The sequence below is a fragment of the Triticum urartu genome, chromosome 5A, assembly GCF_056163025.1.
Source record: "Triticum urartu cultivar PI428250 chromosome 5A, HENAU_Tu73, whole genome shotgun sequence".
In the NCBI taxonomy this organism is placed as follows: Eukaryota; Viridiplantae; Streptophyta; class Magnoliopsida; order Poales; family Poaceae; genus Triticum; species Triticum urartu.
Window position 1 is genome coordinate 652,721,797 of NC_141877.1, and position 72,089 is coordinate 652,793,885.

Sequence of the window (72,089 nt, forward strand, 5' to 3'; positions counted from 1 at the left end):
CTGGAAGCCGCATTCCTCGACAATTTCCAGGGCACCTATGTGCGACCCCCAGACGCTGATGACCTAAGCCACATAATTCAGCAGCCAGACGAATCGACCAAGCAATTCTAGACACGGTTCCTAACAAAGAAAAATCAAATACTCGACTATTCGGACGCAGAGGCCTTAGCAGCCTTCAAGCATAAAATCCGTGACGAGTGGCTTGCCCGGCACCTAGGACAGGAGAAGCCAAAATCTATGGCAGCACTCACCGCACCCATGACCCGCTTTTGCGCGGGAGAGGATAGCTGGCTTGCTCATAGCAACAATATGACCAAGAACCCTGGTAGTTCGGACATCAGGGACGTTAGTGGCAGGTCGCGTCGCAACCAACAGAAGCGCCGCATCAACGGCGACAATGCTAAGGATACGGCAGTTAATGCCGGATTCAGAGGCTCTAAATCCGGTCAGCGGAAAAATCATTCAAAAGGAATCCTAGGGGGCCGTCCAGCTTGGACCGAATACTCGACCGCTTGTGCCAAATACACGGCACCCCCGAAAAGCCAGCCAATCACACCAACAGGGATTGCTGGGTGTTCAAGCAGGCAGGCAGATTAAGCGCTGACAATGAAGACAAGGGGTTGCATAGCGATGACGACGAGGAGCCCCGGCCGCCGAACAACAATGGATAGAAGGGTTTTCCCCCACAAGTGCGGATGGTGAACATGATATACGCCACCCACGTCCTCAAAAGGGAGCGGAAGCGCGCGTTAAGGGACGTATACGCGGTAGAGCCAGTCGCCCCAAAGTTCAACCCATGGTCCTCCTGCCCGATCACCTTTGATCGAAGAGACCATCCCACTAGCATCCGTCATGGCGGATCGCCGCATTGGTTCTCGACCCAATTATTGACGGATTTCATCTCACTAGAGTCCTTATGGACGGCGGCAGTAGCCTAAACTTGCTTTACCAGGATACAGTGCGGAAAATGGGCATAGATCCCTCGAGGATTAAGCCCACCAAAACGACCTTTAAAGGCGTAATACCAGGTGTAGAGGCCAGCTGCACAGGCTCAGTCACACTTGAAGTGGTCTTCGGATCTCCGGATAATTTCCGAAGCGAGGAGTTAATCTTCGACATAGTCCCGTTCCGCAGTGGTTATCATGCACTGCTCGGGCGAACCGCATTTGCCAAGTTCAATGCGGTCCCGTACTACGCATACCTTAAACTCAAGATGCCAGGCCCTCGAGGAGTAATTACGGTCAATGGAAACACCGAACGCTCCCTCCGAATGGAGGAGCACACGGCGGCCCTCGCAGCGGAAGTACAAAGCAGCCTCTCCAGGCAGTTCTCTAGTCCGGCCATTCAACGACCGGACACGTCAAGCGCGCCTGGAGTAACCTACAACAAGACCGCCTGGCACGTTTCGAGCAGGCGTAGCAATGCGGCCCCAACCCCAACCCTCGCAAAAAGGCGACGCCAGTACTTCACGTCCATAACTACACTCTGGAAATACCGTGGGCATAGGGGGAGGGGCACCATCACGGCACGCCCAAAACACGGCTTAAACCGCACCAGGGGCTGCCGACCTTTTTTACACTTTTCTCTTACTTCCAGGACTCTACTCTTCGAAAGGCTTGTTCGGCAGTTCAATTGCCGCACAAACGATGCAAGGACCAGGAAAGCAGACAAGCCATGCCGCATTACGGAAATCCCAGGTGGTCTCTATCACGAGCAGTATACCCGTTTCACATACTATCCCCTACTCGCTAGCCAACCGAGCTTTGTGGGAGACAAATTTCCCTTGAACTGGATTTTAAAACGGAATTCTTCATTTTGAACCGGAAATCGTCCGACGGCCTTTAAATTTTCATCAATATAGCAATCGCCTTCGGGACCAGGTTATCTTCCCTCCAATGTGACCCGTATTTTTGAATTTTTTGCCAAAATTTTCTGAGTCATTTCATCGTAGCCCCCGAGTCTCAAGATGACTCGAGGAGTTGGCTTGAGATTCTTCATACTTGGCCCTGATATAAACCGCCATATAGCTGAACAGCGGACCGCTGTCATATGTTGAAGCCGGAAGTAAGGTGGCGGGTTAATGATCTTCGCAACACTCATTGTATATCCTTGGCGTTGATAATGCAATGTGAATCCACAGAAGGTTGAGGTGACTGCGGCGGGTTATAAATGATCCCATATAAGCTGTGTCAGCAACCCGGCCAATGGTTCCTTCCAACTGGCTGTTTGAAGTTAACCAAACTATAGTGGCGACGACTTGTGCGCCTGCCCATTGAACCATCCAGTGCAAATCGAGGCTGAGAATACATGATAATTTTCTCTAGAGTTGTTGGAAGAAAACCGGATTACCCGAGCAGTGACTGACTTTTATACTCAATAAACAGTTCATGCAGAGAGGTGCGGCCCGATATGTTGATGTAGACCAGGCCGCAAGAGACGGACGGTAAAAACGACCGCAGCTTCAGATGCATCACAAATAGATGAGTCGGCCGCGACGTTGTAATCCGGCGCGGGCGGACAAGTTGTCCTCCTCATTGTAAGTTGGCGCGGACGCATGAACCAGCCGCGAGAGCGGACGGGCGAGTCGTCCGTGGTGTTGTAAGCCGGTGCGAACGCGTGAAACGGCCACGGCGCTGTAAGCCGGTGTAGACGGGAGAATCGGCCGTGGTGGTGGACGGGTGACTTATCTGTGGTGTTGTAAACCGGCGCAGACGGGTGAGCCGGCTGCATTGTTGTAGACTGAGCCACAGAGGCGGCGGTTTGCACACACATTTATTGAACAATGCGGTATGGTTGGAGGCTGGCGCTTGATAATATTGGCGCGAGTTTTATATCCGTGACATAACGATCGTTCTCGCAGTGAACAATTGTCCTGCATAAACAATATTGTAGACCAAGGCAAAGATAAACTGTTTTTTGACAAAAACAATATGTGCTAATAAAACAAACTTGAATGGATATCAACTGATTTGTCCAAAAGCTACAACAGGGACCAGTGAGCAGGGGCGGTTTCAACAAAGCTTACCGGTGACTCAATACAGCCCCAATGGCTCAACGCGGCAGGGGTGGTTCAACGCGGCCCCGACGGCTCTCGCACTTCCGAGTCAGTAGCTCCGCACACTTCATGGCTAATTTTTTTATGAGGAACCGAAAATCCATGGGTGATGCCCTCCACGTGAGCCACAGAGTGACCTTGCTTTGGAACTTATATCATCTGACACTGTCTCTTGCATCAACCACCAGGAGCAGCACATCAAACTTGGGTGTCTTGTATAATCAACCAAAGTAGTTCCCCTTAATTCTCCATAATTATTTCAATATTGCATGCCCATCTTTTGTTTGATTGCACCAGGTCCTCATGAGGAAGCTTCTCCTCTAGTCTTGAGGTAATAATCACAAATAAACAATGCCCTCCAGATGACACTCCATGATTGATGTCTGATCCTTGGCAACTTGCAACACTGCATCGACGTCAGTAACTCGCACGGTACGGAACGACGCGACAGCGGCAGGTTGAAGCAGAAGCGAAAGTGCAGCGGTTCCCTGGCGCGGTACGCCGACTAGGCGGAGGCAATGCGAGGGCCGGCGCAAGCGGCTCTCGGCCGAGGACAGGCCGGCTTGCCGACGCCGGAGGAGGCGACTCGCCGCGAGGTGCGAGGTGCGATAGCGGCTGGTCCAGTCGAGGGTAGAGGTACGCACGGTGGAGAGAGGCGCAGCGGCGGCTTGCGGCCGCAGAGACTACAGCAGCTCAGCCTGGAGATGGCCGAGGAGGTGGGTTGAAGCAGAGGTGACCGCGGCAACGGGGCCGCACAGCGGCTCGTATGCAGCCATAATACAGGCGGCAAGCCGGTTTGGGGCGGGCGGCCCGAAGTGGATAGAGAACCACCCGCCGGGGGTCGGCTCAGAGCAGAGTGGAAAGCCAACGCGGTGGCAGCATGGCGGAGCCATCATTTAGATTAGGGCCGCAGGAGTGAGGTAACCCGGCGACTCGGCGTTGGACGACCTGCAGAAGCGGCTCGTGCCACAATGGCGAAGGCAACTTGAAGAGGCGGCAGACGCACCAGTGACGGAGACGGCATGGCTGACTTGAAGCTCGATAGCGAAGGCGGCTTAGCGCAGCGCGAGGAGAAGCCATGGTGGCTCAGCATAGGAGACAACGGCGGCTCATCAGCAGGTGGCTCGGTGACTGTAACAAGGGCGCTCCGGTGGGTCGACGAAGTGCGGCCGCAACAGAGGCACGTTGGAGAGGCGTGACCGTAGCCAGTTCAGCGTGGCCACTCGGAGGAGGACCTGCGAGGCAAAGCGGGTCAACAGAGACGGCATCTCACGTCCTTCAGGCTATACGTATGAGCTGACTATTAAATCCTTCCTCAAAGTACATGCGTGTACAATAGCTGTACTAGTTGATGTCTCTTTACGTGCAGGAGCTAGGAAATCCATCAGGTTTTGTTTTTGCATTGATCAACACTTGGACCCTTGATTCCTGTGCGTGTGCTAGGTTGATCCGAAAACTTTATGGGACTAAATCAACTATCTTGATCGCCGCTGTACCAACAGATGTGCTAGGTTGATCCGAAAACTTTATGGGACTGAATCAACTGTCTTGATCGCCGCTGTACCAACATATGGTGCTCGTGACATGTGTTTTTGCTGTGTTTGATTACCTCGGACTTGGACAACTGCACGTAGAGCAGCAAACACAACCCGGCGAATCGGACACAGCGGCTAGATTTGACAACGGCGCAGTTGAAGTTCGAGTCGGCCTTGGTGTATTGCTGTAGTATGATCGCTGCAGCGGAAAATCCAATCGATCTCAGCGACCTGTGGCGGTGCTTTGTAGACATCTTGGCGGAATAGTAAAGACGCTGCGGCCTTAAGCGACGTCCACGCGCAGTGGATCCTATCCTGGCCTCGTGCAACTGCAGCATCAACATACATAACATCTCTCAAATCATGTACTGCCGGCTCGAAAAGTTTTTATCGCCGATATGATCATCAAAACAATTAATTTGCCGATTCTTCTTCATCCGACGAATTACAATCTTCTTGATTCTTGAGATAGATCCCTCCAAGAACTCATCACCATCGTGCCCAGGTCCCACGGTGGGCGCCAACTATCGTGGAATTGTCATGGCAGATGTCCTAGTGTGAGGACTTAGTCGTGAGGCCAACACATCTATGTAGTAGCTTGAGAGGGGTTGATCGAAATCGAGAGACGCAGCACAAGACAAGGATTTACACAGCTTCGGGCCCTGGGAAACATCATCCGGTAACAACCCTACATGCTGTTTGTGGCTAGGTCTTATTATCATCATGAGGGAGTCGCCATCTCTCCGGCTCTCCTAGTTATGTCTAGCCTTAACGATTATTTTCTTACTTGTCCCTCTTGGGGTGCCCTGCCGCTGCTTATATATGTTGAAGGGGCGGGTTACATGACTAGTCCTAATAGGATTAGGATTACTCTATTACAAATGGAGTCCTAGTCTTGCTTCCTTTATAGGAGAATATTCCTTATGCCTTTCTCTAAAGCCGGCCCACCATCATACGAACTGGCATACTGGGCCTTGGGCCTTGTCGTCCGTCTGATCCGCCCGCCGGGTTACTAATGAGTCGCTAAGATCGGGCGAGTTATCCGTGAGTCATCAAGTTTCGGGCGGGTCACCAGTTAGTCGCCAAGATCTAGCCGGGTCATAATTCCGGCCGGGTCATACCGCGGGGTATATCCCCGACACTCACTGATCATCGGGCAAGTCAATCAAAGTCCATACTTTGTTCTCATACATGGATCCCATCTCAGATTCCATGGCCTTAAGCCATTTTGTGGATTTTGGGCTCATCATCGCTTCCTCATAGTTTGTAGGTTTGTCATGGTCTAGTAACATGACTTCCAGAACAGGATTACGATACCACTCTGGTGCAGAACATACTCTGGTTTACCTACGAGGTTCGGTAGTAACTTGATCTGAAGTTTCATGATCATCATCATTAACTTCCTCACTAATTGGTGTAGGCATCACTGGAACTAATTTCTGTGATGAACTACTTTCCAATTCGGGAGAAGGTACAATTACCTCATCAAGTTATACTTTCCTCCCACTCACTTCTTTTAAGAGAAACTCCTTCTCTAGAAAGGATCCACTCTTAGCAACAAAGATCTTGCCTTCGGATCTATGATAGAAGATGTACCCAACAGTTTCTTTTGGGTATCCTATGAAGACGCACTTATCCGTTTTGGGTATGAGCTTATCAGGCTGAAACTTTTTCACATAAGCATCGCAACCCCAAACTTTAAGAAACGACAGCTTAGGTTTCTTGCTAAACCACAGTTCTTATGGTGTCGTCTCAACGGATTTAGATGGTGCCCTATTTAACGTGAATGCAGCTGTCTCTAATGCATAACCCCAAAACGATAGTGGTAAATCGGTAAGAGACATCATAGATTGCATCATATCTAATAAAGTACGGTTATGATGTTCAGACACACCATTACGCTGCGGTGTTCCAGATGGCGTGAGTTGCGAAACTATTTCACATTGGTTCAAATGAATACCAAACTCGTAACTCAAATATTTGCCTCCGCGATCAGATCGTAGAAACTTTATTTTCTTCTTATGATGATTTTCCACTTCACTCCAAAATTCTTTGAACTATTCAAATGTTTCAAACTTATGTTTAATTAAGTAGATATACCCATATCTTCTCAAATCATCTATGAAGGTCAGGAAATAACGATACCCGCCGCGAGCCTCAACACTCATCGAACTACATACATCGGTATGTATTATTTCCAATAAGTCAGTGGCTCGCTCCATTGTTCCGGTGAACGGAGTCTTAGTCATCTTGCCCATGAGGCATGGTTCGCAAGCATCAAGTGATTCCAAAAGCCCATCAACACGGAGTTTCTTCATGCGCTTTACACTAATATGACCTAAACGGCAGTGCCACAAATAAGTTGCAATATCATTATTAACTTTGCATCTTTTGGCATCAATATTATGTGTATCACTGTGATCAATATTCAGTAAACCATTTACATTGGATGTAAGACCATAGAAGGTTTTATTCATGTAAACAGAACAACAATTATTCTCTGACTTAAATGAATAACCATATCGCAATAAACATGATCCAATCATATTTATACTCAACACAGACACCAAATAACATTTATTTAGTACCAATACTAATCCTGAAGGTAGAGGGAGTATGCGATGGTGATCTTATCAACCTTGGAATCATTTCCAACACACATCGTCACCTCACCCTCAACTAGTCTCTGTTCATTTTGTAACTCCTGTTTCAAGTTACTAATCATAGCAACTGAACCAGTATCAAATACCCAGGTGCTACTATGAACACTAGTAAAGTACACATCAATAACATGTATATCATATATACTTTTTGTTCACTTTGCCATCCTTCTTATCCGCCAAGTATTTGGGGTAGTTCCGCTTCGAGTGACCATTTCCTTTGCTGTAAAAGCACTCCATTTCAGGCTTGGGTCTAGCTTTGGGCTTCTTCATGGGAGTGGCAACTTGCTTGCCATTCTTCTTGAAGTTCTATTTCTTTCCTTTGCCCTTTTACTTGAAACTAGTGGTCTTGTCAACCATCAACATTTGATGCTTTTCTTAATTTCTACCTTCGTTGATTTCAGCATCACGAAGAGCTCGGGAATTGTTTTCATCATCCCTTGCATATTATAGTTCATCGGGAGGTCTAGTAACTTGGCGATAGTGACTAGAGAACTCTGTCAATCACTATCTTATCTGAAAGAATAACTCCCACTTGATTCAAGTGATTGTAGCACTCAGACATTCTGAGCACATGCTCACTAGTTGAGCTATTCTGCTCCATCTTGTAGGCAAAGTACTTTGTCAGAGGTCTTATACCTCTTGACATGGGCATGAGTCTGAAATACCAATTTCAGCTCTTGGAACATCTCATATGCTCCGTGGCGTTCAAAACGTTTTTGAAATCCCGCTTAGATAGACATCCCTCTAATTATCTAAGTGATCAAGTGATCCATATCAACTAAACCATGTCAGGTCATCATGTGAGATGGAGTAGTTTTCAATGCTGAACATCACTATGTTGATCATATCTACTATATGATTCACGCTCGACCTTTCGGTCTCAGTGTTTCGAGGCCATATCTGCATATGCTAGGCTCGTCAAGTTTAACCCGAGTATTCCGCGTGTGCAAAACTGGCTTGCACCCGTTGTATGTGAACGTAGAGCTTATCACACCCGATCATCACGTGGTGTCTCGGCACGACGAACTGTAGCAATGGTGCATACTCAGGGAGAACACTTGTACCTTGAAATTTAGTGAGAGATCATCTTATAATGCTACCGCCGAACTAAGCAAAATAAGATGCATAAAGGATAAACATCACATGCAATCAAATATAAGTGATATGATGCTACGTCTTGAGCTTGCGTTGGTTTTCCCCGAAGAGGAAGGGATGATGCAGCAGAGTAGCATAAGTATTTCCCTCAGTTTTTTAGAACCAAGGTATCAATCCAGTAGGAGCCCACGCTCAAGTCCCTCGTACCTGCACAAAGCGACAACTACTCGCAGCCAACGCGATTAGGGGTTGTCAAGCCCTTCACGGTCACTTACGAGAGTGAGATATGATAGATATAATATTTTTGGTATTTTTGATATAAACATGCAAAGTAAAAAGTAAAGGCAAAGTAAAAAGCAAAACAATATTAAAGTGATGGAGATTGATATGACGAGAATAGACCCGGGGGCCATAGGTTTCTCTAGTGGCTTCTCTCAAGAGCATAAGTATTCTACGGTGGGTGAACAAATTACTGTTGAGCAATTGATAGAATTGAGAATAATTATGAGAATATCTAGGCATGATCATGTATATAGGTGAGGGAGTCCTGGATTAGGGGGTGTTCGGATAGCCGAACTATACCTTCAAGCCGGACTCCTGGACTATGAAGATACAAGATTGAAGACTCTGTCCCGTGTCCGGAAGGGACTTTCCTTGGCGTGGAAGGCAAGCTTGGCGATACGGATGTTCAGATCTCCTACCATTGTAACCGACTCTATGTAACCCTAACCCTATCTGGTGTCAATATAAACCGGAGGGTTTTAGTCCGTAGGACAACATACACATCAACAATCATACCATAGGCTAGCTTCTAGGGTTTAGCCTCTCTGATCTCATGGTAGATCAACTCTTGTAATACCCATACCATCAATATTAATCAAGAAGGATGTAGGGTTTTACCTCCATCGACAGGGCCTGAACCTGGGTAAAACTTCGTGTCCCCTGCCTCCTGTTACCATCCGGCCTAGACGCACAGTCCGGGACCCCCTACCCGAGATCCGCCGGTTTTGACACCGACATTGGTGCTTTCATTGAGAGTTCCTCTGTGCCGTCGCCGTCAGGCCCGATGGCTCCTACGATCATCAATGGAGATGCAGTCCAGGGTGAGACCTTCCTCCCCGGACAGATCTTCGTCTTTGGCGGCTTTGCACTGCGGGCCGATTCACTTGGCCATCTAGAGAAGATCGAAAGCTACGCCCCTGGCCGTCAGGTCAGATTCGGAAGTTTAAACTACACGACCGACATCTACGGGGACTTGATCTTCGACGGATTCGAACCACTGCCGAGCGTGCCGCTCTATCACGACGAGCATGATCTAGCTCTGCCGCCAAACAGAGCCCTGGAGGCTGCACCTGCATCGGCTCCGGCCCCTGGTTCGGAGCCAACCGCGCCGATTGAGGATGGGCAGTTGGACGCCGCCTCAGGGGCTGCGATCCCAACGGCGGTTGAGCCGAACACCAGCCCCGTACTCTGCAAGACTCGTGACTCCATGGAGCCGGATTCTTCTCCGGACTCTGAACCCTCCGCGCCCCTGCCGAGCGAATCCGATTGGGCGCCGATCATGGAGTTCACGGTCGCGGACGTCTTTCAGCACTCGCCTTTCGGCGATATCCTGAAATCACTGAAGTCTCTCTCTTTGTCGGGAGAGCCCTGGCCGGACTACGGTCAGCAAGGTTGGGGCACGGACGATGAAGAAATTCAAAACCCACCCACCACCCACTTTGTAGCCACCGTCGACAACTTAACCGACATGCTCGACTTCGACTCCGAAGACATCGACGGTATGGACGCCGATGAAGGAGATGATGAAGAACCAGCGCCTACTAGACCCTGGAAAGCCACCTCGTAATATGACATATACATGGTGGACACCCCAAAAGAGGGAGAGGGCGATGGAATAGTGGAGGATGACCCCTCCAAGAAACAGCAAAAGCGCCGGCGTCAGCGGCGCCGCTCAAAATCCCGCCAACACAAAAACGGCGATTCCAACACGGGAGATAATAATACCCCGGAAAGCGCCGAAGAACATCCCCCCGAGCAAGATTTAGCACATGAGGATGGAGGAACCAGCCCTCATGAGAGAGCGGCCGACAGAGAGGTCGAGGACGATAATTGTATGCCTCCCTCTGAAGACGAGGCAAGCCTCGATGATGACGAATTCGCCGTGCCGGAGGATCCCGTCGAACAAGAGCGTTTTCAACGCAGGCTTATGGCCACGGCAAGAAGCCTCAAGAAAAAATAGCAGCAGCTTAAAGCTGATCAAGATCGGCTAGTCGATAGATGGACTGAAGTCCTTACGACCGAAGAGCATAAACCTAAACGCCCCTCCAAGTGCTACCCGAAGCGCAGGTTGCTACCCCGATTAGAGGAGGAAGCACTCGACGCGGCCGACAGGCCACCTCGTGGCCGCGACAGAGAGGCCTCATGGCCCTCCACCCAAGCCGCACCCCGTACCAAGGCACGGGAATATGCGCCGGACTTACGAGACATGTTGGAGGACAAGGCAAGGCAAACAAGATCGATCTACGGATCGCGTAGGCGCCCCACGGCTCGAGACGATAACCGTCACGCCGGCCACAAATTCGGCAGGGCCGAACATAGTAGACAAAGCTCATTGGAGCTACGTCATGATATCGCCTAGTACAGAGGCGCCGCACACCCATTGTGCTTCACAGACGAAATAATGGATCATCAAATCCCCGAAGGTTTCAAACCCGTAAACATCAAATCATATGATGGCTCAACAGATCCCACGTATTGGATCGAGGATTATCTCCTTCATATCCACATGGCCCGCGGCGATGATTTCCACGCCATCAAATACCTCCCACTCAAGCTTAAAGGACCAGCCCGGCAGTGGCTTAACAGCCTGCCAACAGGGTTAATCAGCTGTTGGGAGGACCTGGAAGCCGCATTCCTCGACAATTTCCAGGGCACCTATGTGCGACCCCCAGACGCTGACGACCTAAGCCACGTAATTCAGCAGCCAGACGAATTGGCCAGGCAATTCTGGACACGGTTCCTAACAAAGAAAAATCAAATACTCGACTATCCGGACGCAGAGGCCTTAGCAGCTTTCAAGCATAATATCCGTGACGAGTGGCTTGCCCGGCACCTAGGACAGGAGAAGCCGAAATCTATGGCAGCACTCACGGCACTCATGACCCGCTTTTGTGCGGGAGAGGATAGTTGGCTTGCTCGTAGCAACAATATGACCAAGAACCTAGTAGTTCGGACATCAGGGACGTTAGTGGCAGGTCGCGTCGCAACCAACAGAAGCGCCGCATCAACGGCGACAATGCTAAGAATACGACAGTTAATGCCGGATTCAGAGGCTCTAAATCCGGTCAGCGGAAAAAATCATTCAAAAGGAATCCTAGGGGCCCGTCCAGCTTGGACCGAATACTCGACCGCTTGTGCCAAATACACGGCACCCCCGAAAAGCCAGCCAATCACACCAACAGGGATTGCTGGGTGTTCAAGAAGGCAGGCAGATTAAGCGCTGACAATGAAGACAAGGGGTTGCATAGCGATGACGACGAGGAGCCCCGGCCGCCGAACAACAATGGACAGAAGGGTTTTCCCCGACAAGTGCGGATGGTGAACATGATATACGCCACCCACGTCCCCAAAAGGGAGCGGAAGCGCGCGTTAAGGGACGTATACGCGGTAGAGCCAGTCGCCCCAAAGTTCAACCCATGGTCCTCCTGCCCGATCACCTTTGATCGAAGAGACCATCCCACTAGCATCCGTCATGGCGGATTCACTGCATTGGTTCTCGACCCAATTATTGACGGATTTCATCTCACTAGAGTCCTTATGGACAGCGGCAGTAGCCTAAACCTGCTTTACCAGGATACAGTGCGGAAAATGGGCATAGATCCCTCGAGGATTAAGCCCACCAAAACGACCTTTAAAGGCGTAATACCAGGTGTAGAGGCCAGCTTCACAGGCTCAGTCACACTTGAAGTGGTCTTCGGATCTCCGGATAATTTCCAAAGCGAGGAGTTAATCTTCGACATAGTCCCGTTCCGCAGTGGTTATCATGCACTGCTCGGGCGAACCGCATTTGCCAAGTTCAATGCGGTCCCGTACTACGCATACCTTAAGCTCAAGATGCCAGGCCCTCGAGGAGTAATTACGGTCAATGGAAACACCGAACGCTCCCTCCGAACGTAGGAGCACACGGCGGCCCTCGCAGCGGAAGTACAAAGCAGCCTCTCCAGGCAGTTCTCCAGCACGGCCATTCAACGACCGGACACCGTCAAGCGCGCCTGGAGTAACCTACAACAAGACCGCCTGGCACGTTCCGAGCAGGCGTAGCAATGCGGCCCCAACCCCAACCCTCGCAAAAAGGCGACGCCAGTACTTCGCGTCCATAACTACGCTCTGGAAATACCATGGGCATAGGGGGAGGGGCACCATCACGGCACGCCCAAAACACGGCTTAAACCGCACCAGGGGCTGCCGACCTTTTTTACACTTTTCTTTTACTTCCAGGACTCTACTCTTCGGAAGGCTTGTTCGGCAGTTCAATTACCGCACAAATGATGCAAGGACCAGGAAAGCAGACAAGCCATGCCGCATTACGGAAATCCCAGGTGGTCTCTATCACGAGCAGTATACCCGTTTCGCATACTATCCCGCAGCTTGCCCCTGTAGCAGACATGTTAAATAGTCCAACTTTTCGTTTATTACATCACTTGTATCGTTCTGCTTTGATCGCAGCTATTTTAATGAACAATGCATAGCTTTTGTCTATTTTCTGCATTACCGTTATATATATATGTTCCTTAATGACATGTTGCACCCGTACACTATGGTACGACCAAAATACACCAGGGGCTTCAGTACCCCTCAACCTGGTGTGAGAAGTCCGAACACTTTAACAAGTGCGGCACCCCGAACTTATAGCATTATATGCATCGGCTCCGAATCATGTCTTGGGTCAATAGTTGGGTTTGCCCGGCTCCTATGTTTTGGTGCCTTACATTCTGCTATATCGGCTAAGGTAGCACTAGGAGAACCACTTCGATTGTGCCCCAGTTGAGCTAGGCCGAGCACCTTAGTGGAGAAAGCTAAAACTGACTGTCATGATGAAGCAAGAGCTGGTCGCTGTTCGAGAGGTTTTTTCGAGTCCCTAAAGACTTATGCCGCTTCGGGCGAGGAGTCGGCTCTATCCAGCCAAGGCATGGATAGCGCCCCGAAATCGGTTTTCCGAATACTAGGGGCTTTGCCGAAATGTAAAATTATAGAATTCTATGGCTAAGTGAGAGTGTTCACGCATTATAGTCTGATTGCCTCGTTCGTTGGGCTGAGCGCCTCCCTCGAAGAACCCAAATATGGGAAAAAGAGCGCCCAGGTTTATCCCCGAACACCCCAGCACTAGCGGCATGGGGGCAGAAGCCGACGACTCGCCATCTCTCAGTATTGATAAACAGTCGCACAGAAGGCAATATTTTAAATTCAAGCAGCATTGCTAAGCGCATATGAACAAGTTTTCAGCGCATAGGATAACACGAGTGGGTTTTACTCAAAAAATACATCCTTGGTACATTCATCCGCAACAAGGCGGGCACCCTTCAGAACATCCTTATAATAATTCTCGGGCTTGATGCTCTTTTCCCGGCGGTGGCCCGTCCTTCACAAGCTTCTCCGCATCCAGCTTGCCCCAGTGCAGCTTAGCACGGGCAAGGGCCCTACGGGCACCTTCAATGCAGACGGAGCGCTTGATGTCTTCAAGCCTCGGACAAGCCTCCACCAGCCGCCGCACCAGCCCGAAATAGCTCCCAGGCAGAGCCTCTCCAGGCCACAGCCGAACTAGGAGGCCCTTCATGGCCTGTTCGGTCGCCTTGTGGAGCTCGACCAGTTGCTTCAGCTGGTCGCTCAGGGGCACGGGGTGTCCGGCCTTAGCGTACCGAGACCAGAACACCTTCTCCGTTGAGCTGCCCTCCTCGGCTCGATAGAATGCGGTGGCATCGGATACACTCCGGGGAAGATCTGCGAACGCTCCTGGAGAGCTCCGAATTCGGGTAAGTAACAGGTAACTCATGTTTATGTGTTTGCTTTGTATAAAGAATGCCTTACCCGCCGCAATCTTCTTCACCTCATCCAACTCCTGGAGGGTCTTCTGGGACTCGGCCTTGGCAGACTTGGCATTTTCTATAGCTGCCGCGAGCTCGGACGCTTGCGTCTTCGAGTCAAGCTCCAAGCTCTCATGTTTCTTCACGAGAACCTGGAGCTCTTGCCGCACCTTGCCAACCTCAGCCCCATACCTCTCCCGCTCGGCGCGCTCCATGGCCGCATTCTTCTCGGCCTCGAGCAGCGCTTGCTTAAGGGTCGCCACCTCAGACATGGCCCCCGCAATAGCAATGTTAATCCTGTCATTTTTTGCAATTGCACCTTTTTATATACATATTCAAATAGGATATTTCTTACCTTCCTTCTCCTCGAGCTGCTTCTTGGCACGCCCGAGCTCTTGCTCGGACTTCTCGAGACTCTGCTTCAGCACGTCCACTTCCGCAGTCAGTGCGGCGGACGCTAGCAGAGAAGCCTGCATACGCATATTGACTCCTTTTGTTAGACTCCTGCGAATTATTTGATCCTCTATTCGGCTTTTCTTCCCGAACGCCCAACAGAGCATCAGGGGCTACTGTCTATGCGGTAACATTATTTGAACATTCTTTACTTACCTCAAAGCCTGTTAAAAGGCTTGAACAAGCTTCAGTCAGTCCGGTTTTGGTGGACTGAACCTTCTGGATCACCGCACTCATAATAGTGCGGTGCCCCTCATCGATGGAGGCACCTTGGAGCGCCTCCAACATATTGTCCGGCGCCTCCGGGTGGACGGAGGACACCAGCACGGTAGGCTTGCTCCTCTTGGAAGGAGATCGCCTGCCGGACTCTGGAACCCTTGAAGATTCCGGAGCTGTGTCCGGCCTTAAGCCGGACTTGGAGCCCTGGGGGTTTCATCCCCTTTACTCCTGGAGTCCGGGAGGTCGCCTTGCGGCGCCTCCAGGACCACCTCCTCCCGGCTTGGAACCTGTTGGGACAACACTTCGGTGTCGTCCGCAGGGCGGGGGGATGAAGCCGTCGGAAGCTAGTTCACCTCCGACGGGTCCAGTGAGCCGCTCGACGATGCGTCGAGCCGGTCTTTAGGTGGGCTGCATAAACATATTCAACATAAGGGGAAGTTGTGCGAAAAACAAATACTATAAACTACCCCGGTATCCGGACACTTACAATTTCGCCAAGGGCTTGGCCCTGGGCTGCCACTCTTCTTCGTTGTCGGTGGCGTCGGTGGAGCAGTCCGGGGGAAGGGTTTTCCCCTTCTTGGACCCTCCAGCCTCCTCGGAAAGGGCGGCCTTCCTTTTCTTCTCTCCTCCCGCTGGAGGGGGGAGGTCTCTTCTTCTTCCTCCTCGTCTTCACGAGAGGAAGGCGCTTCGGGACCGTCGGATGACGAATCCGACACCTCCTGGCGTCGGGCACTCTTTTGAGTCCCCGTGGCCCTTTTCATGGTCTTCTTCTCTGGCACCACATAGGGCGCCGGAACCAGCAGCTTCGCCAAGCGAACGTCCGCTGGGCCTTTGGGCAGAGGAGCCGGACAGTTGATCTATCCGGACGTCACCACCCAATCCTATCCAAGATAAGGGAACTCAGATCCCGCATAGAGTCAAACTATGAAAAACTGATACCCTGTAAAAGGAGAAAAACAGCTTACCGCATGAGCGTGATGCTGAGTACTGAATCCGCGATCCTCGACAGCGGATGCAGGAGCCTCGGCGCCCTTGAAAAGCACCCTCCAGGCATCTTCGTACGCCGTGTCGAAGAGCCTGTTAAGAGTTTGATGCTGCGTCGGGTCGAATTCCCAAAGGTTGAAGGCCCGTCGTTGACACGGGAGGATCAGGCGGACAAGCATAACCATAGGCTAGCTTCTAGGGTTTAGCCTCTCTGATCTCATGGTAGATCAACTCTTGTAATACCCATACCATCAATATTAATCAAGTAGGGCGTAGGGTTTTACCTCCATCGAGAGGGCCCAAACCTGGGTAAAACTTCGTGTCCCCTGCCTCCTGTTACCATCCGGCCTAGACGCACAGTTCGGGACCCCCCTACCCGAGATCCGCCGGTTTTGACACCGACAGCTATCGTAAGGGGTGAAGTCAGTAGCCGGCTCCATCGCCATTGAGAGTGCGGCCTCCATGGCGGGGTCTATCTATCCCTCCGTCCTTGGATGGCGCAATTTGTTCCAGATTGAAGGCCGGAGTAGTTGTAGGTGTGATCTCCCAAACACTGTCCAACGGCAGAGCTAAATCATGCTTGTCGTGATCATGCGGCGCACCTAACATGGGCTCGAATCCATCGAAGATCAAGTCTCCGCGGATGTCGGCAGTGTAGTTTAAGCTTCCGAACCTGACCTGATGGCCAGGGGATAGCTCTCGATCTGCTCTAGATGGCCAAGCAAATTGGCCCGCAGTGCGAAGCCGCCGAATACGAAGATCTGTCCAGGGAGGAAAACCTCACCCTGGACCACATCGTTACCGATGATCGAAGGGGCCATCGAGCCTTATGGTGACGGCATAGTGGAACTCTCAATGAAAGCACCAATGTTGGTGTCAAAACCGGCAGATCTCGGGTAGGGGGTCCCGAATTGTGCGTCTAAGGCGGATGGTAACAGGAGGCAGGGGACACGATGTTTACCCAGGTTCGGGCCCTCTTGATGGAGGTAATACCCTATGTCCTGCTTGATTGATATTGATGATATGAGTACTACAAGTGTTGATCTACCACGAGATCGTAGAGGCTAAACCCTAGAAGCTAGCCTATGGTATGATTGTCCGTTGTCCTACGGACTAAACCCTCCGGTTTATATAGACACCGGAGGGGGCTAGTGTTACACAGAGTCGGTTACAAGGGAAGAGATCTACATATCCGTATTGCCAAGCTTGCCTTCCACGCCAAGAAAAGTCCCATCCGGACACGGGACGAAGTCTTCAATCTTGTATCTTTATAGTCCAACAGCCCGGCCATAGGATATAGTCCGGCTGTTCGGAGACCCCCTGATCCAGGACTCCCTCACCCCCCTCCATAGATTTCCACCTCGGTCATATTGTTGTAGTGCTTAGGCGAAGCCCTGCGTCGGTAACTTCATCATCACCGTCATCACGCCGTTGTGCTGACGAAACTCTCCCTCGACCTCAGCTAGATCTAGAGTTCATTATCGTCACCGAGCTAAACATGTGCAGACCACGGAGGTGCCGAACCTTCGGTGCTAGGATCGGTCGGATCGTGAAGACATACGACTACATCAACCGTGCTGTCATAACACTTCTGCTTTCGGTCTACGAGGGTACGTGGACGACCCTCTCCCCTCTTGTTGCTATGCATCACCTACATAGATCTTGCATGATCGTACGAATTTTGTTTGAAATACCGTGTTCCCCAATGGTAGTATTAGAGCCAGGTCTATGCGTAGATGTTGTATGCACGAGTAGAACACAAAGGAGTTGTGGGTGTGAGTATATACATATTTCTTGCCGTCACTAGTTGATTCTTGATTCAGCGGTATTGTTGGATGAAGCGGCTCGGACCGACATTACGTGTTCGCTTACGCGAGACTGGTTCTACTGACGTGCTTAGCACACAGGTGCCTAGTGGGTGTCTGTTTCTCCAACTTTAGTTGAATCTGTTTCAATGAACAGGGTTCTTTCTGAAGATCAAAAAGCAATCATTATACTACGTCGTGGTTTTTGCTAGAACGGTTCTTGCTAGAAGCCTGTAGCAGCCACGTAAAACTTACAACAACAAAGTAGAGGACCTCTAACTTGTTTTTGCAGGCCATGTTGTGATGTGATATGGTTAAAACATGATTATATGAATTGTTGTATGAGATGATCATGTTTTGTAACACAGTTATCGGCAACTGGCAGGAGCCATATGGTTGTCGCTTTATTGTATGAAATGCAATCGCCATGTAATTGCTTTACTTTATCACTAAGCGGTAGAGATGGTCGTAGCAGCAATATTTGGTGAGACGATAACGATGCTCCGATGGAGATCAAGGTGTCAAGCCGGTGACGATGGTGATCATGACGGTGCTTTGGAGATGGAGATCAAAGGCACAAGATGATGATGGCCATATCATATGATACGTCTCCAATGTATCTATAATTTTTGATTGCTCCATGCTATATTATCTACTGTTTTGGACTATATTGGGCTTTATTTTCCACTTTTATATTATTTTTGGGACTAACCTATTAACTGGAGTCCCAGCCCAGAATTGCTGTTTTTTTTGCCTATTTCAGTGTTTCGGACAAACAGAATATCAAACGGAGTCCAACCGGAATAAAATCTTCGGGAACGTGATTTTCTCACCGAACGTGATCCAGGAGACTTGGACCCTACTGCAAGGGATCAAAGAGGAGGTCACGAGGGTGGGGGCGCCCCCCCTATGGCGTGCCCCTGCCTCGTGGGCACCTCGGTGCTCCACCGACGTACTCCTTCCTCCTATATATACACACGTACCCCCAAACGATCAGAGCAGGAGCCAAAAACTTAATTCCACCGCCGCAACTTTCTGTATCCACGAGATCCCATCTTGGGGCCTGTTCCGGAGCTCCGCCGGAAGAGGGCCGTCATCACGGAGGGCTTCTATATCATAGCCTCTCTGATGAAGTGTGAGTAGTTTACCTCAGACCTTCAAGTCCATAGTTAGTAGCTAGATGGCTTCTTCTCTCTCTTTGAATCTCAATACAAAGTTCTCCCCCTCTTTTGTGGAGATCTATTCGATGTAATCTTCTTTTTGCGGTGTGTTTGTTGAGACCGATGAATTGTGGGTTTATAATCAAGTCTATCTATGAATAATATTTGAATCTTCTCTGAATTCTTTTATGTATGATTGGTTATCTTTGCAAGTCTCTTCGAATTATCCGTTTGGTTTGGCCAACTAGATTGGTAGTTCTTGCCATGGGAGAAGTGCTTAGCTTTGGGTTCGATCTTACAGTGTCCTTACCCAGTGATAGAAGGGGCAGCAAGGCACGTATTGTATCGTTGCCATCGAGGATAACATGATGGGGTTTATTTCATATTGCATGAATTTATCTCTCTACATCATGTCATCTTGCTTAAGGCGTTACTTTGTTTTTAACTTAATACTCTAGATGCATGCTGGATAGCGGTCGATGAGTGGAGTAATAGTAGTAGATGCATAATCGTTTCGATCTACTTGTCACGTATGTGATGCCTATATACATGATCATGCCTAGATATTCTCATAATTATGCTCAATTCTATCAATTGCTCAACAGTAATTTGTTCACCCATCGTAGAATACTTATGCTCTTGAGAGAAGCCACTAGTGAAACCTATGGCCCCCAGGTCTATTCTCGTCATATCAATCTCCATCACTTTAATATTGTTTTGCTTTTTAATTTGCCTTTACTTTTTACTTTGCATCTTTATATCAAAAATACCAAAAATATTATATCTATCAGATCTCACTCTCGTAAGTGACCGTGAAGGGCTTGACAACCCCTAATCGCGTTGGTTGCTAGTAGCTATCGCTTTGTGCAGGTACGAGGGACTTGAGCGTGGGCTCCTACTGGATTGATACCTTGGTTCTCAAAAACTGAGGGAAATACTTACGCTACTCTGCTGCATCATCCCTTCATCTTCGGGGAAAACCAACGCAAGCTCAAGACGTAGCAAGAAGGATTTCTGGCGCCGTTGCCGGGGAGTCTACGCAAAAAGTCAATATACCAAGTACCCATCACAATCCCTATCTCTCGCATTACATTATTTGCCATTTGCCTCTCGTTTTCCTCTCCCCCCCAATTCACCCTTGCCGTTTTATTCGCCCTCTCTCTCTCTATCCTCCCTCTCTATTTGCCTCTTTTTGCCGTTTGCTTTTTGTTTGCTCATGTGTTAGTTTGCTTGTTTGTCGCGATGGCTCAACCAAGATTTGGTGATCTTCACCTTAAAAGGTTAGAGGAAATCGAAAACAATGTTAGGAAGTTTATGGTTTTGCAATTTGAGCATAATAATTTCTTTAGAAACGAGCTTAAGGAACAAAAAAGTTTTATGAGTTATATGAATAAAGATCTTGATGATATGTCTAAAGAGTTTGAGGGTATAAGATCCCAGATTGCTCGTCTAGAGAAGATGACTGCTGAAATTTCAGAAATGCAAGCCACCTTAGTCAATAAGATGGCCGCTAAAACGAATACCTATGAAAATCAAGATGAAGATCTAAAAGTTATTGATGTGTCTCCAATTAAATCTTTATTTTGCAATATGAATCTTGATGAAACTGAATATGATCTTCCTTTACCTAGAAGGCATTCTAAAAATTCAGAGTATTTAGATCTTAATGATGAAATTGATGAACGTGGGATTGAAAGAAATAAAAATCTAGATGTTTCTAAACCCACTATATTGGATTTCAAGGAATTTAATTACGAAAGTTTCTCTTTGATTGATTGTATTCCCTTTTTTCAATCCGTGCTAAATTCTCCACATGCTTATAGTCGAAATAAAGCCTTCAGCGAACATATTGTTGATGCCTTGATGCAATCTTATGAAGAAAAACTTGAGTTGAAAGTTTCTATCCCTAGAAAACTCTATGATGAGTGGGAAACAACTATTAAAACTAAAATTAAAGATCATGAGTTTTATCCTTTGTGTGATTTGGGTGCTAGTGTCTCTACTATTCCCAAGACTTTGTGTGCTTTACTAGATTTCCATAATTTTGATGATTGCTCTGTAAACTTGCATCTTGCGGATTCCACTATTAAGAAACCTATGGGAAGAATTAATGATGTTCTTATTGTTGCAAACAGGAATTATGTGCCCGTAGATTTCATTGTTCTTGATATAGATTGCAATCCTTCTTGCCCTATTATTCTTGGTAGGCCTTTCCTTAGAACGGTTGGTGCAATTATTGATATGAAGGAAGGGAATATTAGATTTCAATTTCCATTAAAAAAGGGCATGGAACACTTTCCAAGAAAGAAAATAAAATTACCATATGAATCTATCATGAGAGCCACTTATGGATTGCCTACCAAAGATGGCAATACCTAGATCTATCCTCGCTTTTATGCCTAGCTAGGGGCGTTAAACGATAGCGCTTGTTGGGAGGCAACCCAATTTTATTTTTATTCCTTGCCTTTTGCTCCTGTTTAGTAATAAATAAATTATTTAGCCTCTGTTTTGGTTGTGTTTTTTGTGTTTAATTAGTGTTTCTGCCAAGTAGAACCGTTGGGAAGACTTGGGGAAAGTCTTGTTGAACTTGCTGTAAAAAACAGAAACTTTAGCGCTCACGAGAACTGCTGTAATTTTTATTTGAAGAGTGATATTTATTTAATTCTTTCTGCAGATGATTAATAGATAAATTCCTCACGTCCAGAAATTTATTTTAGAATTTTTGGGGTTCCAGATCTTGCGCTAGCTACAGATTACTACAGACTGTTCTGTTTTTGACAGATTCTGTTTTTCATGTGTTGTTTGCTTATTTTGATGAATCTATGGCTAGTAAAATAGTTTATAATCCATAGGGAAGTTGGAATACATTAGGATTAACACCAATATAAATAAATAATGAGTTCATTACAGTACCTTGAAGTGGTCTTTTGTTTTCTTTCGCTAACGGAGCTCACGAGTTTTCTATTTTGAGTTTTGTGTTGTGAAGTTTTCAAGTTTTGGGTGAATTCTTTTGATGGATCATGGAACAAGGAGTGGAAAGAGCCTAAGCTTGGGGATGCCCATGGCACCCCCTAGATAATACAAGGACACCAAAAAGTCAAAGCTTGGGGATGCCCTGGAAGGCATCCCCTCTTTCGTCCACTTCCATCGGTAATTTACTTGGAGCTATATTTTTATTCACCAACATGATATGTGTTTTGCTTGGAGCATCTTGTATTATTTGTGTCTTCGTGTCTTAGTATGCCACCATCATCCTTGCTGTACACACCTTTTGAGCGAGCCATACATGAATTAAAATTTGATAGAATACTCTATGTGCTTCACTTATATCTTTTGAGCTAAGTAGTTTTGCTCTATGTGCTTCACTTATATCTTTTGAGCTAGATAGTTTTGCTCTATGTGCTTCACTTATATCTTTTGAGCTAGATAATTTTGTTCTATGTGCTTCACTTATATCCTTTGGGCTAGATAATTTTGCTCTATGTGCTTCACTTAGATCTTTTAGAGCATGGTGGTGGATTTGTCTTAAAGAAACTATTGATCTCTCATGCTTCACTTAAATTAATTTGAGAGTCTCTTAATAGCATGTTAATTTGCCTAATAATAATATGCTTGGTATTCAAGATTTGTAAAACTTTCTTTTGAGTGTGTTGAATACTAAGAAAAGATTGAAGCATGATAATTGTTTTGAGATATGGAGATGATAATATTAAAGTCATGCTAGTTGAGTAGTTGTGAATTTAAAGAATACTTGTGTTGAAGTTTGTGATTCCCGTAGCATGCACGTATGGTGAACCGTTATGTGATGAAGTCGGAGCATGATTTATTTATTGATTGCCTTCCTTATGAGTGGCGGTCGGGGACGAGCGATGGTCTTTTCCTACCAATCTATCCCCCTAGGAGCATGCGCGTAATACTTTGCTTTGATAACTTCTAGATTTTTGCAATAAGTATATGAGTTCTTTATGACTAATGTTGAGTCCATGGATCATACGCACTCCACCCTTCCACCCTTGCTAGCCTCTCTAATACCATGCAACTTTCGTCGGTATCATACACCCACCATATACCTTCCTCAAAACAGCCACCATACCTACCTATTATGGCATTTCCATAGCCATTTCGAGATATATTGCCATGCAACTTTCCACCATCTAGTTCATCATGACACATCCATCATTGTCATATTGCTTAGCATGATCATGTAGTTGACATAGTATTTGTGGCAAAGCCACCATTCATAATTCTTTCATACTTGTCAATCTTGATTCATTGCATATCCCGCTACACCGCTAGAGGCATTCATATAGAGTCATACTTTGTTTTAGTATCGAGTTGTAATCATTGAGTTGTAAATAAATAGAAGTGTGATGATCATCATTCAATAGAGCATTGTCCTAAAAAAAGGAAAGGCCAAAGAGAAAAAAAATAAGGCCCAAAAAAAGGGGCAATGCTACTATCCTTTTTTTTCCACACTTGTGCTTCAAAGTAGCACCATGATATAGCGAGTCTCATATGTTCTATTGAACTCGTATTGTGCTTCAAAGTAGCACCATGTTCTTCATATAGAGAGTCTCATATGTTGTCACTTTCATATACTAGTGGGAATTTTACGTTATAGAACTTGGCTTGTATATTCCAATGATGGGCTTCCTCAAATTGCCCTAGGTCTTCGTGAGCAAGGAAGTTGGATGCACACCCACTAGTTTCTTTTGTTGAGCTTTCATACATTTATAGCTCTAGTGCATCCGTTGCATGGAAATCCCTACTCACTCACATTGATATCTATTGATGGGCATCTCCATAGCCCGTTGATATGCCTAGTTGATGTGAGACTATCTTCTCCTTTTTGTCTTCTCCACAACCACCATTCTATTCCACCTATAGTGCTATATCCATGGCTCATGCTCATGTATTGCGTGAAGATTGAAAAAGTTTTGAAAAAGTTAGAGTATGAAACAATTGCTTGGCTTGTCATCGGGGTTGTGCATGATTTAAATACTTTGTGTGGGGAAGATGGAGCATAGCCAGACTATATGATTTTGTAGGGATAACTTTCTTTGGCCATGTTATTTTGAGAAGACATAATCGCTTTGTTAGTATGCTTGAAGTATTATTATTTTCTATGTCAATATAAACTTTTGTCTTGAATCTTTCTAATCTGAATATTCATACCACAATTAAGAAGATTTGCATTGAAATTATGACAAGTAGCACTCCGCATCAAAAATTCTCTTTTTATCATTTACCTACTCGAGGACGAGCAAGAATTAAGCTTGGGGATGCGTGATACGTCTCCAACGTATCTATAATTTTTGATTGCTCCATGCTATATTATCTACTGTTTTGGACTATATTGGGCTTTATTTTCCACTTTTATATTATTTTTGGGACTAACCTATTAACCGGAGGCCCAGCCCAGAATTGCTGTTTTTTGCCTATTTCAGTGTTTCGGATAAACAAAATATCAAACGGAGTCCAAACGGAATAAAATCTTCGGGAACGTGATTTTCTCACCGAATGTGATCCAGTAGAATTGGACCCTACTGCAAGGGATCAAAGAGGAGGTCACGAGGGTGGGGGCGCCCACCCTAGGGTGCGCCCCCCTGCCTCGTGGGCCCCTCGGTGTTCCACCGACGTACTCCTTCCTCCTATATATACACACGTACCCCCAAACGATCAGAACAGGAGCCAAAAACCTAATTCCACCGCCGCAACTTTCTGTATCCACGAGATCCCATCTTGGGGCCTATTCCGGAGCTCCGCCGGAAGGGCCGTCATCACGGAGGGCTTCTCCATCATCATAGCCTCTCCGATGAAGTGTGAGTAGTTTACCTCAGACCTTCGGGTCCATTGTTAGTAGCTAGATGGCTTCTTCTCTCACTTTGAATCTCAATACAAAGTTCTCCCCCTCTCTTGTGGAGATCTATTCGATGTAATCTTCTTTTTGCGGTGTGTTTGATGAGACGGATGAATTGTGGGTTTATGATCAAGTCTATCTATGAATAATATTTGAATCTTCTCTGAATTCTTTTATGTATGATTGGTTATATTTGCAAGTCTCTTCGAATTATCCGTTTGGTTTGGCCAACTAGATTGGTAGTTCTTGCCATGGGAGAAGTGCTTAGCTTTGGGTTCGATCTTGCGGTGTCCTTACCCAGTGACAGAAGGGGCGGCAAGGCACGTATTGTATCGTTGCCATCAAGGATAACAAGATGGGATTTATTTCATATTGCATGAATTTATCTCTCTACATCATGTCATCTTTCTTAAGGCGTTACTCTGTTTTTAACTTAATACTCTAGATGCATGCTGGATAGCAGTCGATGAGTGGAGTAATAGTAGTAGATGCGGAATCGTTTTGATCTACTTGTCACGAACGTGATGCCTATGGTCGGTGTCAAAACCGACGGATCTCGGGTAGGGGGTCCCGAACTATGCGTCTAGGACGGATGGTAACAGGAGGCAGGGTACACGAAGTTTTACCCAGGTTTGGGCCCTCTCGATGGAGGTAAAACCCTACGTCCTGCTTGATTAATATTGATGGTATGGGTATTACAAGAGTTGATCTACCACGAGATCAGAGAGGCTAAACCCTAGAAGCTAGCCTATGGTATGATTGTTGATGTGTATGTTGTCCTATGGACTAAAAGCCTCTGGTTTATATTGACACCAGATAGGGTTAGGGTTACATAGAGTCGGTTACAATGGTAGGAGATCTGAACATCCGTATCCCCAAGCTTGCCTTCCACGCCAAGGAAAGTCCCTTCTGGACACGGGATGGAGTCTTCAATCTTGTATCTTCATAGTCCAGGAGTCCGGCTTGAAGGTATAGTTCGGCTATCCGAACACCCCCTAATCCAGGACTCCCTCAGTAGCCCCTGAACCAGGCTTCAATGATGACGAGTCCGGCGCGCAAATTGTCTTCGGCATTGCAAGGCGGGTTCCTCCTCCAAATACTTCATAGAAGATCTTGAACACAAAGATAGTGTCCGGCTCTGCAAAATAAGTTTCCACATATTGCCATAGAGAGAATAATAATATTAACACAAATCTAATCTACTGACGTATTCCATGGTGCGACACGCCACGGCCAAGCCTTTATCCAAATCATTTCATTATCCCACCTCAGCGCGTTATGCGAGGCGGTTTCCTTGGCACGTCTTGTCAAAGCAGAGATCGTGTCCCCTCATTTCAGGATTCTCATCAATACGGGCGTGGGTAACCCAACCACGCCTTTGATTACGGCGCTTGGAGATAAGCAAGTTTTACCAGGCTGGTGGGGACACATAATCGCGTCCACCCATATAAGGGGATAAGGATCCACCTTTTTACCCACGCCTTCTTCCACCTCTGCCTATCCATTCTTGCGCACTTGAGCTCCAGCGCCCAAGTCCGCACTACCACCTCAACCCTCTCCAGTCATGTCCGGAGCGGGAGGCAAGTGGATGGTCTCCTCCGTCACGGAGGGACACATCAAAAAGCTGAGGAAGGCCGGATATCTGGCCAGCGACATCGCGCACCGGCTCCCCGAAAAGGGGCAGCTCATCCCCACTCCTAGGCCCCACGAGAGGGTGGTATTTCTCCCCCATTTCCTCCGCGGACTGGGCTTCCCTCTGCATCCATTTGTCCGGGGGCTCATGTTCTACTACGGCCTGGATTTCCACGATCTAGCCCCGAACTTCGTCCTCAACATCTCGGCGTTTATCGTCGTGTGCGAGGCTTTCCTCCGCATCCGCCCCCATTTCGGCTTATGGCTAAAGACTTTCAACGTCAAGCCAAAGGTGGTGCGCGGCAGCTAGGCGGAGTGCGGCGGCGCCATGGTTGGCAAGATGGCCAACATCCTGTGGCTCGAGGGCTCCTTTGTTGAGACCCTGAAGGGGTGGCAATCAAGGTGGTTTTACATCACCGAGCCGCGCGACGCCGAATGGGTCCCCCCCTGAGTTCCGATCCGGCCCCCCACGCGGCTCACCTCCTGGAAGGAGACAGGCCTATCTTGGGGTAAAAAAGGAGAGCTGACCGGACTCCAAACATGCATCCAAACCCTGGTGGACACAAAGCTCAAGCTTGTCAACATAGTCCAGGTTATGCTTGTCCGCCTAATCCTCCCGTGTCAACGACAGGCCTTCAACCTTTGGGAATTCGATCCGGCGCAGCATCAAACTTTTAACAGGCTCTTCGACACAACGTACGAAGATGCCTGGAGGGTGCTTTTCAAGGGCGCCGAGGCTCCCACATCCGCTGCCGAGGATCGCGGATTCAGTACTCAGCATCACGCTCATGTGGTAAGCTGTTTTTCTCCTTTTACAGGGTATTAGTTTTTCATAGTTTGACTCTATGCGGGATCGTAGTTCCCTTATCTTGCATAGGATTGGGTGGTGATGTCCGGACAGATCAACTATCCGGCTCCTCTGCCCGAAGGCCCAGCGGACGTTCGCTTGGCGAAGCTGCTGGTTCCGGTGCCCTATGTGGTGCCAGAGAAGAAGGCCATGAAAAGGGCCACGGGGACTCGAAAGAGTGCCCGACGCCAGGAGGTGTCGGATTCGTCATCCGACGGTCCCGAAGCGCCTTCCTCTCGTGAAGACAAGGAGGAAGAAGAAGAGACCTCTCCCCCTCCAGCGGGAGGAGAGAAGAAAAGGAAGGCCGCCCTCTCCGAGGAGGCCGGAGGGTCGAAGAAGGGGAAAACCCTTCCCCCGGACTGCTCCACCGACGCCGACGATGACGAAGAAGAGTGGCAGCCCAGGGCCAAGCCCCTGGCGAAATCGTAAGTGTCCGAATACCGGGGTAGTTTATATTATTTGTTTTTCGCACAGCTTTCCCTTATGTCGAATATGTTTATGCAGCCCACCTAAAGACCGGCTCGACGCATCGTCGAGCGGCTCACTAGACCCGTCGGAGGTGAACTCGCTTCCGACGGCTTCATCCCCCCGCCCTGCGGACGACACCGAAGTGTTGTCCCAATAGGTTCCAAGCCGGGAGGAGGTGGTCCTGGAGGCGCCGCAAGGCGACCTCCTGGACTCCAGGAGTAAAGGGGATGAAACCCCTAGGGCTCCAAGTCCGGCTTAAGGCCGGACACAGCTCCGGAATCTTCAAGGGTTCCAGAGTCCGGCGGGCGATCTCCTTCCAAGAGGAGCAAGCCTACCGTGCCGGTGTCCTCCGTCCAACCGGAGGCGCCGGACAATATGTTGGAGGCGCTCCAAGGTGCCTCCATCGACGAGGGGCACCGCACTATTATGAGTGCGGTGATCCAGAAGGTTCAGTCCGCCAAAAGCGGACTGACTGAAGCTTGTTCAAGCCTTTTAACAGGCTTTGAGGTAAGTAAAGAATGTTCAAATAATGTTACCGCATAGACAGTAGCCCCTGATGCTCTGTTGGGCGTTCGGGAAGAAAAGCCGAATAGAGGATCAAATAATTCGCAGGAGTCTAACAAAAGGAGTCAATATGCGTATGCAGGCTTCTCTGCTAGCGTCCGCCGCACTGACTGCGGAAGTGGACGTGCTGAAGCAGAGTCTCGAGAAGTCCGAGCAAGAGCTCGGGCGTGCCAAGAAGCAGCTCGAGGAGAAGGAAGGTAAGAAATATCCTGTTTGAATATGTATATAAAAAGGTGCAATTGCAAAAAATGACAGGATTAACATTGCTATTGCAGGGGCCATGTCTGAGGTGGCGACCCTTAAGCAAGCGCTGCTCGAGGCCGAGAAGAATGCGGCCATGGAGCACGCCGAGCGGGAGAGGTATGGGGCTGAGGTTGGCAAGGTGCGGCAAGAGCTCCAGGTTCTCGTGAAGAAACATGAGAGCTTGGAGCTTGACTCGAAGACGCAAGCGTCCGAGCTCGCGGCAGCTATAGAAAATGCCAAGTCTGCCAAGGCCGAGTCCCAGAAGACCCTCCAGGAGTTGGATGAGGTGAAGAAGATTGCGGCGGGTAAGGCATTCTTTATACAAAGCAAACACATAAACATGAGTTACCTGTTACTTACCCGAATTCGGAGCTCTCCAGGAGCGTTCGCAGATCTTCCCCGGAGTGTATCCGATGCCACCGCATTCTATCGAGCCGAGGAGGGCAGCTCAACGGAGAAGGTGTTCTGGTCTCGGTACGCTAAGGCCGGACACCCCGTGCCCCTGAGCGACCAGCTGAAGCAACTGGTCGAGCTCCACAAGGCGACCGAACAGGCCATGAAGGGCCTCCTAGTTCGGCTGTGGCCTGGAGAGGCTCTGCCTGGGAGCTATTTCGGGCTGGTGCGGCGGCTGGTGGAGGCTTGTCCGAGGCTTGAAGACATCAAGCGCTCCGTCTGCATTGAAGGTGCCCGTAGGGCCCTTGCCCGTGCTAAGCTGCACTGGGGCAAGCTGGATGCGGAGAAGCTTGTGAAGGACGGGCCACCGCCGGGAAAAGAGCATCGCAAGCCCGAGAATTATTATAAGGATGTTCTGAAGGGTGCCCGCCTTGTTGCGGATGAATGTACCAAGGATGTATTTTTTGAGTAAAACCCGCTCGTGTTATCCTGTGCGCTGAAAACTTGTTCATATGCGCTAAGCAATGCTGCTTGAATTTAAAATATTGCCTTCTGTGCGGCTGTTTATCAATACTGAGAGATGGCGAGTCGTCGGCTTCTGCCCCCATGCCGCTAGTGCTGGGGTGTTCGGGGATAAACCTGGGCGCTCTTTTTCCCATATTTGGGTTCTTCGAGGGAGGCGCTCAGCCCAACGAACGAGGCAATCAGACTATAATGCGTGAACACTCTCACTTAGCCATAGAATTCTATAATTTTACATTTCGGCAAAGCCCCTAGTATTCGGAAAACCGATTTCGGGGCGCTATCCATGCCTTGGCTGGATAGAGCCGACTCCTCGCCCGAAGCGGCATAAGTCTTTAGGGACTCGAAAAAACCTCTCGAACAGCGACCAGCTCTTGCTTCATCATGACAGTCAGTTTTAGCTTTCTCCACTGAGGTGCTCGGCCTAGCTCAACTGGGGCACAATCGAAGTGGTTCTCCTAGTGCTACCTTAGCCGATATAGCAGAATGTAAGGCACCAAAACATAGGAGCCGGGCAAACCCAACTATTGACCCAAGACATGATTCGGAGCCGATGCATATAATGCTATAAGTTCGGGGTGCCGCACTTGTTAAAGTGTTCGGACTTCTCACACCAGGTTGAGGGGTACTGAAGCCCCTGGTGTATTTTGGTCGTACCATAGTGTACGGGTGCAACATGTCATTAAGGAACATATATATATAAAGGTAATGCAGAAAATAGACAAAAGCTATGCATTGTTCATTAAAATAGCTGCGATCAAAGCAGAACGATACAAGTGATGTAATAAACGAAAAGTTGGACTATTTAACATGTCTGCTACAGGGGCAAGCTGCGGGATAGTATGCGAAACGGGTATACTGCTCGTGATAGAGACCACCTGGGATTTCCGTAATGCGGCATGGCTTGTCTGCTTTCCTGGTCCTTGCATCATTTGTGCGGTAATTGAACTGCCGAACAAGCCTTCCGAAGAGTAGAGTCCTGGAAGTAAAAGAAAAGTGTAAAAAAGGTCGGCAGCCCCTGGTGCGGTTTAAGCCGTGTTTTGGGCGTGCCGTGATGGTGCCCCTCCCCCTATGCCCATGGTATTTCCAGAGCGTAGTTATGGACGCGAAGTACTGGCGTCGCCTTTTTGCGAGGGTTGGGGTTGGGGCCGCATTGCTACGCCTGCTCGAAACGTGCCAGGCGGTCTTGTTGTAGGTTACTCCAGGCGCGCTTGACGGTGTCCGGTCGTTGAATGGCCGTGCTGGAGAACTGCCTGGAGAGGCTGCTTTGTACTTCCGCTGCGAGGGCCGCCGTGTGCTCCTACGTTCGGAGGGAGCGTTCGGTGTTTCCATTGACTGTAATTACTCCTCGAGGGCCTGGCATCTTGATCTTAAGGTATGCGTAGTACGGGACCGCATTGAACTTGGCAAATGCGGTTCGCCCGAGCAGTGCATGATAACCACTGCGGAACGGGACTATGTCGAAGATTAACTCCTCGCTTTGGAAATTATCCGGAGATCCGAAGACCACTTCAAGTGTGACTGAGCCTGTGAAGCTGGCCTCTACACCTGGTATTACGCCTTTAAAGGTCGTTTTGGTGGGCTTAATCCTCGAGGGATCTATGCCCATTTTCCGCACTGTATCCTGGTAAAGCAGGTTTAGGCTACTGCCGCTGTCCATAAGGACTCTAGTGAGATGAAATCCGTCAATAATTGGGTCGAGAACCAATGCAGTGAATCCGCCATGACGGATGCTAGTGGGATGGTCTCTTCGATCAAAGGTGATCGGGCAGGAGGACCATGGGTTGAACTTTGGGGCGACTGGCTCTACCGCGTATACGTCCCTTAACGCGCGCTTCCGCTCCCTTTTGGGGACGTGGGTGGCGTATATCATGTTCACCATCCGCACTTGTCGGGGAAAACCCTTCTGTCCATTGTTGTTCGGCGGCCGGGGCTCCTCGTCGTCATCGCTATGCAACCCCTTTTCTTCATTGTCAGCGCTTAATCTGCCTGCCTTCTTGAACACCCAGCAATCCCTGTTGGTGTGATTGGCTGGCTTTTCGGGGGTGCCGTGTATTTGGCACAAGCGGTCGAGTATTCGGTCCAAGCTGGACGGGCCCCTAAGATTCCTTTTGAATGATTTTTTCCGCTGACCGGATTTAGAGCCTCTGAATCCGGCATTAACTGTCGTATTCTTAGCATTGTCGCCGTTGATGCGGCGCTTCTGTTGGTTGCGACGCGACCTGCCACTAACGTCCCTGATGTCCGAACTACCAGGTTCTTGGTCATATTGTTGCTACGAGCAAGCCAACTATCCTCTCCCGCACAAAAGCGGGTCATGAGTGCCGTGAGTGCTGCCATAGATTTCGGCTTCTCCTGTCCTAGGTGCCGGGCAAGCCACTCGTCACGGATATTATGCTTGAAGGCTGCTAAGGCCTCTGCGTCCGGATAGTCGAGTATTTGATTTTTCTTTGTTAGGAACCGTGTCCAGAATTGCCTGGCCGATTCGTCTGGCTGCTGAATTACGTGGCTTAGGTCGTCAGCGTCTGGGGGTCGCACATAGGTGCCCTGGAAATTGTCGAGGAATGCGGCTTCCAGGTCCTCCCAACAGCTGATTGACCCTGTTGGCAGGCTGTTAAGCCACTGCCGGGCTGGTCCTTTAAGCTTGAGTGGGAGGTATTTGATGGCGTGGAAATCATCGCCGCGGGCCATGTGGATATGAAGGAGATAATCCTCGATCCAATACGTGGGATCTGTTGAGCCATCATATGATTCGATGTTTACGGGTTTGAAACCTTCGGGGATTTGATGATCCATTATTTCGTCTGTGAAGCACAATGGGTGTGCGGCGCCTCTGTACTAGGCGATATCATGACGTAGCTCCAATGAGCTTTGTCTACTATGTTCGGCCCTGCCGAATTTGTGGCCGGCGTGACGGTTATCGTCTCGAGCCGTGGGGCGCCTACGCGATCCGTAGATCGATCTTGTTTGCCTTGCCTTGTCCTCCAACATGTCTCGTAAGTCCGGCGCATATTCCCGTGCCTTGGTACGGGGTGCGGCTTGGGTGGAGGGCCATGAGGCCTCTCTGTCGCGGCCACGAGGTGGCCTGTCGGCCGCGTCGAGTGCTTCCTCCTCTAATCGGGGTAGCAACCTGCGCTTCGGGTAGCACTTGGAGGGGCGTTCAGGTTTATGCTCTTCGGTCGTAAGGACTTCAGTCCATCTATCGACTAGCCGATCTTGATCAGCTTTAAGCTGCTGCTATTTTTTCTTGAGGCTTCTTGCCGTGGCCATAAGCCTGCGTTGAAAACGCTCTTGTTCGACGGGATCCTCCGGCACGGCGAATTCGTCATCATCGAGGCTTGCCTCGTCTTCAGAGGGAGGCATACAATTATCGTCCTCGACCTCTCTGTCGGCCGCTCTCTCATGAGGGCTGGTTCCTCCATCCTCATGTGCTAAATCTTGCTCGAGGGGATGTTCTTCGGCGCTTTCCGGGGTATTATTATCTCCCGTGTTGGAATCGCCGTTTTTGTGTTGGCGGGATTTTGAGCGGCGCCGCTGACGCCGGCGCTTTTGCTGTTTCTTGGAGGGGTCATCCTCCGCTATTCCATCGCCCTCTCCCTCTTTTGGGGTGTCCACCATGTATATGTCATATTACGAGGTGGCTTTCCAGGGTCTAGTAGGCGCTGGTTCTTCATCATCTCCTTCATCGGCGTCCATACCGTCGATGTCTTCGGAGTCGAAGTCGAGCATGTCGGTTAAGTTGTCGACGGTGGCTACAAAGTGGGTGGTGGGTGGGTTTTGAATTTCTTCATCGTCCGTACCCCAACCTTGCTGACCGTAGTCCGGCCAGGGCTCTCCCACAAAGAGAGAGACTTCAGTGATTTCAGGATATCGCCGAAAGGCGAGTGCTGACAGACGTCCGCGACCGTGAACTCCATGATCGGCGCCCAATCGGATTCGCTCGGCAGGGGCGCGGAGGGTTCAGAGTCCGGAGAAGAATCCGGCTCCATGGAGTCACGAGTCTTGCAGAGTACGGGGCTGGTGTTCGGCTCAACCGCCGTTGGGATCGCAGCCCCTGAGGCGGCGTCCAACTGCCCATCCTCAATCGGCGCGGTCGGCTCCGAACCAGGGGCCGGAGCCGATGCAGGTGCAGCCTCCAGGGCTCTGTTTGGCGGCAGAGCTAAATCATGCTCGTCGTGACAGAGCGGCACGCTCGGCAGTGGTTCGAATCCGTCGAAGATCAAGTCCCCGCAGATGTCGGCCGTGTAGTTTAAACTTCCGAATCTGACCTGACGGCCAGGGGCGTAGCTTTCGATCTTCTCTAGATGGCCAAGTGAATCGGCCCGCAGTGCAAAGCCGCCAAAGACGAAGATCTGTCCGGGGAGGAAGGTCTCACCCTGGACTGCATCTCCATTGATGATCGTAGGAGCCATCGGGCCTGACGGTGACGGCACAGAGGAACTCTCAATGAAAGCACCAATGTCGGTGTCAAAACCGGCGGATCTCGGGTAGGGGGTCCCGGACTGTGCGTCTAGGCCGGATGGTAACAGGAGGCAGGGGACACGAAGTTTTACCCAGGTTCAGGCCCTGTCGATGGAGGTAAAATCCTACATCCTTCTTGATTAATATTGATGGTATGGGTATTACAAGAGTTGATCTACCATGAGATCAGAGAGGCTAAACCCTAGAAGCTAGCCTATGGTATGATTGTTGATGTGTATGTTGTCCTACGGACTAAAACCCTCCGGTTTATATTGACACCAGATAGGGTTAGGGTTACATAGAGTCGGTTACAATGGTAGGAGATCTGAACATCCGTATCGCCAAGCTTGCCTTCCACGCCAAGGAAAGTCCCTTCCGGACACGGGACAGAGTCTTCAATCTTGTATCTTCATAGTCCAGGAGTCCGGCTTGAAGGTATAGTTCGGCTATCCGAACACCCCCTAATCCAGGACTCCCTCACCTATATACATGATCATGCCTAGATATTCTCATAATTATTCTCAATTCTATCAATTGCTCAACAGTAATTTGTTCACCCACCGTAGAATACTTATGCTCTTGAGAGAAGCCACTAGAGAAACCTATGGCCCCCGGGTCTATTCTCGTCATATCAATCTCCATCACTTTAATATTGTTTTGCTTTTTACTTTGCCTTTACTTTTTACTTTGCATGTTTATATCAAAAATACCAAAAATATTATATCTATCATATCTCACTCTCGTAAGTGACCGTGAAGGGCTTGACAACCCCTAATCGCGTTGGCTGCGAGTAGTTGTCGCTTTGTGCAGGTACGAGGGACTTGAGCGTGGGCTCCTACTGGATTGATACCTTGGTTCTAAAAAACTGAGGGAAATACTTATGCTACTCTGCTGCATCATCCCTTCCTCTTCGGGGAAAACCAACGCAAGCTCAAGACGTAGCATCATATCACTTATATTTGATTGCATGTGATGTTTATCCTTTATGCATCTTATTTTGCTTAGTTCGGCGGTAGCATTATAAGATGATCTCTCACTAAATTTCAAGGTACAAGTGTTCTCCCTGAGTATGCACCATTGCTACAGTTCGTCGTGCCGAGACACCACGTGATGATCGGGTGTGATAAGCTCTACGTTCACATACAACGGGTGCAAGCCAGTTTTGCACACGCGGAATACTCGGGTTAAACTTGACGAGCCTAGCATATGCAGATATGGCCTCGAAACACTGAGACCGAAAGGTCGAGCGTGAATCATATAGTAGATATGATCAACATAGTGATGTTCAGCATTGAAAACTACTCCATCTCACATGATGACCTGACATGGTTTAGTTGATATGGATCACTTGATCACTTAGATAATTAGAGGGATGTCTATCTAAGCGGGATTTCAAAAACGTTTTGAACGCCACGGAGCATATGAGATGTTCCAAGAGCTGAAATTGGTATTTCAGACTCATGCCCATGTCAAGAGGTATAAGACCTCTGACAAAGTACTTTGCCTACAAGATGGAGCAGAATAGCTCAACTAGTGAGCATGTGCTCAGAATGTCTGAGTGCTACAATCACTTGAATCAAGTGGGAGTTATTCTTTCAGATAAGATAGTGATTGACAGAGTTCTCTAGTCACTATCGCCAAGTTACTAGACCTCCCGATGAACTATAATATGCAAGGGATGATGAAAACAATTCCCGAGCTCTTCGTGATGCTGAAATCAACGAAGGTAGAAATTAAGAAAAGCATCAAATGTTGATGGTTGACAAGACCACTAGTTTCAAGTAAAAGGGCAAAGGAAAGAAATAGAACTTCAAGAAGAATGGCAAGCAAGTTGCCACTCCCATGAAGAAGCCCAAAGCTAGACCCAAGCCTGAAATGGAGTGCTTTTACAGCAAAGGAAATGGTCACTCGAAGCGGAACTACCCCAAATACTTGGCGGATAAGAAGGATGGCAAAGTGAACAAAAAGTATATATGATATACATGTTATTGATGTGTACTTTACTAGTGTTCATAGTAGCACCTGGGTATTTGATACTGGTTCAGTTGCTATGATTAGTAACTTGAAACAGGAGTTACAAAATGAACAGAGACTAGTTGAGGGTGAGGTGACGATGTGTGTTGGAAATGATTCCAAGGTTGATAAGATCACCATCGCATACTCCCTCTACCTTCAGGATTAGTATTGGTACTAAATAAATGTTATTTGGTGTCTGTGTTGAGTATAAATATGATTGGATCATGTTTATTGCGATATGGTTATTCATTTAAGTCAGAGAATAATTGTTGTTCTGTTTACATGAATAAAACCTTCTATGGTCTTACATCCAATGTAAATGGTTTACTGAATATTGATCACAGTGATACACATAATATTGATGCCAAAAGATGCAAAGTTAATAATGATATTGCAACTTATTTGTGGCACTGCCGTTTAGGTCATATTAGTGTAAAGCGCATGAAGAAACTCCGTGTTGATGGGCTTTTGGAATCACTTGATGCTTGCGAACCATGCCTCATGGGCAAGATGACTAAGACTCCGTTCACTGGAACAATGGAGCGAGCCACTGACTTATTGGAAATAATACATACCGATGTATGTAGTTCGATGAGTGTTGAGGCTCGCGGCGGGTATCGTTATTTCCTGACCTTCATAGATGATTTGAGAAGATATGGGTATATCTACTTAATTAAACATAAGTTTGAAACATTTGAATAGTTCAAAGAATTTTGGAGTGAAGTGGAAAATCATCATAAGAAGAAAATAAAGTTTCTACGATCTGATCGCGGAGGCAAATATTTGAGTTACGAGTTTGGTATTCATTTGAACCAATGTGAAATAGTTTCGCAACTCACGCCATCTGGAACACCGCAGCGTAATGGTGTGTCTGAACATCATAACCGTACTTTATTAGATATGATGCAATCTATGATGTCTCTTACCGATTTACCACTATCGTTTTGGGGTTATGCATTAGAGACAGCTGCATTCACGTTAAATAGGGCACCATCTAAATCCGTTGAGATGACACCATAAGAACTGTGGTTTAGCAAGAAACCTAAGCTGTCGTTTCTTAAAGTTTGGGGTTGCGATGCTTATGTGAAAAAGTTTCAGCCTGATAAGCTCATACCCAAAACGGATAAGTGCGTCTTCATAGGATACCCAAAAGAAACTGTTGGGTACATCTTCTATCATAGATCCGAAGGCAAGATCTTTGTTGCTAAGAGTGGATCCTTTCTAGATAAGGAGTTTCTCTTAAAAGAAGTGAGTGGGAGGAAAGTATAACTTGATGAGGTAATTGTACCTTCTCCCGAATTGGAAAGTAGTTCATCACAGAAATTAGTTCCAGTGATGCCTACACCAATTAGTGAGGAAGTTAATGATGATGATCATGAAACTTCAGATCAAGTTACTACCGAACCTCGTAGGTAAACCAGAGTATGTTCTGCACCAGAGTGGTATCGTAATCCTGTTCTGGAAGTCATGTTACTAGACCATGACAAACCTACAAACTATGAGGAAGCGATGATGAGCCCAAAATCCACAAAATGGCTTAAGGCCATGGAATCTGAGATGGGATCCATGTATGAGAACAAAGTATGGACTTTGATTGACTTGCCCGATGATCAGTGAGTGTCGGGGATATACCCCGCGGTATGACCCGGCCGGAATTATGACCCGGCTGGATCTTGGCGACTAACTGGTGACCCGCCCGAAACTTGACGACTCACGGATAACCCGCCCGATCTTAGCGACTCATTAGTAACCCGGCGGGCGGATCAGACGGACGACAAGGCCCAAGGCCCAGTATGCCAGTTCGTATGATGGTGGGCCGGCTTTAGAGAAAGGCATAAGGAATATTCTCCTATAAAGGAAGCAAGACTAGGACTCCATTTGTAATAGAGTAATTCTAATCCTATTAGGACTAGTCATGTAACCCGCCCCTTCAACATATATAAGCAGCGGCAGGGCACCCCAAGAGGGACAAGTAAGAAAATAATCGTTAAGGCTAGACATAACTAGGAGAGCCGGAGAGATGGCGACTCCCTCATGATGATAATAAGACCTAGCCACAAACAGCATGTAGGGTTGTTACCGGATGATGTTTCCCGGGGCCCGAAGCTGTCTAAATCCTTGTCTTGTGCTGCGTCTCTCGATTTCGATCAACCCCTCTCAAGCTACTACATAGATGTGTTGGCCTCACGACTAAGTCCTCACACTAGGACATCTGCCATGACAATTCCACGATAGTTGGCGCCCACCGTGGGACCTGGGCACGATGGTGATGAGTTCTTGAAGGGATCTATCTCAAGAATCAAGAAGATTGTAATTCGTCGGATGAAGAAGAATCGGCAAATTAATTGTTTTGATGATCATATCGGCGATAAAAACTTTTCGAGCCGGCAGTACACGATTTGAGAGATGTTATGTATGTTGATGCTGCAGTTGCACGAGGCCAGGATAGGATCCACTGCGCGTGGACGTCGCTTAAGGCCGCAGCGTCTTTACTATTCTGCCAAGATGTCTACAAAGCACCGCCACAGGTCGCTGAGATCGATTGGATTTTCCGCTGCAGCGATCATACTACAGCAATACACCAAGGCCGACTCGAACTTCAACTGCGCCGTTGTCAAATCTAGCCGCTGTGTCCGATTCGCCGGGTTGTGTTTGCTGCTCTACGTGCAGTTGTCCAAGTCCGAGGTAATCAAACACAGCAAAAACACATGTCACGAGCACCATATGTTGGTACAGCGGCGATCAAGACAGTTGATTCAGTCCCATAAAGTTTTCGGATCAACCTAGCACATCTGTTGGTACAGCGGCGATCAAGATAGTTGATTTAGTCCCATAAAGTTTTCGGATCAACCTAGCACACGCACAGGAATCAAGGGTCCAAGTGTTGATCAATGCAAAAACAAAACCTGATGGATTTCCTAGCTCCTGCACGTAAAGAGACATCAACTAGTACAGCTATTGTACACGCATGTACTTTGAGGAAGGATTTAATAGTCAGCTCATACGTATAGCCTGAAGGACGTGAGATGCCGTCTCTGTTGACCCGCTTTGCCTCGCAGGTCCTCCTCCGAGTGGCCACGCTGAACTGGCTACGGTCACGCCTCTCCAACGTGCCTCTGTTGCGGCCGCACTTCGTCGACCCACCGGAGCGCCCTTGTTACAGTCACCGAGCCACCTGCTGATGAGCCGCCGTTGTCTCCTATGCTGAGCCACCATGGCTTCTCCTCGCGCTGCGCTAACCCACCTTCGCTATCGAGCTTCAAGTCAGCCATGCCGTCTCCGTCACTGGCGCGTCTGCCGCCTCTTCAAGTTGCCTTCGCCATTGTGGCACGAGCCGCTTCTGCAGGTCGTCCAACGCCGAGTCGCCGGGTTACCTCACTCCTGCGGCCCTAATCTAAATGATGGCTCCGCCATGCTGCCACCGCGTTGGCTTTCCACTCTGCTCTGAGCCGACCCCCGGCGGGTGGTTCTCTATCCACTTCGGGCCGCCCGCCCCAAACCGGCTTGCCGCCTGTATTATGGCTGCATACGAGCCGCTGTGCGGCCCCGTTGCCGCGGTCACCTCTGCTTCAACCCACCTCCTCGGCCATCTCCAGGCTGAGCTGCTGTAGTCTCTGCGGCCGCAAGCCGCCGCTGCGCCTCTCTCCACCGTGCGTACCTCTACCCTCGACTGGACCAGCCGCTATCGCACCTCGCACCTCGCGGCGAGTCGCCTCCTCCGGCGTCGGCAAGCCGGCCTGTCCTCGGCCGAGAGCCGCTTGCGCCGGCCCTCGCATTGCCTCCGCCTAGTCGGCGTACCGCGCCAGGGAACCGCTGCACTTTCGCTTCTGCTTCAACCTGCCGCTGTCGCGTCGTTCCGTACCGTGCGAGTTACTGACGTCGATGCAGTGTTGCAAGTTGCCAAGGATCAGACATCAATCATGGAGTGTCATCTGGAGGGCATTGTTTATTTGTGATTATTACCTCAAGACTAGAGGAGAAGCTTCCTCATGAGGACCTGGTGCAATCAAACAAAAGATGGGCATGCAATATTGAAATAATTATGGAGAATTAAGGGGAACTACTTTGGTTGATTATACAAGACACCCAAGTTTGATGTGCTGCTCCTGGTGGTTGATGCAAGAGACAGTGTCAGATGATATAAGTTCCAAAGCAAGGTCACTCTGTGGCTCACGTGGAGGGCATCACCCATGGATTTTCGGTTCCTCGTAAAAAAATTAGCCATGAAGTGTGCGGAGCTACTGACTCGGAAGTGCGAGAGCCGTCGGGGCCGCGTTGAACCACCCCTGCCGCGTTGAGCCATTGGGGCTGTATTGAGTCACCGGTAAGCTTTGTTGAAACCGCCCCTGCTCACTGGTCCCTGTTGTAGCTTTTGGACAAATCAGTTGATATCCATTCAAGTTTGTTTTATTAGCACATATTGTTTTTGTCAAAAAACAGTTTATCTTTGCCTTGGTCTACAATATTGTTTATGCAGGACAATTGTTCACTGCGAGAACGATCGTTATGTCACGGATATAAAACTCGCGCCAATATTATCAAGCGCCAGCCTCCAACCATACCGCATTGTTCAATAAATGTGTGTGCAAACCGCCGCCTCTGTGGCTCAGTCTACAACAATGCAGCCGGCTCACCCGTCTGCGCCGGTTTACAACACCACAGATAAGTCACCCGTCCACCACCACGGCCGATTCTCCCGTCTGCACCGGCTTACAACGCCGTGGCCGTTTCACGCGTTCGCACCGGCTTACAACACCACGGACGACTCGCCCGTCCGCTCTCGCGGCTGGTTCATGCGTCCGCGCCAACTTACAACGAGGAGGACAACTTGTCCGCCCGCGCCGGATTACAACGTCGCGGCCGACTCATCTATTTGTGATGCATCTGAAGCTGCGGTCGTTTTTACCGTCCGTCTCTTGCGGCCTGGTCTACATCAACATATCGGGCCGCACCTCTCTGCATGAACTGTTTATTGAGTATAAAAGTCAGTCACTGCTCGGGTAATCCGGTTTTCTTCCAACAACTCTAGAGAAAATTATCATGTATTCTCAGCCTCGATTTGCACTGGATGGTTCAATGGGCAGGCGCACAAGTCGTCGCCACTATAGTTTGGTTAACTTCAAACAGCCAGTTGGAAGGAACCATTGGCCGGGTTGCTGACACAGCTTATATGGGATCATTTATAACCCGCCGCAGTCACCTCAACCTTCTGTGGATTCACATTGCATTATCAACGCCAAGGATATACAATGAGTGTTGCGAAGATCATTAACCCGCCACCTTACTTCCGGCTTCAACATATGACAGCGGTCCGCTGTTCAGCTATATGGCGGTTTATATCAGGGCCAAGTATGAAGAATCTCAAGCCAACTCCTCGAGTCATCTTGAGACTCGGGGGCTACGATGAAATGACTCAGAAAATTTTGGCAAAAAATTCAAAAATACGGGTCACATTGGAGGGAAGATAACCTGGTCCCGAAGGCGATTGCTATATTGATGAAAATTTAAAGGCCGTCGGACGATTTCCGGTTCAAAATGAAGAATTCCGTTTTAAAATCCAGTTCAAGGGAAATTTGTCTCCCACAAAGCTCGGAAGCTCTCAATATCCGGTTTAACATCCGGTTCAAGAAGAATATTATCTCTCGCAAAAAATTGAGTTCTCGGAAAAATTAAAGGCTGCCAAAGAGAACTCGTTGCCATGATGCACTGTTCAAACATGGGTATCCGATCCGGCTTATACGCCATGCTTACAAAAACACTTAGGGGTTTTTGCTTTATAGAGCGAAGTTATGATTATCCTTTGATCCGGCTTATTGGCCATAAAAAAAACCTAGGGGGCTTCTACCCAGGTTAAAAGGGACCAAAGAGAGTCTGTTGCAATAGCACAACTCAAACATAGGTGCACATTGAGCATAGCTTAGAAATATTGCTTGGGGGCTCTTTTGTTCTAAAGAACAATAAGTTGCTATAACCCTTGTGACAGGCTTAAAAGCCAGGCTTGGAAGCCAGGTGTATTCACCTAAAACCCTGGGTTATCCTGCGTTTTTAAGTAAGTCACTCCGCCCAGGTATGCCTGGAACGACCCGCCGAACGTTTGATAAGTCAATCTTATGCAGACCCTGAACTTGTCAAGGTTAAAACGACGATTGGTTAATGTGAGGTCCATCTTGTAAGGTTTGTAAAACGGTTTAACTCAGTGGCCTGGCAGCCCATGAAAAGCCTCGTTTTTCGGCCTGGCAGCCCATGAAAAGCCTCGCTTCTCGTTGGTTTTTTATTCGATAGTTTCTTTCTTTTTGAGGTTTCTTTGACAAGACTTATAAAGTTTTATGATTATAAATCACCGGAGTTTATTAACCCGGCTTGGCTTTTGACTATAAGTCGCCAGTATGAGATAATATCCCGTGTTTATTAACTCGGCCTGGTTTTTGACTATAAGTCGCCAGTTTGAGATAAGATAATATCCGGTGTTTATTAACCCGGTCCGGCTTTGGTTATAAACGGGCAATCTCTGATAATTACCAGTGCTCAAATTTTGGGTTATCACCTTTACTACATAGGTATGATAAACTAGCAGTGTGAGCAGATATCACAGGTATGATAAACCGGCAGTGTGAGCAGATATCACAGGTATGATATTTTGTTATGATTATAATTAAACTAGGTCTGGCTTTGGACGCTAAGTCGCCAGTATATATTTGGATTGTGCCCTTCAGGAAATCCAGGCGGCCCGGAAGATCGCGGCGGGTAAGGCTTTTGTTATGCAAAGCAAGTCTGTGAAGGAAACGTTCCTATTACTTACCCGAATTTGGAGTTCTCCAAGGGAGTTTATGGATTTTCCGCGTAGCATATCAGATGTTGCCGAGTTCTATCGAGCCGAAGAAGGGAGTTCTACGGAGCAGCTGTTCTGGTCTCAATATCTTGGACCAGAACATCCGTTGTCCTTCAGCGACCAGCTGAAACAGTTGGTCGAGCTGCACAAGGTGGCCGAGCTGGCCATGAAGGAGCTTATAGTCTGACTATGGCCTGCCGCACCGATGCCCAGCAGCTACTTCATGAAGGAAATATGCCCTAGAGGCAATAATAAAGTTATTATTTATTTCCTTATATCATGATAAATGTTTATTATTCATGCTAGAATTGTATTAACCGGAAACATAATACATGTGTGAATACATAGACAAACAGAGTGTCACTAGTATGCCTCTACTTGACTAGCTCGTTGAATCAAAGATGGTTAAGTTTCCTAGCCATAGACATGAGTTGTCATTTGATTAACGGGGTCACATCATTAGAGAATGATGTGATTGACTTGACCCATTCCGTTAGCATAGCACTTGATCGTTTAGTTTGTTGCTATTGCTTTCTTCATGACTTGTACATGTTCCTATGGCTATGAGATTATGCAACTCCCGTTTATCGGAGGAACACTTTGTGTGCTACCAAACGTCACAACGTAACTGGGTGATTATAAAGGAGCTCTACAGGTGTCTCCAAAGGTACATGTTGGGTTGGCGTATTTCGAGATTAGGATTTGTCACTCCAATTGTCGGAGAGGTATCTCTGGGCCCACTCGGTAATGCACATCACTATAAGCCTTGCAAGCATTGCAACTAATGAGTTAGCTGCGGGATGATGTATTATGGAACGAGTAAAGAGACTTGCCGGTAACGAGATTGAACTAGGTATTGAGATACCAACGATCGAATCTTGAGCAAGTAACATACCGATGACAAAGGGAACAACGTATGTAGTTATGCGGTCTGACCGATAAAGATCTTCATAGAATACGTGGGAGCCAATATGAGCATCCAGGTTCCGCTATTGGTTATTGACCGGAGACGTGTCTCGGTCATGTCTACATACTTCTAGAACCCGTAGGGTCCGCACGCTTAAAGTTCGATGACGGTTATATTATGAGTTTATGTGTTTTGATGTACCGAAGGAGTTCGGAGTCCCGGATGAGATCGGGGACATTACGAGGAGTCTCAAAATGGTCGAGACGTAAAGATCGATATATTGGACGACTATATTCGGACATCTGAAAGGTTCCGAGTGATTCGGGTATTTTCGGGAGTACCGGGGAGTTACGGGAATTCGTATTGGGCCTTAATGGGACATACGGGAAAGGAGAGAAAAGACTCAAAGGGTGGCCGCACCGCTCCCCATGGGCTGGTCCGAATTGGACTAGGGAGGGGGGCGCCCCCTTCCTTCCTTCTCCTTTTCCCTTCCCTTTCCTTCTCTTCTACTCCTACTACTTGGAAGGGATCCTAGTTCTACTAGAAAAGGGGGAATCCTACTCCCGGTGGGAGTAGGACTCCCCTAGGGCGCGCCATAGAGATTCCTATATGACGCTCGTTAGCGTCAAATCTGTGTAGCTTCGCTGAAGAGCGGGACTTGTCACTTCCACTTGGGCCGGCCCACGATTCAGCTTCGCACCTGTTTTTTCGTTGCGACCGTTCCTGTTTCTTCGTTGCGGTATCTTGGGAACCTTGGTGAATGTACTTGGCCGGTTTTGGGAATTTTCTAGAAGGTTCCCTAAAGTTTTGGGAACTTTCTAGAAGGTTCCCTGGACCGGTTTTTTCTGTTTTGTTTTTACTAGGTTTTATTCTATTTTCGATTTTTTCCTTCTTTTTCTTTTTCTCTGCTTATTCCTTTCTTTTCTGTTCTTTTTTTTCTTTTTTTACTGTTTCTTTTCTCTGTTTTACATTTTTTAGTATATAAAAGGTCCACCACGTATTAAAAGATGTTCATCGTATATTAAAAAAGTATTCACCTATATTATTAAAAAATGTTCATCGTATATTAAGAAATCGTTCACCTTGTATTTTAAACATGTTCATCGTATATATAACAAGAATTTGTTCAACGCATACTATGAAATGTTCATTGTGTATTTGGAAAAATTGTTCAGTGTATATCACAGAAATCTTCAATGCATTTTTACAAATTGTTCAGCGTATATGACAAAAACATTCAATGTATATTTCAAAATTGTTCATGTTTTCAATTTATGTTCACTTTTTACAAAATTCGTATTTTAGAAGTTGTTCGAGTTTTGATTTTTTTTCACATGTAAAAAATCATTGGCTTTTCTGAAGGAAATTTGTTCACATTTTCCCAAGTGGAACTTTTTAAAAACGGGTCGGCCTCTGTAGCTATTACTTAATAATTTGCGCTGCATTGTGGCCAAGTATAGATGGCTAGCTCGGCTGGTTAGCAACCGTAGTTTGTATAGTGCGGGAGGGAAGTTCAAGTACAAGATCCTGCGTAATTTTCATGAGTTTTTTACATTCAGCGTCTACAAATGGGCCGGCCCGTTTCGCGTGCTCTTCAGCGAATGCTCTGCTGTTTTCCGCTCGCGAGCGTCCAATAGGACCTCTCCGTCGGCCCCTCCCCTCCTCCACTCCTTTATATACGTGGCCAGGGGGCACCCCATAGACACAACAATTGATCTCTTGATCTCTTAGCCGTGTGCGGTGCCCCCCTCCACCATAATCCACCTCAATCATATCGTAGCGGTGCTTAGGAGAAGCCCTGCGTCGGTAGAACATCATCATCGTCACCACGTCGTCATGCTGACGAAACTCTCCCTCAACACTCGGCTGGATCGGAGTTCGAGGGACGTCATCGAGTTAAACGTGTGCAGAACTCGGAGGTGTCGTGCGTTCGGTACTTGATCGGTCGGGCCGTGAAGACGTACGACTACATCAACCGCGTTGTGCTAACGCTTCCGCTTTCGGTCTACAAGGGTACGTAGACAACACTCTCCCCTCTCGTTGCTATGCATCACCATGAACTTGCGTGTGCGTAGGAAATTTTTTGAAATTACTACGTTCCCCAACAGTGGCATCCGAGCCTAGATTTTATGCGTTGATGTTGTGCACGAGTAGAACACAAGTGAGTTGTGGGTGATATAAGTCATACTGCTTACCAGCATGTCATACTTTGGTTCGGCGGTATTGTTGGATGAAGCGGCCCGGACCGACATTACGCGCAAGCTTACGCGAGACTGGTTTTACCGCCGTGCTATGCACACAGGTGACTAGCGGGTGTCAGTTTCTCCAACTTTAGTTGAACCGAGTGTGGCTACGCCCGGTCCTTGAGAAGGTTAAAACAGCACCAACTTAACAAACTATCGTTGTGGTTTTGATGTGTAGGTAAGAACGGTTCTTGCTAAGCCCGTAGCAGCCACATAAAACTTGCAACAACAAAGTAGAGGACGTCTAACTTGTTTTTGCAGGGCATGTTGTGATGTGATATGGTCAAGACGTGATGAGATATAAGTTGTTGTATAAGATGATCATGTTTTGTTGAAGTTATCGGCAACTAGCAGAAGCCTTATGGTTGTCTCTTTATTGCATAAGATGCAAGCGCCAAATAATTGCTTTACAATTATTGCTATGCGATAGCAATAGTTGCAAGAGCAATAGTTGGCGAGACGACCATGTGACGACACATTGATATAGATCAAGATGATGGAGATCATGGTGTCATGCCGGTGACGATGGAAATCATGACGATGTTTTGGAGATGAAGATCAAAGGCACAAGATGATGATGGCCATATCATGTCACATATTTTGATTACATGTGATGTTTATCTTTTATACATCTTATTTTGCTTAGTTCGACGGTAGCTTTATAAGATGATCTCTCACTAAATTTCAAGATAAAAAGTGTTCTCCCTGAGTATGCACCATTGCCAAAGTTCGTCGTGCCCAGACACCACGTGATGATCGGGTGTGATAAGCTCTACGTCCATCTACAACGGGTGCAAGCCAGTTTTGCACATGCAGAATACTCAGGTTAAACTTGACGAGCCTAGCATATGCAGATATGGCCTCGGAACACTGAGACCGAAAGGTCGAGCGTGAATCATATAGTAGATATGATCAACGTAGTGATGTTCACCATTGAAAACTACTCCATTTCACGTGATGATCGGTTATGGTTTAGTTGATTTGGATCACGTGATCACTTAGATGATTAAAGGGATGTCTATCTAAGTGGGAGTTCTTAAGTAATATGATTAATTGAACTTTAATTTATCATGAACTTAGTCCTGGTAGTATTAGCATATCTATGTTGTAGATCAATAGATCGCGATGTTGCTCCCCGTTTAATTTTTATATGTTCCTAGAGAAAACTAAGTTGAAAAATGTTAGTAGCAATGATGCGGACTGGGTCCGTGATCTGAGGTTTATCCTCATTGCTGCACAGAAGAATTATGTCCTTGATGCACCGCTAGGTGACTGACCTATTGCAGGAGTAGATGCAGACGTTATGAATGTTTGGCTAGCTCAATATGATGAGTACTTGATAGTTTAGTGCACCATGCTTAACAGCTTAGAATCGGGATTTCAAAGACGTTTTGAATGTCATGGATCATATGGATGTTCCAGGAGTTGAAGTTAATATTTCAAGCAAATACCCGAGTTGAGAGATATGAAGTCTCCAACAAGTTCTATAGCTAAAAGATGGAGGGGAATAGCTTAAGCAGTGAGCATGTGTTCAGATTGTCTGGGTACTACAATCGCTTGAATCAAGTGGGAGTTAATCTTCCAGATAAAATAGTGATTGACAGAATTCTCTAGTCACCATCACCAAGTTAGTAGAACTTCGTGATGAACTATAGTATGCAAGGGATGATGAAAACGATTCCCGGGCTTTTCATGATGATGAAATCGATGAAGGTAGAAATCAAGAAAGAACATCAAGTGTTGATGATTAACAAGACCACTAGTTTCAAGAAAAGTGCAAAGGGAAAGAAAGGGAACTTCAAGAAGAACGGCAAGCAAGTTGCTGCTTAGGTGAAGAAGCCCAAGTCTGGTCCTAAGCCTGAGACTAAGTGCTTCTACTGCAAAGGGACTGGTCACTGGAAGCGGAACTGCCCCAAGTATTTGACGGATAAGAAGGATGGCAAAGTGAACAAAGGTATATTTGATATACAGATTATTGATGTGTATTTTACTAGTGTTTGTAGCAACCCCTCGATATTTGATATTGGTTTAGTTGCTAAGAGTAGTAACTCGAAATGGGAGTTGCAGAATGAACAGAGACTAGTTAAGGGTGAAGTGACGATGTGTGTTAGAAGTGGTTCCAAGATTGATATGATCATCATCGCACACTCCCTATACTTTCGGGATTAGTGTTGAACCTAAATAAATGTTATTTGGTGTTTGCGTTGAGCATAAATATGATTGGATCATGTTTATTGCAATACGGTTATTCATGTAAGTTAAGAGATAATTGTTGTTTTGTTTACATGAATAACCTTCTATGGTCATACACCCAATGAAAATGGTTTGTTGGATCTCGATCGTGGTGATACACATTTTCATAATATTGAAGCTTAAAGATGCAAAGTTAATAATGATAGTGCAACTTATTTGTGGCACTGCCGTTTAGGTCATATTGGTGTAAAGCGCATGAAGAAAATCCATGTTGATGGGCTTTTGGAATCACTTGATTATGAATCAGTTGATGCTTGCGAACCATGCCTCATGGGCAAGATGACTAAGACTCCGTTCTCCAGAACAATGGAGCGAGCAACAGATTTGTTGGAAATCATACATACTGATGTATGTGGTCCGATGAATATTGAGGCTCGCGGCAGGTATCATTATTTTCTGATCTTCACAGATGATTTGAGCAGATATGAGTATATCTACTTGATGAAACACAAGTCTGAAACATTTGAAAAGTTCAAAGAATTTCAGAGTGAAGTGGAGAATCATCGTAACAAAAATAAAAGTTTCTACGATATGATCGCAGAAGTAAAATATTTGAGTTACGAGTTTGGCCTTCAGTTAAAAACAATGTGAAATAGTTTCACTACTCACGCCACCTAGAACACCACAGTGTAATGGTGTGTCCGAACATCGTAACCGTACTTTATTAGATATGGTGCGATCTATGATGTCTCTTACTGATTTACCACTATTGTTTTGGGGTTATGCATTAGAGACAGTGTAGCGACCAGACCTCAAACAGTCTGATCTCTGTGCTCCGGTGTCATCCCTGGATCAGTAATGATGACACCACACAGTACTCGGAGGATTTATAGCAGAGTAGCAATCACACACTTATTACATCGAGTGTCTCAAAAGAGAACTTATTACAATAAATATGGCTTAAGGCCATCTAATAACGATAACAGCGGAAGGCTTGGAAGATAAGTGAGTCCATCAACTCCAATGGCATCACTGAGTATAGAACCACGACCTAAAACTCCTTAATCATTGTCTGAAAAGTCTGCAACATTAACGTTGCAGCCCGAAACGGGTCAGCACATGGAATATGCTGGCAATGTAACACATAGAGAGTAATGGAATGAAACAGCTATACTATATGCATATTTGGCTGGTGGAAAGCTCTATGGTTACAGTTTTTGCGTAAAGCCAATTTTTCCCTACTTCAAAGGAATAAATTTATTTAACTATCATGGTAGTTGTTAAGCATTGAGAATGGTTGACAGCATTCTCAATCCCAATTAAGCATCATCATTAAACATAACCCAACAAAAATAATTTAGAGTAACATGTTGAGATTCACATGAAAATCCATGTACTAGATACTCAAGATGTCCATAACCGGGGACACGGCTAATCATGATTAGTTTGTTACACTCTGCAGAGGTTTGCGCACTTTCCCCACAAGACTCGATCACCTCCGTTTGGTTTCTCGCACTTCATGGTGTTTGAGAAGACAGATGACCGAGACATAGTCTTTCAGAAGCGCTAGCACCTTACGATCGGGTAGACCGTACCACCTACATCCCATACATCTGCAAGTCTACCACTGTAAGAGTTCGCACAACTTAGTCAACTATGCTAGAGCCCATAATAGCTTGTGGCTGCACACGGAAGTTTCTAGTATGGATAGTCTCATGATCCCTTTGAGCCTGGGTGGCGGTCCAAAAGAAAACAGGCAAGTCCCGGAATACCCACGTGCCTCAATCCACCCAGATGTGTGTTTAAGTTGCCACCTTAGATAAACTATTTATTAACAATCTCACATCTGTCATGGATTTCACTCACCCATTCCACGTCTACTAGCATAGCATGGCATAATAAGCAAACGTAGAAGTAACTCCCAAAGGTTTGATAATAACAGGTAATAGGTACTACCTCATCTACTTCCCATCCCACAATTTAATTAGATCCTAATCATGCAATGTGTGAATATTGATCTAATGCAATAAAACTGGGTAGTAGAAAGGTATGATCAAAGTGTTACTTGCCTTGCTGATGATCCGGGAAACCTAGCGATTCGAAGTAACAAGCGGCGCACTCCGGGTACTCTATCGCAAACAAACAAACAAGCATACAATAAGTACTCATCTAATGCACAGATAAAACTCAAATAAGAGATCTAACCAGAAGGTTCAACTTAAGAACTCCGGTTGGCAAAAAGAATCAAATCGAACGAAGCAACGAAAGACAAACGGCGGAAGAAAAACAACTTCGTTCTAGCAATCTGGATCTAGGGCAAATTTTACAGTAGAAAAATCTTGTTTAAGTTGGTTACACGAATAGAGGGTTTCGAGATGAAACTCTAGGCGCTTGAATCGCCTGATTTCGATAAACGAGCGAAAAGTTAAACTAAAACGAAAATCGGATCAGGAATCGCGATCAGAAAAATCGCAGATTTAATCCGAGAAAAGAAAACTGACGAACAGTTTATCAAACGGACGTTCGTTAACAGAAACTAACTAGTGAACACGTTCGCTAAAACGAACGGATCGGTGAACGTTCACTAATTAAATAAACCAGTAAAAAAATAAACCGAGGCGGTTTTTAAAAAAAAACGAACGGCGAACGGCGGCGGGTATACCTCCGGCGAGGTACTCCGGCGGGCGAGGCGGGGCTCCGGCGGCGGCGGTGGCTATGCGGGGCGGCGGGGCGACGCAGCAGCGGCGGCGGCGGCGGCGGCGGCGTGCGGCGCGCGGCGGCGGCGGCGGCGTGCGGCGTGCGGCGCGCGGCGGCGGCGGCAGCAGCGCAAGCGGCGGGGCGGCTGCAGCTCGGCGGGCGGCTCGGGGCGGGGCGGGGTGAGGTGAGGGGCGGCGGGGGCCGGTATTTAAGAGAGGGGGGGCTGACTTGGGGAGGGGGTCGGGCGGCGGCAAGGCGGCTCCGGCTCGGACTTCTCCCGAGTTCGGCGGCTGCTCGACCGGGAGGCGGCGGCGGCTGGGCCGGCCTGGCTCGGCTGGGCCCTTGGCCCAGTCGGGCGCGGGTTTTTTTTATTTCGCTCAGAAGAAAAGAATAAAAGGAAATACTAAACGGACTCCAAAAATTCCGAAATAAATTTCCACGAGCTTCTAAAATCAAGCCTCACAAGGTGAACATTTATTTGGGACCTAAATGCAATTTTTGAAAAACACATTTTTCCTAAATTCAAATAAAACACCGAAAAACTCCGAAATAAAATCTTATTTGATTTTATTATTAAATCCTCAATATTTATTTATTTTGGGAAAGTCATTTTATTCCCTCTCTCATATTTTTGTAATAGAAATAATTGATGATAAAATAAATAAAATCAAATGATCCTATTCTCAAAATTTGAGAAAACTCAAATATGAAAATAACGAAATCCCCAACTCTCTCCGTGGGTCATTGAGTTGCGTAGAATTTCTAGGATCAACCAAAATGCAAAATAAAATATGATATGCATGATGATCTAATGTATAACATTCCAAATTGAAAATTTGAGATGTTACAAACCTACCCCCCTTAAGATGAATCTCGCCCTCGAGATTCGGGTTGGCTAGAAAATAGGTGAGGGTGGTCTTTGAGCAAATCTTCCTCTCGCTCCCAGGTGGCTTCATCCTCTGAGTGGTGGCTCCACTGAACTTTGCAAAACTTGATAACCTTTCTGCAAGTAACTCGGTTGGCAAACTCGAGGATCTTGACTGGCTTCTCCTCGTAGGTCAAATCATTATCCAACTGAATAGTTTCCAAAGGCACTGTGTCTCTCAACGGTATGTCAGCCATCTCCGCGTAACATTTCTTTAACTGAGAAACGTGGAACACATCATGTACTCCTAACAATCCTTCGGGCAATTCCAACTTCGGGCAATTCCAACTTGTAGGCCACTTCCCCCATACGTTCCAAAACTCGATATGGTCCTACAAATCGTGGTGCTAACTTCCCTTTAACTCCGAAACGCTTTGTTCCCCGAAGTGGAGATACTCGAAGATAAGCTCTATCTCCAACTTCGTAAACTGTCTCCTTGCGTTTAGAATTCTGCATAACTTTTCTGTCTAGACTGGGCTACCTTGAGCCTATCGCGAATCAACTTCACCTTCTGTTCAGACTCTTTAATCAAGTCAGGACCAAACAACTGACGGTCTCCAACTTCGTCCCATGACAACGGTGTCCTGCACCTCCTTCCGTACAAGGCTTCGAAAGGGGCCATCTTTAAACTGGTTTGGTAACTGTTGTTGTAAGAGAACTCTGCATATGGCAAATTATCGTCCCAACTAGATCCATAATCTAGCGCACAAGCTCTCAGCGTATCCTCCAAAATTTGATTGACTCTCTCGGTCTGTCCATCTGTCTGTGGATGAAAAGCTGTACTGAACTCTAGCCTGGTACCCAAAGTTTCATGCAACTGCTTCCAGAACTTTGAGGTAAACTGGGTTCCTCTATCTGATACGATACTCCTTGGAACTCCATGCAGACATACGATCCTGGTCATGTATATCTTTGCCAACTTAGCACTGGTGTAAGTGGTCTTTACTGGGATGAAATGAGCTACTTTCGTCAATCGATCAACTACAACCAAATTGAGTCATAGCCTGAACGAGTCCTGGGCAATCCCGTGATAAAATCCATGCCTAGCTTATCCCACTTCCATTCGGGTATCGGCAATGGTTGTAACAATCTTGCTGGCTTCTGATGCTCTGCCTTTACTCTCTGACATACATCGCAAACGGCTACATACTCCGCTATATCCTTCTTCATTCCGGTCCACCAGAAAATATCCTTCAAATCCAGATACATCTTGGTATTTCCTGGGTGAATTGAATATGGTGAATCGTGTGCCTCTTGCAAAATCAACTTCCTTATTTCCGGGTCATTGGGCACGTAAACGCGGTCTTCAAACCATAGGGTGTCGTGTTCATCCTCATGAAATCCTTTAGCTTTTCCTTTGCTCAGTTTCTCCTTTATAGCGGCAATCTCTTTGTCAGTTTTCTGAGCTTCTCTGATTCGATCCATCAAAGTTGACTGAATCTCCAATGCTGCTACATAGCCTCTCGAAACTATTTCCACACATAGTTCACGAAGATTATCCGCTAACTCCTTGGGTATTTCTCCCGTCATCAATGTATTGACATGGCTCTTACGGCTTAATGCGTCAGCTACTACATTAGCCTTTCCGGGGTGATAATGCAATTTCATATCATAATCCTTGATAAGCTCCAACCATCTCCTTCGTCTGAGATTCAACTCCTTCTGTGTGAAAATGTACTTCAAACTCTTATGATCCGTGTACACCTCACAATGATTTCCAATCAGAAAATGTCTCCATGTTTTCAGTGCATGCACTACGGCTGCTAACTCCAAATCATGCGTAGCATAATTCAACTCATGATGTTTCAGTTGTCTTGAGGCATATGAAACAACTCTCCCTTCCTGCATAAGCACTGCTCCAAGTCCTCGACGTGAAGCGTCGCAGTACACCTCATAATCTTTGGTCTGGTCTGGCAAAATCAACACTGGTGAGGTAAACAAACGTTTCTTCAACTCTTGGAAACTAGCCTCACACTCCTCTGTCCATATGAACTTGGTATCCTTCTTTAATAACTCTGTCATAGGCTTCACAATCATTGAGAAATTTTCAATAAATCTCCGGTAGTATCCTGCGAGTCTAAGAAAACTTCGGATCTCTCCAAATGTTGTTGGGGCTTCCCACTTGGTCACGGTTTCAACTTTAGTGGGATCTACTGCTATACCTTCACCAGATATAACATGTCTGAGGAATCCTACTTCCTTTAACCAAAACTCACATTTGCTGAACTTGGCATATAGTTGATGTTCTCTGAGTTTTCCAAGTACCAAACAAAAATGCTCCTTATGTTCCTCTTCATTCCTCGAATAAACCAGGATATCATCAATGAACACTACGACGAACTTATCCAAAAACTCCATAAACACTTTGTTCATCATGTTCATAAAATAGGCAGGTGCGTTAGTCAGACCAAATGACATAACGGTATACTCATACAGCCCATACCTGGTGGTAAAAGCTGTCTTCGGAATATCCTGTTCTCGAATCTTCAATTGGTGGTATCCTGATCGCAGATCGATCTTGGAAAATACCTTAGCTCCTTGCAATCGATCAAACAGATCGTTGATCATTGGTAATGGGTACTTGTTCTTGATCGTTACTTCATTCAGTCCTCGATAATCAACAACCATCCTTAACGATCCATCCTTCTTCTCCACTAGAAGTACTGGCGATCCCCAAGGTGAAGAACTTGGGCGAATATATCCCTTATCCAGTAACTCCTTAATCTGCTTCTTAATTTCCACCAAATCCTTTGCTGGCATCCTATATGGTCTCTTTGATATTGGCCCTGTGCCTGGCAATAGCTCAATCAAGAACTCAATATCTCTATCCGGTGGCATGCCTGGAAACTCTTCTGGAAATACATTAGGGAAATCCCTTACCACTGGTACTTCCTCCTGCACGACTCCTGTTAGGCAATTTACTTGGGCCCTCTTTGGCACATGCCGGGATACATACTTAATCCTTCTCCCTTCTGGGGTAGTAAGCAAAGTTGACTTACTAGCACATTCAATATTCCCTTCATACTTTGATAACCAATCCATGCCTAATATCACGTCCAATCCTTGAGATTCCAGTATTATTAAGTCTGAGGGAAAAACATAGTTACCAATCCTTAATGGCAACCGATCACACCATAGACTAGCCACATACTCTGCTCCGAGCGAGGTTACTAACATGGGTGACCTAAGGGCTTGGGTTGGTAGGTTATACTTATCCACAAATCCCCTTGAGATGTATGAATGCGATGCACCAGTATCAAAAAGAACTAGTGCAGTAAATGACTTAACCAAAAACTTACCTATTACTGCATCGGGCTGAGCTTCAACCTCCTCCACGCTAACGTGATTCACCTGTCCCCTGTTGAAAGGGTTCGGCTTCTTCCCAGAACTTCCATTGGTATTTCCATTTTGTAATTCAGGACATTCATTGGCATAATGTCCTATCTTCGAACACTTAAAGCAAGTGACTTGGCTTAGGTCCTTCTTGGCTGGGGTTGAGGGGTTGGTGCGGTTCTGGCCGTTGCTTCCTCCATTGCCATTACCATTCTTGGTGCCATTGTGATTGTGCGAGCTACCTCCTCCATGAGTATGCTGAAAATGTCCTCCCGGTCTAGGGGTAAAACGTGGCTTCTGCTGAGCTCCTGAATTGTACTTTCCTTGTCCATATTTCCTCTTGCGGTTCTCAATTTGCTGCTGCTTCCCTTCAATCATAAGAGCACGATCTACCAACTCTTGGTAGTTGTGGAAGGTGGCCACCATTAACTGCATGCTCAACTCATCATTCAGTCCTTCCAAAAACTTCTCCTGCTTAGCTGCATCCGTAGCGATGTCATCTGGGGCATAACTGTTGGAAATATGCCCTAGAGGCAATAATAAAAGCATTATTATTATATTTCCTTGTTCATGATAATTGTCTCTATTCATGCTATAATTGTGTTATCCGGAAATCGTAATACATGTGTGAATAATAGACACCAACATGTCCCTAGTAAGCCTCTAGTTGACTAGCTCGTTGATCAACAGATAGTCATGGTTTCCTGACTATGGACATTGGATGTCATTGATAACGAGATCACATCGTTAGGAGAATGATGTGATGGACAAGACCCAATCCTAAACATAGCACAAGATCGTATAGTTCGTTTGCTAGAGTTTTCCAATGTCAAGTATCTTTTCCTTAGACCATGAGATCGTGTAACTCCCGGATACCGTAGGAGTGCTTTGGGTGTACCAAACGTCACAACGTAACTGGGTGACTATAAAGGTATACTACGGGTATCTCTGAAAGTGTCTGTTGGGTTGACACGGATCAAGACTGGGATTTGTCACTCCGTATGACGGAGAGGTATCACTGGGCCCACTCGGTAATGCATCATCATAATGAGCTCAAAGTGACCAAGTGTCTGGTCACGGGATCATGCATTATGGTACGAGTAAAGTGACTTGCCGGTAACAAGATTGAACGAGGTATTGGGATACCGATGATCGAATCTCGGGCAAGTAACATACCGATTGACAAAGGGAATTGTATACGGGGTTGCTTGAATCCTCGACATCGTGGTTCATCCGATGAGATCGTCGAGGAGCATGTGGGAGCCAACATGGGTATCTAGATCCCGCTGTTGGTTATTGGCCGGAGAGTCGTCTCGGTCATTTCTACATGTCTCCCGAACCCGTAGGGTCTACACACTTAAGGTTCGGTGACGCTAGGGTTGTAGGGATATGTATATGCAGTAACCCGAATGTTGTTCGGAGTCCCGGATGAGATCCCGGACGTCACGAGGAGTTCCGAAATGGTCTAGAGGTAAAGAATTATATATAGGAAGTGCTATTTCGGCCATCGGGACAAGTTTCGGGGTCACCGGTATTGTACCGGGACCACCGGAAGGGTCCCGGGGGTCCACTGGGTGGGGCCACCTGCCCCGGGGGCCACATGGGCTGTAGGGGGTGCGCCTTGGCCTATATGGGCCAAGGGCACCAGCCCCAAGAGGCCCATGCGCCTAGGGTTCAAGGAAGGGAAGAGTCCCAAAGGGGGAAGGCACCCCCTAGGTGCCTTGGGGAGGAGGGAGTCCTCCCTTGGCCGCCGCCCCCTAGGAGATTGGATCTCCTAGGGCCGGCGCCCCCCCCCCCCCCCCCCCGGGCTCCCTATATATAGTGGGGGAAAGAGGGCCTCTCAACCCACGCCTTTGGTGCCTCCTTCTCCCTCTCCAACACATCCTCCTCCTCCATAGTGCTTGGCGAAGCCCTGCCGAAGTACTGTAGCTCCATCACCACCATGCCGCCGTGCTGCTGCTGGAGCCATCTCCCTCAACCTCTCCTTCCCCCTTGCTGGATCAAGAAGGAGGAGACGTTACGCTAACCGTACGTGTGTTGAACGCGGAGGTGCCGTCCGTTCGGCGCTAGGATCTCCGGTGATTTGGATCACATCGAGTACGCCTTCCTCATCCCCGTTCTTTGAACGCTTCTGCGCGTGATCTACAAAGGTATGTAGATGCAATCTGATCACTCGTTGCTAGATGAACTCCTAGATGGATCTTGGTGAAACCGTAGGAAATTTTTTATTTTCTGCAACGTTCCCCAACAGTGGCATCATGAGCTAGGTCTATGCGTAGTTCTTTTTGCACGAGTAGAACACAATTTGTTGTGGGCGTTGATGTTGTCAACTTTCTTGCCGCTACTAGTCTTATCTTGCTTCAACAGTATTGTGGGATGAAGCGGCCCGGACCAACCTTACACGTACGCTTACGTGAGACCGGTTCCACCGACTAACATGCACTAGTTGCATAAGGTGGCTGGCGGGTGTCTGTCTCTCCCACTTTAGTTGGAGCGGATTCGATGAAAAGGGTCCTTATGAAGGGTAAATAGAAGTTGACAAATCACGTTGTGGCTTTCACGTAGGTAAGAAAACGTTCTTGCTAGAACCCTATTTCAGCCACGTAAAACTTGCAACAACAATTAGAGGACGTCTAACTTGTTTTTGCAGCAAGTGTTTTGTGATGTGATATGGCCAAAGTTGTGATGAATGATGAATGATATATATGTGATGTATGAGATGTTCATGCTATTGTAATAGGAATCACGACTTGCATGTCGATGAGTATGACAACCGGCAGGAGCCATAGGAGTTGTCTTTATTTTTTGTATGACCTGCGTGTCATTGAGAAACGCCATATAAATTACTTTACTTTATTGCTAAACGTGTTAGCCATAGTAGTAGAAGTAATAGTTGGCGAGCAACTTCATGGAGACACGATGATGGAGATCATGATGATGGAGATCATGGTGTCATGCCGGTGACAAGGTGATCATGGAGCCCCAAGATGGAGATCAAAGGAGCTATGTGATATTGGCCATATCATGTCACTATTATTATTTGATTGCATGTGATGTTTATCATGTTTTTTCATCTTGTTTACTTAGAACGACGGTAGTAAATAAGATGATCCCTCATAATAATTTCAAGAAAGTGTTCCCCCTAACTATGCACCGTTGCGACAGTTTGTAGTTTCGAAGCACCACGTGATGATCGAGTGTTAGATTCCAACGTTCACATACAACGGGTGTAAGACAGATTTACACATGCAAACACTTAGGTTGACTTGACGAGCCTAGCATGTACAGACATGGCCTCGGAACACAGAAGGCCGAAAGGTCGAGCATGAGTCGTATAGAAGATACGATCAACATGAAGATGTTCACCGATGTTGACTAGTCCGTCTCACGTGATGATCGGACACGGCCTAGTTAACTCGGATCATGTTATACTTAGATGACTGGAGGGATGTCTATCTAAGTGGAAGTTCATTGAATAATTTGATTAGATGAACTTAATTATCATGAACTTAGTCTAAAATATTTACAATATGTCTTGTAGATCAAATGGCCAACGTAGTCCTCAACTTCAACGCGTTCCTAGAGAAAACCAAGCTGAAAGACGATGGCAGCAACTACACGGACTGGGTCCGGAACCTGAGGATCATCCTCATAGCTGCCAAGAAAGATTATGTCCTACAAGCACCACTAGGTGATGCACCTGTTCTCCCTGCAGAACAAGACGTTATGAACGCTTGGCAGGCACGTACCGATGACTACTCCCTCGTTCAGTGTGGCATGCTTTACAGCTTAGATCCGGGACTCCAAAAGCATTTTGAGAGACACGGAGCATATGAGATGTTCGAAGAGCTGAAAATGGTTTTTCAAGCTCATGCCCGGGTCGAGAGATATGAAGTCTGCGACAAATTCTTCAGCTGTAAGATGGAGGAAAACAGTTCTGTCAGTGAGCACATACTCACTATGTCTGGGTTACATAACCGCTTGACTCAGCTAGGAGTTAATCTCCCGGATGACGCGGTCATTGACAGAATCCTTCAGTCGCTTCTACCGAGCTACAAGAGCTTTGTGATGAACTTCAATATGCAGGGGATGGAAAAGACCATTCCTGAAGTATTTGCAATGCTGAAATCAGCAGAGGTAGAAGTCAAAAAGGAACATCAAGTGTTGATGGTGAATAAAACCACTAAGTTCAAGAAAGGTAAGGGTAAGAAAACCTTCAAGAAGGGCGGCAATGGAATTGCCGCACCCGGTAAGCAAGCTGCCGGGAAGAAGCCAAAGAATGGACCCAAGCCCGAGACTGAGTGCTTTTATTGCAAGGAAAGTGGTCACTGGGAGCGGAACTGCCCCAAATACTTAGCGGACAAGAAGGCCGGCAAAATGAAAGGTATATGTGATATACATGTAATTGATGTGTACCTTACCAGTACTCGCAGTAGCTCCTGGGTATTTGATACCGGTGCGGTTGCTCATATTTGTAACTCAAAACAGGAGCTGCGGAATAAGCGGAGACTGGCGAAGGACGAGGTGATGATGCGCGTCGGGAATGGTTCCAAGGTCAATGTGATCGCCGTCGGCACGCTACCTCTACATTTACCTACGGGATTAGTTTTAAACCTTAATAATTGTTATTTAGTGCCAGCTTTGAGCATGAACATTGTATCAGGATCTCGTTTAATTCGAGATGGGTACTCATTTAAATCCGAGAATAATGGTTGTTCTATTTATATGAGAGATATGTTTTATGGTCATGCTCCGATGGTGAATGGTTTATTCTTAATGAATCTCGAGCGTAATGCTACAATGTTCATAGTGTGAGTACCAAAAGATGTAAGATTGATAATGATAGTCCCACATACTTGTGGCACTGCCGCCTTGGTCACATAGGTGTCAAACGCATGAAGAAGCTCCATGCTGATGGACTTTTAGAGTCTCTTGATTACGAATCATTTGACACGTGCGAACCATGCCTCATGGGTAAAATGACCAAGACTCCGTTCTCAGGAACAATGGAGCGAGCAACCAACTTATTGGAAATCATACATAGTGATGTGTGTGGTCCAATGAGTGTTGAGGCTCGCGGTGGCTATCGTTATGTTCCTACCCTCACTGATGACTTGAGTAGATATGGGTATGTCTACTTAATGAAGCACAAGTCTGAGACCTTTGAAAAGTTCAAGGAATTTCAGAGTGAGGTTGAGAATCAACGTGACAGGAAAATCAAGTTCCTGCGATCAGATCGTGGAGGAGAATACTTGAGTCACGAGTTTGGCACACACTTAAGAAAATGTGGAATAGTTTCACAACTCACGCCGCCTGGAACACCTCAGCGTAATGGTGTGTCCGAACATCGTAATCGCAGTCTATTAGATATGGTGCGATCTATGATGTCTCTTACCGATTTACCGCTATCTTTTTGGGGCTATGCTTTAGAGACTGCCGCATTCACTTTAAATAGGGCTCCGTCGAAATCTGTTGAGACGACACCGTATGAATTATGGTTTGGGAAGAAACCTAAGCTGTCGTTTCTAAAAGTTTGGGGATGCGATGCTTATGTCAAGAAACTTCAACCTGAAAAGCTCGAACCCAAGTCGGAAAAATGCGTCTTCATAGGATACCCTAAAGAAACTATTGGGTATACCTTCTACCTCAGATCCGAAGGCAAGATCTTTGTTGCCAAGAATGGATCCTTTCTAGAGAAGGAGTTTCTCTCGAAAGAAGTAAGTGGGAGGAAAGTAGAACTTGATGAAGTATTACCTCTTGAACCGGAAAATGGCACAACTCAAGAAAATGTTCCTGAGGTGCCTGCACCGACTAGAGAGGAAGTTAATGATGATGATCAAGATACTTCTGATCAAGCTCCCACTGAAATTCGAAGGTCCACAAGGACACGTTCTGCACCAGAGTGATACGGCAACCCTGTCTTGGAAATCATGTTGTTAGACAACGGTGAACCTTCGAACTATGAAGAAGCGATGGCGGGCCCGGATTCCGACAAATGGCTAGAAGCCATGAAATCCGAGATAGGATCCATGTATGAAAATGAAGTATGGACTTTGACTGACTTGCCCGTAGAGCGGCGAGCCATAGAAAATAAATGGATCTTTAAGAAGAAGACAGACGCGGATGGTAATGTGACCATCTATAAAGCTCGGCTTGTCGCTAAGGGTTATCGACAAGTTCAAGGGGTTGACTACGATGAGACTTTCTCACCGGTAGCGAAGCTGAAGTCCGTCTGAATCATGTTAGCGATTGCCGCATTCTATGATTATGAAATGTGGAAAATGGACGTCAAAACGGCATTCCTTAATGGTTTCCTTAAGGAAGAATTGTATATGATGCAGCCGGAAGGTTTTGTCGATCCTAAGAATGCTGACAAGGTGTGCAAGCTCCAACGCTCGATTTATGGGTTGGTGCAAGCATCTCGGAGTTGGAACATTCGCTTTGATGAGATGATCAAAGCGTTTGGGTTTACACAGACTTATGGAGAAGCCTGTGTTTACAAGAAAGTGAGTGGGAGCTCTGTAGCATTTCTCATATTATATGTAGATGACATACTTTTGATGGGAAATGATATAGAACTCTTGGACAGCATTAAGGCCTACTTGAATAAGATTTTTTCAATGAAGGACCTTGGAGAAGCTGCTTATATATTAGGCATCAAGACCTATAGAGATAGATCGAGATGCCTCATAGGTCTTTCACAAAGCACTTACCTTGATAAGATATTGAAGAAATTCAATATGCATCAGTCTAAGAAGGGGTTCTTGCCTGTGTTACAAGGTGTGAAATTGAGCTCAGCTCAATGTCCGACCACGGCAGAAGATATAGAAGAGACGAGTGTCATCGACTATGCCTCAGCCATAGGTTCTATTATGTATGCCATGCTGTGTACCAGACCTGATGTAAACCTTGCCGTGAGTTTGGTAGGAAGGTACCAAAGTAATCCCGGCAAGGAACACTGGACAGCGGTCAAGAATATCCTGAAGTACCTGAAAAGGACTAAGGAAATGTTTCTCGTTTATGGAGGTGACGAAGAGCTCATCGTAAAGGGTTACGTCGACGCTAGCTTCGACACAGATCTGGATGACTCTAAGTCACAAACCGGATACGTGTATATTTTGAATGGTGGGGCAGTAAGCTGGTGCAGTTGCAAGCAGAGCGTCGTGGCGGGATCTACATGTGAAGCGGAGTACATGGCAGCCTCGGAGGCAGCACATGAAGCAATTTTGGTGAAGGAGTTCATCACCGACCTAGGAGTCATACCCAATGCGTCGGGGCCAATCAAACTCTTCTGTGACAACACTGGAGCTATTGCACTTGCCAAGGAGCCCAGGTTTCACAAGAAGACCAGGCACATCAAGCGTCGCTTCAACTCCATTCGTGAAAATGTTCAAGATGGAGACATAGATATTTGTAAAGTACATACAGACCTGAATATAGCAGATCCGTTGACTAAACCTCTCCCTAGAGCAAAACATGATCAACACCAGAATTCCATGGGTGTTCGATTCATCACAATGTAACTAGATTATTGACTCTAGTGCAAGTGGGAGACTATTGGAAATATGCCCTAGAGGCAATAATAAAAGCATTATTATTATATTTCCTTGTTCATGATAATTGTCTTTATTCATGCTATAATTGTGTTATCCGGAAATCGTAATACATGTGTGAATAATAGACACCAACATGTCCCTAGTAAGCCTCTAGTTGACTAGCTCGTTGATCAACAGATAGTCATGGTTTCCTGACTATGGAAATTGGATGTCATTGATAACGAGATCACATCGTTAGGAGAATGATGTGATGGACAAGACCCAATCCTAAACATAGCACAAGATCGTATAGTTCGTTTGCTAGAGTTTTCCAATGTCAAGTATCTTTTCCTTAGACCATGAGATCGTGTAACTCCCGGATACCGTAGGAGTGCTTTGGGTGTACCAAACGTCACAACGTAACTGGGTGACTCTAAAGGTATACTCCAGGTATCTCCGAAAGCGTCTGTTGGGTTGACACGGATCAAGACTGGGATTTGTCACTCCGTATGACGGAGAGGTATCACTGGGCCCACTCGGTAATGCATCATCATAATGAACTCAAAGTGACCAAGTGTCTGGTCATGGGATCATGCATTACGGTACAAGTAAAGTGACTTGCCGGTAATGAGATTGAACGAGGTATTGGGATACCGACGATCGAATCTCGGGCAAGTAACATACTGATTGACAAAGGGAATTGTATACGGGGTTGCTTGAATCCTCGACATCGTGGTTCATCCGATGAGATCGTCGAGGAGCATGTGGGAGCCAACATGGGTATCCAGATCCCGCTGTTGGTTATTGGCCGGAGAGTCGTCTCGGTCATGTCTACATGTCTCCCGAACCCGTAGGGTCTACACACTTAAGGTTCGGTGACGCTAGGGTTGTAGGGATATGTATATGCAGTAACCCGAATGTTGTTCGGAGTCCCGGATGAGATCCCGGACGTCACGAGGATTTCCGGAATGGTCCGGAGGTAAATAATTATATATAGGAAGTGCTATTTCGGCCATCGGGACAAGTTTCGGGGTCACCGGTATTGTACCGGGACCACCGGAAGGGTCCCGGGGGTCCGCCGGGTGGGGCCACCTGCCCGGGGGCCACATGGGCTGTAGGGGGTGTGCCTTGGCCTATATGGGCCAAAGGCACCAGCCCCAAGAGGCCCATGCGCCTAGGGTTCAAGGAAGGGAAGAGTCCCAAAGGGGGAAGGCACCCCCTAGGTGCCTTGGGGAGGAGGGAGTCCTCCCTTGGCCGCCGCCCCCCTAGGAGATTGGATCTCCTAGGGACGGTGCCCCCCCCCCTGGGCTCCCTATATATAGTGGGGGAAAGAGGGCCTCTCAACCCACGCCTTTGGTGCCTCCTTCTCCCTCTCCAACACATCCTCCTCCTCCATAGTGTTTGGCGAAGCCCTGCCGGAGTACTGCAGCTCCATCACCACCACGCCGTCGTGCTGCTGCTGGAGCCATCTCCCTCAACCTCTCCTTCCCCCTTGCTGGATCAAGAAGGAGGAGACGTTACGCTAACCGTACGTGTGTTGAACGCGGAGGTGCCGTCCGTTCGGCGCTAGGATCTCCGGTGATTTGGATCACGTCGAGTACACCTTCCTCATCCCCGTTCTTTGAACGCTTCCGCGCGTGATCTACAAAGGTATGTAGATGCAATCCGATCACTCGTTGCTAGATGAACTCCTAGATGGATCTTGGTGAAACCGTAGGAAAATTTTTGTTTTCTGCAACGTTCCCCAATAATAACATGCTAAATTACTAAATTCCTCCACATACTGACCAACTGTCCGTCCTCCTTGGCGCAAGTTACGAAACTCATGCTTCTTCATGGCCATAGCTCCTGATGAAACATGGGCAGTACGGAAAGTCTGCTGAAACTGGTCCCATGTGACAGTGTCTACAGGAAAAGTGGCTGTGAAATTCTCCCACCATGATGTTGTGGGTCCTTCTAGCTAATGTGCGGAAAACTTCACCTTCTCCGCATCTGTGCATCCTGCTGTGGTCAACTCCCTAGCTATCTTGCGGAGCCAATCATCTGCTACTATCGGCTCGGTGCTATTGGAAAACACCAGCGGATTCAGCCTAAGAAAACGGGCTAAGTGGTCAACAGGTGGTGGTGATGGTGGTGGGTTGTTGTTGTTGTTCCCCTGATTCTAATTCTGGACTAGCAACTGCATCAATGTGTTCTGCTGCTGGATCAATTGGGTGAGCTCCAGTGGAAAGGCAAATCCGGGGTCACGTCTCGGAGGCATCTGTGGGTTTAGAAAAGATGAGATATAAGAATAGAGGGGGTCTAAAGAGAAAACACTACCCATATGCACATGAGGCAAAACAAACAATTCACTTCAATCATTCAAACAGAGGCATACAATCGATCTAACTATCGCAAAAGTTCTCGGACTACTATATTTACATGGTGGACTACTACTACTGATGAGGTGGTCTACTAGAAATATTCCTCGGTTGCAGATTCCATGATATCTGCTCCAGCTTCATCAACATAGTCATCATCGCTACTATCTGCTTCCGAGTCAGTGCCGTTGATGATGATGTAGTCTTCCGGGCTAATTTCCTGGGGTTCTTCGTCTTCATCTACTAGCGTAGGGCCTCCCATAAATATTCCAATCTTCTTTATTAGGTCGTCATTCTTCTCCACCAATACTTCAATTTCTTCTTCATAATCTTCACGTGTAGCCTTGAGTTCTTCCTCCAGTTCCTTGATTCTAGTCTTAGCCTTCTTCAAATCTATCATGTCGGCGCACATCTGGTTCTCCTGTCGTCGAATGTGCTGATTTAACTCCTGGATAAAAGCTGCAATTGATCTATCCTTCCTGGTGCTCATCATCTCCCAGTGTTCATCTCGGCGCCCACAAATCTGGTAGATAGTATCTTTGAGATCCTTGTGGTAGACTTCTCCAATGCGTCCCATGGCGATGTGAGCTGCCATGCTCTTTCCTAGACTCCAAGTTGGTGCATCAAATGAAAACTCTATGGGCTCGGTGACTGGCATGAACGTCCTGCCTGGAACTTGAACTTGAATCATCCAGCGCTCTTCTTCAGGTAAAGTGGCGTTGTAGGTTCCCGTGAAGCTTGGTACTCCTATGTTCAGGTATCTAGTGACTTCCTTAAAGTGTCGTCCAAAGGGTGTATCTTCATCCGGTTGTGAGAACTTGTTCCTTGCATCCGCCATCCTAAAGAGTAGAAAAGATGAGAAGTCAGAAAAGAAGAGAGAGTGAATAGTGATCTAGGTCTTTTAGCTTAGTGGTCGTGTCCTACAGTCAGCGTGTGCTCTGATACCATCTCTGTAGTGACCAGACCTCAAACAGTCTGATCTCTGTGCTCCGGTGTCATCCCTGGATCAGTAATGCTGACACCACACAGTACTCGGAGGATTTATAGCAGAGTAGCAATCACACACTTATTACATCGAGTGTCTCAAAAGAGAACTTATTACAATAAATATGGCTTAAGGCCATCTAATAACGATAACAGCGGAAGGCTTGGAAGATAAGTGAGTCCATCAACTCCAACGGCATCACTGAGTATAGAACCACGACCTAAAACTCCTTAATCATTGTCTGAAAAGTCTGCAACATTAACATTGCAGCCCGAAACGGGTCAGCACATGGAATATGCTGGCAATGTAACACATAGAGAGTAATGGAATGAAACAGCTATACTATATGCATATTTGGCTGGTGGAAATCTCTATGGTTACAGTTTTTTCGTAAAGCCAATTTTTCCCTACTTCAAAGGAATAAATTTATTTAACTATCATGGTAGTTGTTAAACATTGAGAATGGTTGACAGCATTCTCAATCCCAATTAAGCATCATCATTAAACATAACCCAACAAAATTAATTTAGAGTAACATGTTGAGATTCACATGAAAATCCATGTACTAGATACTCAAGATGTCCATAACTGGGGACACGGCTAATCATGATTAGTTTGTTACACTCTGCAGAGGTTTGCGCACTTTTCCCCACAAGACTCGATCGCCTCCGTTTGGTTTCTCGCACTTCATGGTGTTTGAGCAGACGGATGACCGAGACATAGTCTTTTAGAAGCGCTAGCACCTTACGATCGGGTAGACCGTACCACCTACATCCCCTACATATGCTAGTCTACCACTGTAAGAGTTCGCACAACTTAGTCAACTATGCTAGAGCCCATAATAGCTTGCGGCTGCACACGGAAGTTTCTAGTATGAATAGTCTCATGATCCCTTTGAGCCTGGGTGGCGGTCCAAAAGAAAACAGGCAAGTCCCGGAATACCCAGGTGCCTCAATCCACCCAGACGTGTGTTTAAGTTGCCACCTTAGATAAACCATTTATTAACAATCTCACATCTATCATGGATTTCACTCACCCATTCCACGTCTACTAGCATAGCATGGCATAATAAGCAAACGTAGAAGTAACTCCCAAAGGTTTGATAATAACAGGTAATAGGTACTACCTAATCTACTTCCCATCCCACAATTTAATTAGAGCCTAATCATGCAATGTGTGAGGATTGATCTAATGCAATAAAACTGGGTAGTAGAAAGGTATGATCAAAGTGTTACTTGCCTTGCTGATGATCCAGGAAACCTAGCGATTCGAAGTAACAAGCGGCGCACTCCGGGTACTCTATCGCAAACAAACAAATAAGAATACAATAAGTACTCATCTAATGCACAGATAAAACTCAAATAAGAGATCTAACCAGAAGGTTCAACTTAAGAACTCCGGTTGGCAAAAAGAATCAAATCGAACGAAGCAACGAAAGACAAACGGCAGAAGAAAAACAACTTCGTTCTAGAAATCTGGATCTAGGGCAAATTTTACAGTAGCAAAATCTTGTTTAAGTTGGTTAAACGAATAGAGGGTTTCGAGACGAAACTCTAGGCGCTTGAATCGCCTGATTCCGATAAACGAGCGAAAAGTTGAACTAAAACGAAAATCGGATCAGGAATCGCGATCAGAAAAATCGCGGATTTAATCCGAGAAAAGAAAACTGATGAACAGTTTATCGAATGGACGTTCGTTAACAGAAACTAACTGGTGAACACGTTCGCTAAAACGAACGAATCGGTGAACGTTCACTAATTAAATAAACCAGTAAAAAAATAAACCGAGGCGGTTTTTTTAATAAAAAAACCGAACGGCGAACGGCGGCGGGTATACCTCTGGCGAGGTACTCCGGCGGGCGGGGCGGGGCTCCGGCGGCGGCGGTGGCTATGCAGGGCGGCGGGGCGATGCAGCAGCGGCGGCGGCGGCGTGCGGCGCGCGGCGGCGGCGGCAGCAGCGCAGGCGGCGGGGCGGCTGCGGCTCGGCGGGCGGCTCGGGGCGGGGCGTGGTGAGGTGATGGGCGGCGGGGGCCGGTATTTAAGAGAGGGGGGGCTGACTTGAGGAGGGGGTCGGTCGGCGGCGAGGCGGCTCCGGCTCGGACTTCTCCCGAGTCCGGCGGCTGCTCGAGCGGGAGGCGGCGGCGGCTGGGCCAGCCTGGCTCGGCTGGGCCCTTGGCCCAGTCGGGCGCGGGTTTTTTTTCGTTCGGAAGAAAAGAAAAAAAAGAAATACTAAACGGACTCCAAAAATTCCAAAATAAATTTCCACGGGCTTCTAAAATCAAGCCTCACAAGGTGAACATTTATTTGGGACCTAAATGCAATTTTTGAAAAACGCATTTTTCCTAAATTCAAATAAAACACCGAAAAACTCCGAAATAAAATCTTATTTGATTTTATTATTAAATCCACAATATTTCTTTATTTTGGGAAAGTCATTTTATTGCCTCTCTCATATTTTTGTAATAGAAATAATTGATGATAAAATAAATAAAATCAAATGATCCTATTCTCAAAATTTGAGAAAACTCAAATATGAAAATAACGAAATCCCCAACTCTCTCCGTGGGTCATTGAGTTGCGTAGAATTTCTAGGATCAACCAAAATGCAAAATAAAATATGATATGCATGATGATCTAATGTATAACATTCCAAATTGAAATTTTGGGATGTTATAGACAGCTACATTCACATTAAATAGAGCACCATCTAAATCCGTTGAGACGACACCGTATGAACTATGGTTTGGCAAGAAACCTAAGATGTCGTTTCTTAAAGTTTGAGGTTGCAATGCTTATGTGAAAAAGTTTCAACCTGATAAGCTCAAACCCAAATCGGAGAAGTGCATCTTCATAGGATACCCAAAAGAAAATGTTGGGTACACCTTCTATGACAGATCCGAAGGCAAGATATTCATTGCTGAGAACGGATCCTTTCTAGAGAAGGAGTTTCTCTTGAAAGAAGTTAGTGGGAGGAAAGTAGAACTTGATGAGGTAACTGTACCTGCTCCCTTATTGGAAAGTAGTTCATCACAGAAATCTATTCATGTGACTACTACACCAATTAGTGAGGAAGCTAACGATGATGATCATGTAACTTCAGATCAAGTTACTACCGAACCTCGTAGGTAAACCAGAGTGAGATCTGCACCAGAGTGGTACGGTAATCCTGTTCTGGTGGTCATGTTACTTGACCATGACGAGCCTACGAACTATGAGGAAGCGATGATGAGCCCAGATTCCACGAAATGGCTTGAGGCCATGAAATCTGAGATGAGGTCCATGTATGAGAACAAAGTATGGACTTTGATTGACTTGCCCATTGATCGGCGAGCCATTGAGATTAAATGGATCTTCAAGAGGAAGACAGACGCTGATAGTAGTGTTACTATCTACAAAGCTAGAATTGTCGCAAAAAGGTTTTCGACAAGTTCAAGGTGTTGACTATGATGAGAGTTTCCCACTCGTATCTATGCTTAAGTCTGTCCGAATCATGTTAGCAATTGCCGCATTTTATGAAACCTGGCAAATGGATAAACAAAACTGCATTCCTTAATGGATTTGTTAAAGAAGAGTTGTATATGATGCAACCAGAAGGTTTTGTCAATCCTAAAGGTACTTACAAAATATGCAAGCTCCAGCGATCCATCTATGGACTAGTGCAAGCATCTCGGAGTTGGAATATACGCTTTGATAAGTTGATCAAAGCATATAGTTTTATACAGACTTGCGGTGAAGCCTGTATTTACAAGAAAGTGAGTGGGAGCACTACATCATTTCTGATAAGTATATGTGAATGACATATTGTTGATCGGAAATAATGTAGAATTATTCTGCAAAGCATAAAGGAGTGTTTGAAAGGATTTTTTTCAAAGAAAGACCTCGGTGAAGCTGCTTACATATTGAGCATCAAGATCTATAGAGATAGATCAAGACGCTTTATAAGTTTTTCAATGAGTACATACCTTGACAAGTTTTTGAAGTAGTTCAAAATGGAACAGTCAAAGAAGGAGTTCTTGCCTGTGTTACAAGGTGTGAAGTTGAGTAAGACTCAAAACCCGACCACGGCAGAAGATAGAAAGAGAATGAAAATCATTCCCTATTCCTTGGCCATAGGTTCTATAAAGTATGTCATGATGTGTACCAAATCTATTGTATACCCTACACTATTTTTGGCAAGGGAGTACAATAGTGATCTAGGAGTAGATCACTAGACAGCGGTCAAAATTATCCTTAGTGCAATAAGGATATGTTTCTCGATTATGGAGGTGACAAAAAGGTTCGTCGTAAAGGGTTACATCGATGCAAATTTTGACACTGATCCAGATGACTCTAAATCTCAATATGGATACAAATTGAAAGTGGGAGCAATTAGCTAGAGTAGCTCCGTGCAGAGCATTGTTGACATAGAAATTTGCAAAATACTTACGGATCTGAATGTGCCAGACCCGTTGACTAAACTTCTCTCACAAGCAAAACATGATCACACCTTAGTACTCTTTGGGTGTTAATCACATTGCGATGTGAACTAGATTATTGACTCTAGTAAACCCTTTGGGTGTTGGTCACATGTCAATGTGAACTATGGGTGTTAATCACATGGTGATGTGAACTATTGGTATTAAATCACATGGCGATGTGAACTAGATTATTGACTCTAGTGCGAGTGGGAGACCGAAGGAAATATGCCCTAGAGGCAATAATAAAGTTATTATTTATTTCCTTATATCATGATAAATGTTTATTATTCATGCTAGAATTGTATTAACCGGAAACATAATACATGTGTGAATACATAGACAAACAGAGTGTCACTAGTATGCCTCTACTCGACTAGCTCGTTGAATCAAAGATGGTTAAGTTTCCTAGCCATAGACATGAGTTGTCATTTGATTAACGGGGTCACATCATTAGAGAATGATGTGATTGACTTGACCCATTCCATTAGCATAGCACTTGATCGTTTAGTTTGTTGCTATTGCTTTCTTCATGACTTATACATGTTCCTATGACTATGAGATTATGCAACTCCCGTTTACCGGAGGAACACTTTGTGTGCTACCAAACGTCACAACGTAACTAGGTGATTATAAAGGAGCTCTACAGGTGTCTCCAAAGGTACATGTTGGGTTGGCGTATTTCGAGATTAGGATTTGTCACTCCGATTGTCGGAGAGGTATCTCTGGGCCCACTCGGTAATGCACATCACTATAAGCCTTGCAAGCATTGAAACTAATGAGTTAGCTGCGGGATGATGTATTATGGAACGAGTAAAGAGATTTGCCGGTAACGAGATTGAACTAGGTATTGAGATACCGACGATCGAATCTCGAGCAAGTAACATACCGATGACAAAGGGAACAACATATGTAGTTATGCGGTCTGGCCGATAAAGATCTTCGTACAATATGTGGGAGCCAATATGAGCATCCAAGTTCCGCTATTGGTTATTGACCGGAGACGTGTCTTGGTCATGTCTACATAGTTCTCGAACCCGTAGGGTCCGCACGCTTAAAGTTCGATGACGGTTATATTATGAGTTTATGTGTTTTGATGTACCGAAGGAGTTCGGAGTCCCGGATGAGATCGGGGACATTACGAGGAGTCTCGAAATGGTCGATACGTAAAGATCGATATATTGGACGACTATATTCGGACATCGGAAAGGTTCCGAGTGATTCGGGTATTTTCGGGAGTACCGGGGAGTTACGGGAATTCGTATTGGGCCTTAATGGGCCATACGGGAAAGGAGAGAAAAGCCTCAAAGGGTGGCCGCACCCCTCCCCATGGGCTGGTCCGAATTGGACTAGGGAGGGGGGGCGCCCCCTTCCTTCCTTCTCCTTTTCCCTTCCCTTTCATTCTCTTCTACTCCTACTACTTGGAAGGGATCCTAGTTCTACTAGGAAAGGGGGAATCCTACTTCCGGTGGGAGTAGGACTCCCCTAGGGCGCGCCATAGAGAGGGTCGGCCCCTCCCCTCCTCCACTCCTTTATATATGTGGCCAGGGGGCACCCCATAGACACAACAA